The sequence below is a fragment of the Mirounga leonina genome, unplaced genomic scaffold (assembly GCF_011800145.1).
Source record: "Mirounga leonina isolate KUSES-001 unplaced genomic scaffold, KU_Mleo_1.0 Mir_82, whole genome shotgun sequence".
Classification (NCBI taxonomy): Eukaryota; Metazoa; Chordata; class Mammalia; order Carnivora; family Phocidae; genus Mirounga; species Mirounga leonina.
In genome coordinates this window covers 26,144,373-26,215,166 of record NW_023270825.1, presented here as the reverse complement: position 1 = coordinate 26,215,166, position 70,794 = coordinate 26,144,373, and the positions used below count along the sequence as shown (strand labels likewise).

Sequence of the window (70,794 nt, the reverse complement as noted above, 5' to 3'; positions counted from 1 at the left end):
AACCTGTGAAGGGGACAACATGAGTGAAATGAGGTGGATAAAGCAGTGTCTGGCATATGGTGAGTCCCTATCTCTTTGGTCTCTTATGGTCTCTTTGTGGGGGTTCCTTGCTTCTGTTCCATCCGAATAGTGGAGAGAGATGTGTGGCCAACCCAAAACCATAACGTAAGAGCCCCGAGGAGGACTGGAAACTGTACAGCCATGAACTAAAAGCAGCAGGTATCAGCCCCAGAATCGGATAACACAACCAAACCACAAATGTGCTGTCAGGTCTTTAAAGTTCTACGCCAGGGCAAGACCCACTGTAACTTTGTGTGATGGAGTCAAACCACACTTTTTTTTTTTGTATTTTCTCATCAGACTTCACAGGAAATACACTCCTTTGTTCAGATTTGAGATAAGGTACCCCTTCACCTTGACTCTGCTTCGTGGCACTTACTCGCCCACTGGGTCGCTCACTTTCTATCCTCGGCCCGTATCATCATTGGCTTATATTTAGTAGGGCACATGGGTTTGTATTTGCCCTTATGGTAGAAGTCGAACAGAAGTTAAATCTATTAAGATGTGGTTTATAGTCAGACTGAGATGATAATCTAAGAAAAGGAGGTGAGTCTCCAGGGGGACATAGCTGTGTGTGTGTGTGCGTGTGTGTGTGTGTGTGTTTTAAAGGGTTATTTATTTTGCCATTAGTAATCCCCTACATTGCTGTTGCTCATTAATTATTTTAGGTTTCATGACTTTCGACCTAACCTCTGTGCCCAACAGAGAGGATCTATACCGAGGTGTTGACAGTGATTTCTCAGCAGCTGTTACAAATTAATAGCTTTGGCTGCCTTCCCAAGTTGACCCATTAAAATTCTCAAAGAAATTGGCTTTAAGGAATTTCCCAAAGATCCCTGACCTAATCTAATGGGATTTCTTCCCCATTTTAAAAGCACCCATTCCTGAATTTCTTCAGAAAGGACTCCGTTAGGATTGACAGCAAGAGGATATGGGAGGAGGAATATAAATAGTAATCCAGTAAGTGATAGCTTAGAGCCAGTTTTCAACAAATTTATCTCATATCCAGAGAAAAAAGGATGCAAAGAAGTAACAAACTACCGCAACAATAACAACGCCTAACATGTATTGAGCATTTGCCGTACACATACATTATCTCATTGGCCTCTTAACAACATTATAAGGAAGGTACTATTGTCATCCCCATTTACAGATAAGGAAACTAAGGTACAGAAAGCTTAAGTAATTTGAAAGATAAATGCTCTGCAAATAAGTGGCAGAGCTAGGATTAGAATCCAGAGAGTCTGGCTCCAGGGCCAGTGTTACTTAATAATACCAATGCCTGTGTGTGTGTGTTTGTGTGTGTGTGTGTTATTGGAGGAGGTAGAGGGAAAGGAGATGCCATAAAAGGGCCAGGAATAGAAAGGTGCCTTGAGGGCTTTGGCTTTGGCCCTATATGATGCCATCCTAGTCACAGAATAGAACCCAAACCCAGATGGACAAGTCTCACTCTCAGACATAGCACAGAAGCCAAGCCCTGTCTGTACAGATACCCAGAAGAGAGTCATAGTTTTGTACTTAGTCTCTGCCTCCATCCTGTTCTGTTCTTGTAGGGTCAGTAAGGTTCCAGCCCAGCTTTAGACTTGTATATGGGATCTAGTTAGCCTAAGGGAATTTCTAGAGTTGTCTCTGGCCCATGTTGCTCTAGAGAGGCCAGTGAGAACCTGGGGGCCCAAATCAGATGACGCTTCTGGAGGCATAGACCCAAGGATCCCCAGTAAACTGGACTTTGGGGCCTTGAACCCTCCAGTCCGATATGGGACCTGTCTCAAGACTTCTCCCTGTTCCCATGTCTCCACTGATTCAGAGGAAGGGCGTCCACTTTGCTTTAGATAGTTAAGAGCACACAGGCTTGGAAGTCAGCCAGTCCTGGGTTTGATAGTCACTTATTGCCTAGGCAGACCTGGAGAAGTTAATTTTTCATCTGACAAATGGAGATGGTTGAACGTACTTCATAGGGTTGTTTTAAGGACTGAATAAATGAATCCATATCAGCCCCATAAAGCACGCTAAGAGCTCAATAAATGTGGGCAGTGGTAATTGTCTACACCTTGCTTCCATTTAAGAAATAATTGTAAGTGTCTTAAGTCCACAGTGTACATTATCACATCCGGTAGGGAGTGGCAGCCTTGATGAACAAAGCCTGTGGCCTTGCCAGGCCCTGAAGCCATGTGCTCGGGCTTCTCCAGTAGAGGAAATGGTTTCATCACCTGGCTGTCTAGGTCAGGACCACTTTCTTCAGGGAAGGGCTCTGTAGCCTTGCCTGCTGGACATGCTTGGTTACGCCTGGCACCCTCGCCTGGCTCTGCCATCACCACCGCCCGTCCCCCCCACAGTGTGCGAAGGAGCACAGAGAGGCCCACGCCTGCTTGCCTAGCAGAATGCTCTTTCCTGACAGGCCTGAGTGTGGTTGTGCAAGGCTTCCTTCTTGCTCCTGGGGTGGGTGGGGATCCCATTGAAGTTGGTGCACTTCTGAAGGCCCTTTTATGAGCTCGCTGGATGACCATGGCTGTCACCTTCACCCAGGAAATGACCGTCTTTCCTTGAGTGCAGAGTCCAGAGCGAGGGCAGTTTTTAGGCTTGGTAGAAAGGCATGTGGTAGCAGAAGTGTTAGCTGTTATTTCCTACGTGCTAAAGATGTTAGTTCTAGATAAAGGTTCAGGTAAATAAGGGGGCAAATCCAGAGTTCTAGACTAAGTCTATTTGACCATGAAGTCTGTTCTCTTTGAATGGGATCACCTTGTACGAGAAGAATCCCTACTTTGGATGCTTTAGGAAAGTCCAGATTTCAACTTTGGGAACATGAGTTCCCCAGAGTAGAACCCAATTGTCAGGCTTTGGATTTTTGTTTTAGATCCAGGAGGTACGGTGCCCCTTGGTAGTTGGTACTCAGGGTAATCCAGCCCAAATGGACATGATCAACCATCCCCTGGTCCTGGATCCCAGGCTGATGGGAGTCTGGCCAGCCTGCCCTTTGACCTGATTCTGAATGATGTTAGTAATACAGGAATAGATGAAATGCCAACCACACCTGGCTGGTCCATAAAAAGGAAATACTTCCCACACCTTGCTTTTGCACATTGAGGGCCCCCAGGTAAAGGCATCCCCGGTGCAAGCCGCAGGCATTAATGCCTGGGTGTGTCTGCAGGAACCACCCAGTACAAACCGGAGTGAACCTGTTGCCCTTTCCCTTCCCTGCTGCCAAGTCAAACAGAACACAGGGAACACAAATAGAATCATCACAATAAACTGGTTGTTGGAGTCAGACATGGGAGAACCCACTCCCTGGCACCACCACCCCCTTCACGGGCCCAGACAGGATGAGTTGCTAGGAGGCTGAAGAAGGTGGGGCCTGTGGGCATTCCTGCCCAGCAAGAGACCCTCTGGCTCCTCCTGATTCACTGCCACCCACATGGGTCTCTGCAGGAGCTGCTTGCCAAGGCCGGGAGGGAGGAGGGTCTCCCTGTCCTTCCAGCCCTGGATCACCAGAGAAATGCCCTTCCCACCCACTCAACTTGACTAATGCCGCTTGTCAAGGAGGGAACTCTTTAGACACATAAAATCCTAAAGGCATCTGAGGGTTGGAGGAATTCGTGCTGGACGTGCTCCTCGGCAGGGTCAGGCATGGGGGAGGAGCGAGGGGAAGGAGGAGGTGCCGGGGCCCAAGTGACAGCTTCAGACAGAGAGTTCTGGCAGAACTCTCCAGGTAGTGCCCTCCCTAGCCTGGGGCAAGTCAGAGTCTCCCAGAACTCGCCCAAACTTTTCTGCTGCCAGGGCTCTCTGGAGCATGTCTCTCTTTGTCTCTTGGCTCCTGGGCCAATGGGGAAATATAGGTTAATCCCAGGAGGCAGGGATGGATCCAGGTTCTTACTTTGTGGTGTCAGCACCTTTTCATGAAGTTCTAGCAGAGCTCACAAAAAGATCTTCAATCCCTCCTGTGCCTTTTCTTTTTAATACATTTGGAAAAAAAGGGCTAGAGTCTCCCTGTGGAAAGTGAACTTGTGAAGGGATCCAAGTAGAGGTTTGCTGCATACTCCACTTCATCCTGGGGTGTAGGAAGAGCAAAAGCTCTGGACATCGACACCTGGGTTGGAAACCTGGCTCTGTACTACATCTGTGGGCGTGTTACTTAAGTGCTTGAGCCTCAGTCTCTTCAGGTGTCAAAATGGGTACAAAAAGACCTAGTTCACAGGGATGTAGGGAGGATAAAATGAGCTAACATATACGAGGACACTCTATACAGTCCTGGTACATTGAAGGACTAGATAAATCTTGCCTTCAGTTTTTCCCTCACTCCCCGCCCCCGCCCCCCCCAACCGCCACTCTCTGTCAGTGGCTTGCTGGGACCCTGGTTGGCCAGGATTGCAAGAGAAACCTAGACAGAGAGAGAGAGAATCTCACCGTAAACAAAACTGTCTTATTCTAACTTAACTCCTGAGTTTGAAGTAGGGAAGATAACAAGGACTGCTCTTCCACTTTTCTTCTAGATGGTAAGATAGGTTATTTATATGCCTGGGGGTAAATCATATCAATGCTTTCCTTTCCCATCTAAACCAAAACACAAGCCACTTCATTCCCATGCCCAGACTGATTCCATCTAATCTACCCTCAAGTCAGGCCTTCCCATTTCCTTGAACTTGAGGTTTCTCTCTCTTCCATCTGCCTTATGCTCTAGGTGGAGTACAGGGGGGTGGGGAGAGGGCAGCTGACATACCCAGATGGGTTTAGCTTGATCATCAGTTGTCAGAAAAAAGTAGAAATTATCATACTTCCCTGAAAATGTCAGAATTAGTAGGTTGCTGCCTTGCCCATAGTCCTGTAATAAGCAAAATCTGCATAATGCTTGGATATGTAGTAAGAATCTCTACTACTATCCGGGGATTTTTTTTTTTTTCTTTTTTTAAGTGCAGATGATGACTTTGTTCAGTTCACTGTACCCTTCTTCCTGTGTTTGGCCTATGTTTACAAAAGGCTGTTGTCCTCTGTTTAAAAAGGACTAGACAGGAAAAACATTATGGTGGAGATGAGTGGATGGGGCAAGGGTTTGGGGAGTGCTGATCAACTGGGGAGTGGCAACAGAGTGGGAAGGGAATTAAGGGAGAACTGTTTAGAGAAGGGTGTCAGGGAAGTGAGTAATAGGTAGGTCAGAGGATGGAGCAAAGGAATATTGAAAGGGAACGGATATGCTCTGTGGGCAGGTGGTAAAATACCTGAATGGGAGCCCAGGGAGGGCTAGCAAGGAGTAATAGGAAGGGAACCCTGAGGTGCTGATTTGTAAGAAATGGAAAATGGGATTGAGTAGGCACTGGTGGAGGAATGGAGGGATCCCAGATCAACCCCAGATGCCATTCATTTTAATGAAATCCTTCTTTATGCTTCTGCCATTGGAAACAGACACCATGTGCTCACCCCAATGGCTTATTATTTTTTTTTAAAAAGCATTTCACTTTATTTTTGTTACTTTTCTGTGTATAGTACTGTTTTTATTTTTTATCTTTTAGGAATCTCTACACTCAACGTGGGGCTCACACTCACCACCCCGAGATCAAGAGCGGTGTGCTTTTCCAACTGAACCAGCCAGCCACCCCTCCCATGGCTTATTTTTAATTCATTCAAATAATAGTTCTGCTTTCCCTCAAAAATAAGACACGACATAAATTCAGCTAGGCTGGAAGACTGTGATATCTGGAGAAAATTCAAAGTCTTAGACCCTTCAGCTGTGCCTTATCATTCAAATGTTACATTCTGTTCAGGGCGGTTGTCTTCGCAGTCATCTCAACTCCTCACTCCTCTTACTGGATCTGGTTTTGTTTGCAATTTGTTGCTGCAACCTTCCTATAACTGTTTCCAGAATTGCGTGAGGAAAAAGGAGCCTGGCACCCTGAGATTTCTCACACTCCGCTAGTTTGTATTCTCAAGAACGAAGCAATACAGAAATCAAAGCTTCACTTCCTACCGGCCTGGGTTCTTCAGGTCTTCCCACTTTTCAGTATCCAGTCCTCAGGGATTTCTAAATTTTCTCTCCCTTTGGGAGGACGGCTCTTGAATGGGGGTTATTAGGCACCCCTCCCTCAAGTCTCCAACAAAGCTCTAAAGGAATGAACGTCTAACGTGCTGCTTTTAAAGTCTAAAAGACATCCAAACTTCTGATTCCCCTTGATTCTGGAGTTTACTCCAAGAGTGGGAAAGTTTTCTACGCTGGGTTTTGCTCCCGTGCCACGGGCCAGGCCGTTTGGTCAGTGGTTGTTCTGTGAGCTGGGGCTGTCTGGAGGGGACCGCCGTCTGGGAGGTCACCCTGATAATTAACCGCCAACTAAGCGTGGAGGGAGTGGTCCAGGTTTGGCCCTCAGTGGGGAGTCCAGGCAGCTCACAGATCTTGGCTCAGGACCTGGGGCTGAGGCGTGCTGGGACAGCCTAGGGGGTGTCCTGGCTTTCCAGGGGCTGGGGAACCCTTTCTGGCCCGGGGGCGGGAGACGTTGTTCCAGAATCGGTTCTGGCTCCACTGCAGTCTCAGCACTTTCTAATTCCAGCTCCAAACAACAACAGCCGCCGCAGCTGCAGCCATAGCAACAGGCCCCGCCCACCCGGCCTCGCGGCGGGCCTGCGGCACGTGACGGCGGCGTCTGCGTCGCTCCCTCCGCCCCTGGCGCGGCGGGAGGGCGGGGAAGGGGGGGATGACGTTTACTCAGTCGTCTCCATGGATATAATGCATCGACGTCAACGTCGCCCTGTGTTTAGTGTGTAACGTTCCTCCGTCTCCATGGGAACGTCAGGCGGCCAAACACCAGGCCCCAGCAACAGGCTTCTGATTGGCCCGAGGCTTGCAAAGGCGGAGCTTCGTCGCCCGCGCCCGCTGTACTGTGTTGCTGTTTTGGTTGTTTGTCTCCTATTTGTTTATTTCTCAAAAAGATCCTGGAGGTTGAGGTCTGGATGCGTCGCCAAGGATGGGATCCAGGAGAAAAGGTGCTCAACGTGCAGCTTGCATCTACCGATTATACAGCCTCAAGATGACAAAGGTCCTTTGTGACCCAAGTCCATTGTGGGAGTCACGGCCCTCAGGCCTGGCGGCCGTCACAGTCCAGTATTTGGTGTTACATCCCCGACCCTACCCCACTGCGCATCTCAAAAATGCTCTTACCCTCTCAGCCTCATCCCAGAGACTGTGTTGCCTTCACAGTTACACTTGTTTGCCCTCTCCAGAGCAGTCCGGACCTTTCCTACCTAAGCCAGGATTCAGTGCTACCCCCTGCAGGATTTGGCTACATTTTCCCGTCTGGTCCTAATTCTGCTGAATGACATCATTTATCCGTATTCCTACCCAGAGATGCCCAGATTGCTTGAGCAAATACCAGAGAATCCCAAAGGACAAGGGTTGGTACTAATGTTCATGGATTCGTTGAATCTTATGCTTTTCTCTTTGCCTATTTTAATTCAAAACGAGGGAGGCCACGACTTCTCCAAAAGAAATAGAAATAAATTGAGGACAGGGGTGGATTGGGTGGGGAGAATTCCGATCTGGGAATCCCAGATTTCTTGATATATAATAATATATACTGATGGAGTTAAACATTCTGAGGCACAAATAACGTCTCCAGAAACAGTTTTAACCTTACCCTGGGCTCCCACCAGTGAAACCAAGTTAACATCTGGCCAGAGATAGGGATCTAGCCTCAGGGGTTTCAGTCGAGTTGTGCTTAAAAGAATGCCTTAAAATCTTTAGTTATGGTGTCAAATATAATAAATCTTCACCAGCTCATGCACATACAAGTCTGAAATGTTTCATAAAAGGTTTAGATGACCCGATAATATGTTTTCAAAACCCAGAGAGAGAGAGAGAAAGAGACTAATGCAAACCTCAGGTTAAAAACAAGAAAGCAAAATTACTTTCATAGATTGGAATTGATAAGAAGGGCATCTGTTCTCCCTGCTTTAATCTTAGCCCACTACCTCCTTTCCCCTTTATCTGCTCTGGTGAATACCCTTGCTAACTGTCCTCCCTAAGCCACTCCTTAGGCAGCTTGTAGCCTACAATTTCCTTCGGAGATGTGAATGAAATTGGGAGCCTGCTTAATGCAAATAGGACCAAAGGGCACAGCTCTTTATCGTAATGAACTTCATTCTGATTAAGTCACAGAGACTGCAAGTGCTTACTATTTACCCAGTAAATACATTACATTGCCAGGTGAGTCTCCCTCCCATCCTGACACTGCCAGGAGATATTTGAAAGTCTGATATAAGATCATTTTTAGACCATCAAACATCCCTTTCGAATTCTATCATCTCTACATTTCCAGGAATACAGAATGTCTTGGTCTCTGACAGCCAATCTATCTGGGTTGTACAGAAAGAGTAATAATAAGGCAATATTTACGCTCTACATTGAAGATGACCTGAAAAGCTGGGAGAGGTGACTGAGGGCATTTCTCAGTGTGGATGAAGAAGAGGGGAGTACAATGGAAGACGACAGAGTCTCTAAGTGCCTAGATTTGACTAGCACGTGAACTGGATTTTATGATTCTGTCCAAGGGCATCAGTTGTAACCTCAAAGCTTCCATGTCCTTCTCCATCCCCCAGACTTAGTTCTTTCTTTTTGTTCTTTTGGCCATGACCCAAACATGGTTGTGGGCCACGGTATGTGGCCTAGGGAGTTTTTAATCCAGGAAATACCAAATGGATTATAGTTTTGATGGTACTGAAAACAGCAGTTTGTCTCCTATGTGCTCGCATGCACACATGCGCGCACAGACCCTTCCTGCCCTGGGGTTTGTCTGGGCCGCTCCATTTAGCCGACTAAATTCAACCTAAGGCCCGTGCTGTCCTGCTCCGCTGCTGATTTCCTCAAACCGCAAGACGATTAATCTCCCCAAGCTTATTTCCTCAGCTATGAAATGGGATCTGGAGAACTCACTGACCCTACATGTTTGCTTAGACCTAAGAGGACTACAATGATATAGTGATTACCAGTTGGTACTGTGGAAATACCAAATGGTGTATAAAAGCTTGATTATTATTAATGGGCACAATTTCCCCCCAAACCTCTCCATTTTAGCACCGAGTGAAGCCTCAGCCCACCACGTTTCCATAGCAGAAAGCCCTCGTCTCAGGCCAGGAGGAGCAGCGAGCGACCTACCTGGCCTTCCCAGGCCAAAGTGCACATTGTACCTCTTGCCCATCCCAGCCATGACCGAATGCAGCTCTTCAACTCCCACTCCTCAAGTCTGGCTTTCCTCGGCTGTAAAAACAAAGATACTACTACCTGCCCTGCTTACCTCTCAGCTAGGAGGGTCACATCAGGGAATGTTCATGAGAGGGCTTTGAAAACCACAAAGCAGAAGGCATTCAAGTTTTAAATTGTCTTACTAGATGAGGTGGCCTATAAATGGAGCAGTGTCAGGGTGGACTTGGGTGTGGTTCATAGGCAGGCTGGATGAATGCCCACCTGTGTGATCTGATGTGTCCCGTGTCAAGGCATGCTCCCTTGCTGTCCCTAAGATTTCATTATCAGTGGGATATGCCTTTGGAGTAAGCATTTACCACTCTCTTCAGGTCTTAGCTTTTAAAAGACAAGTTGTCTGATGAGTAGTAAATTAAAGTTGAACGTGAATCGGGTAATGAGACAAGTTCCTCCCTGACAGGGGAGACAGCAGCACCGGAAGGCACTGGTAGGTCTGAAAAACAGGATCCGGGGAGTCTAGAGAACATTATTTGTTCTACTCAAAGTCCGCCCTCATCGTTGTGCTAGTTGGTGACCGGGATCCTCAGAGCCCACCCAGCAGACCCGGAGCTCTACTCATACATGAAGAGGGGAGACTCTCCTCCCCATCCTCTCCCAAAACCTCTGAGGACACTACTGTACAGTAATCCAGAGCCCCCCACGCTGCTGGATTTTAGGGGCCGGCAAAGCATTTAAAGAGTTGGTACATGGACATAGGTTGCCAGCTTTGAATTTTACCAAACAGTGACCATTTATTATCACCATCATTTTATAAAGAAGAGGACATTTTATTTATTTATGTATGTATTTATTTAGATTTTGCTTATTTATTTCAGAGAGAGAGCATAGACGGAGAGGGAGAGGGAGAAGCAGACTCCTGCGGAGCAGAGAGCCCGATGCGGGGCTCGATCCCAGGACCCTGAGATCATGACCTGAACCAAAGGCAGACGCTTAACCGACTGAGCCACCCAGGCGCCCCAGAAGAGGACATTTTAACAGTACAAAAGTCAAAGGGACATACTCTAAGACTAAAGGACAGCCCTTTTAAATAGAATATGTATAGCTCTATAAAAACTCCCTGCTTTGTGTTTTCTTTTCCTGACCGTTCTATTCCCTCTTCGGTCCCCATGGGGTGGGGGTTGTGTTGACAGGGGTGAAGAGCAGACAGAGGAATCATGAAGTAAAAATCTAATTCAAGCATTGTTTCATTTTCCTAATCAAACTGACCCCTTCTTGCACTGTGCACCTTTGGATCACCAGTTTCTTTGGCAAAGGAGAGTAATGTAATCTGACCAGGATGGGTAAGAATATAATACAATGTGGGAATATAATACTTTGGGTACTTCCCTTGGAATTACTTCCACTCTGGGGTGAGTCAGTTTGTTTCCAGTTGGTCTGATCCTTGCTTGGACCGAGCCCCACCCACCCAAACGCTTCCAGGATTACCTGGGGAGGTGGGATGTCGACTGCCCTATGCCTGGTTCAGCCAGATGAGATGGGGCTGAATGGTGAAGACTGGCATGGTGCCCAGAGGAGGGAACAAGCCTGCCTTCCAACTGGTGTCCCAGGCAGGTGCAAGAGACACTGGCAGAGCCAGTCTAACCAGCAGCTTGGGCAAGGTTTGGCCCACACTTTTTTCCCGTTTGCTGTTTCCTCTGGCAGAAGTGGAAACACTCTGCTTGGCAGGTTAGCTCGGTTGGTTAGAATTGGAAACACTGTACACTCTCCTTGTTTTGTGGTTGTATAAAACCCAATGCAACCAGCATTATATCATTATATATATAGTATTATGTATTATATATATATTTCCCTCCAAAACCCAATGTAAATAGAAGTTGAGGCTATAATTTAATTCTAAGCAATTTAAGAATAATTAAGGCCCATGAGACTGAGTTTCTCTCTCATCAGTCACTCCTGCTAGATACCTAGGAAAATAAATTCACTTATTCAGGTAACCAGGGCACTACCTACCTACTATACTGGGGAGAAAACAGCCCAATTATCCATTGTGGATCAGTGAATTATAAGATCATTATTTTTAAGAATGTATTGAAACTAGCCAGTCAAAATGGCATAATAATATACCTGCATCGTTGAATTTGGGTGAATATTAAATAACATAACAATATCTGTAAAACAGCAAAATCCCCGAGCAAGTACTCAATAAATTTAGCTATTGTTATTTCCATTCATTCAAGAAGAATTTTTTGAACAGCTAGTACATGGCCAGATACTAGATTAGGGGCTAGCGAGTCCATCATGAGCGAAATAGGCAAGCTTTCTCCCTTCCTGGACTGGAGAGACAGACACCAAACAAACTCAATCAACAGTGGACAGCTACTTATATTAGGCCTTCTGTAGGTGTTTGGGGGTCCATCAGTGAACAAAACAAAGATCCCAACCCTGGTGGAACTTATCTTTTAGATATTAGCCCAACTGCTTTTTAATTGAGTATTTATTATTAGAAACGGTGTTAAGTGCTATAAATGCAGAGCCTGGGTGCTCAGGGAAGTTTTGCGTGAGGACCCGACAATTTCAAGTTTGAAATCTGGAGAGTAGGTTTAATTGAGGAGGAGAGTGTGGGAGATAGGAGCAGAGAACATATGTTTAACGCTAGTAACTCACATGTAATTCGTGCCTTCCAGGTTACAATGCTTTTTCACAAATGTGCTGGAGGCCAGGACTGCCAAAGATGGGAGATGGTCCCTGCATCAGAGCTTTGCCACCGGACTGAATTCAGTCTCAGCTCCAGAACACATAGCAGCAGCTGCCTAATTGGCTCCTTCCCAGGAAATCACTGACAGTCACTGCCTCAGTTTCCCTAGCTCTCCATTGCCTTGAACAATGAATACCAACTACAACAAGAATGACCTCTGAGAGCTGAACTCAGCTTCTTTTAACTTGTTACCATGAAAGTCACCCAGGAATGTGTCAGTATACATTTGCCGCTGGATTTAAATAATCAAGCCCAGGCTGAATAATCCATCCCTGAGGGTTGAGCTATCTTCTTTCCCCAAAACATACATAATCCTGTAGTCCACTTTCCCCTTTGCTACTGAACTTTCTCTCCTTCAGGTTTCAATGCTCCTCTTATTTCCTTCCCGTTAGCAAGTCTCACAGCCTGGTTCATATTCCAGCGACGAAATAGTTCACATAGTTCTGGGTAGACATAATATTTACGGGAACTGAAGATGGGTGGATTCTGATAATGGCTTGTGGAACAGTCTTCAGTGTAGTCAAAATAACAAAGAATTCAAGGAATTAACGCTTTGAGATGTTCATTCCCCATAAACTTCCCAAATGTTTTTGCTTAAACCCTGTGTGAATATCAGCAGAATCCAGTGAAGTGTTGCCCTGGGTGAGAATGCAGGGCTGGTTCAGTGCTCTGCTGTTTTTACAGCGCATATTCTAAGCCGAATTCTGTTTATTGTCAGTAGCTCTCTAACAGAGGGCAAAATGGAATGTGCCTGTTTTCAAATTCCTCTGAAAAAGGGTCCTGGAAGACCTCAGAGCCTGGTTTTGGGTATTTACGTCACTGTGCTCTAATGCTTTCAATGAAGACTCTAAGCTGTTGAGAAAGATCTTACCAACCACCAATTCTGGTGTGGAGCCATTTATAAGAAGGATCCATATGGGTCGTTATTGCATAAAAATGAAATAGAACTGTCCATACCCGGTCTGAAGCATAGTGACAACTAGGGAGGAAAGTAAACGGGGAATAGCTGGGACATTTCCAAATTTGGTAGCACTGATCCAAAATTTGGTGCCTCTCGTCTGGGGGAGGGAGAGATGGTTTGGTGGCAGCTCAGACACTAGAGCTTGAGGGTGCACATTGCAAGGACAGAGGGTTGTTGGGTTCAGAGGCTCGGGAGAATCAACAGTTATGTTTCCCAGTACTTAACTTCACACTGGGAAGCGTTTCCTCTGCCCAGAATGTTCTGCTCTTTGTCCTTCCCATGCCTGGTTCCTTCTTGTCACGCACTTCTCATGACGAAAGTCACCTCCTTCCACCTAATCCGAATGCTCACAACACATCCCTCCATTTTAATGACCTGCCCAGCACTCACTTTTATCTGATATTTTTGTTTGTTTTCTTGTTTATTACATTACTAGACTGTGAACTTCACTTTAATAGGAAGCTTGTCCGTGTACCGTGGGTTCCAGGGACTGGCACATAGTAGATGCTCAGGACAGATACTGAACGATGAATAAAGAATAGGATAATCGTCCCTGTACAATCTGATTATGAAAAAATGAACTTTGTAGAGGTCTTACCTAGTACCCACAGGTAGTTGTTTTTTCTGGCTCTTATGCAAGATAATAACAATTTGAGGCATGTGAAACCCCTTTCTTCCCTGGAGGGGATTCTGAAACCAATGGAAAAATAGAAAGCAGGATAGAGATCTCTGATAAGACTACAACTAAATTAATCTCAAACCAGATGTGTGATATAAACCCCACAGGGCCGCTCTTATCTAAACATACAATCCAAAATCACTTCATTTGAAACTCTTCGGAGTTCTCCATTATTATTATTATTTATTTATTTATTTTGTGTACTTCTCTGGTCATTTTACCACATGGGCCAGAAATGGGTAAGGAGTGTCAAAATATTCACTGTGGCCTGGAGCTGCCGTCTGGTGAGCCTGCTGATCTGGCAGGCAGGCCAATGAGTGGAGTGCTATTTGAAGAACACCAGGTTTTCTCCATCTCCCCCGCCTATTTCACAACCCCCTGCTTCACTCTTTTCCAAGTTCCAAGCTCAGACAGACACCAGCTGGATGAAGCCCTGGTTCAAAAAACTTGACTTGGATAGGCAAAGTTATAGTAGCAAAGGAACCCCCCAAGTCCCACCTACCGTGAAGTGTCCCATTCACAGGGAAAACGAAGATTCTTCACCCATACCTCTGGATAGCTTACCCACAGTTTATTCCAAACCCCCTGATTAATCTGGAGGAAGGAATAGAATGATTGTGCCAGACGATGCAAATGAAGAATCCTGTGGGTTCTGATCCCATCCACCGAGCTAAGCAATCTGAACTGGGCAGGAACACGTGGCACTCTGATGTAACCTTGAATATCAGCTCCAGCCCAGATAGGGCTGATGTAGGTAAGCCCTGCATCCAGGCCTCAGGTGATCCTGTGGTATGTGATACTCCAGGCCTGTCCAGTGCAAGTCTAATACTCAACAAATACTGACCTGGCCCTTGCTACATGCCCAATCATGGCTGGATTGCCCAAGAAGCCAAGTAAGCACATGCTGGGGCCAGGACTGGGGCAGAGATGAGGGTAAGGGGCATTCAAGAAAAAACTGGGAAAACTGTAGCCGTCATTCTATTTACTGGGGGCTTGTTCTCTGGCAAGGCACGGTTCCTGGGGGAACCAGAGATTGCTCCCTCCCTCATGAATTCACATACAGGCCTTATTTCAGTATAGTGTTAAGTTTTATTTTTTAAATAAAATTTTATTTTGCAGTTTGGGGCGCCTGGGTGGCTCAGTTGGTTAAGCGACTGCCTTCGGCTCAGGTCATGATCCTGGAGTCCCAGGATAGAGTCCTGCATCGGGCTCCCTGCTCAGCAGGGGGTCTGCTTCTCTCTCTGACCCTCCTCTCTCTCATGCTCTCTCTCTGTCTCTCTCAATAAAATAAAATAAAAAATCTTTAAAAAAAATTTTATTTTGCAGTTTAATATTGTTCTTATTTTGAACTGCTTGGGAGGGTACCATAATCATTTTAGTATAGGGGCCATAAAAATTTTATTTGGCCCCATTCCCAGTACTTTTAAACAACAACAACAACAAAAAGTTAGGTTTTTAACCTTTATACACAAATATTTCTTCTTTTTTTTTTAAATGCCCAAATATTTTCTAAAAAGTTGCTTGTAGAATTAACTTGAGTTTGTGAAAAAGAAAGGACTTGGGGGACAACCTGCCCTAGACAGAATATCTCGTTGTGCTGATCACTGTTTCTGGAAGGGGTGATTGTGGATTTAAAACTATAGCACCCATACCCTCTTGCAGGACAGGTAATAGAAGCATTTAGACAGCAAATGTGATGGGTCTGTACAGTTCTCAGAAAGGGTGTGTCCATGGGTTTTATATGCATCTAAATTATTATGCCTGATAAAGAAGGTGCTGATCAGGATTTTGGTTCCACTCGCTTGTGGAGGGTACAGGTAAGAAGTCCCCATCAAGGCCCTTTATCCAAAAAGAGAATCCATACTGTCTTTTCAGCCACATGGACAATAGAGGATGAGCTTTCTGTTTAATGTCCATTCTTTCCACAAACATTTATTAAGTGCCTTCTAGTGTCAAGATGCTAGACACTGAGGATAGTCTCCTACTGAAAAAGACAGATAAGGTTCCTGCTTTTGTGGAGATTATGGCCTAGTCGAGGAAGGCAATGAAAAAGTATATAAATGAACAAATAGGGTAACATGGTGATAAGTCCTAGGTAGAAAATAAGACCAGGTAATGTGACAGAAAGTGACTGAGGGATGCCCCATTGGATGGGGGACAGAATGGGCTTCCTGGAGAATTGATATTTGAGCAGACATTAAGGAAGGGTCAACATGTCAATATGGGGGGGGGGGGAGAGGGAACAACGGGTAGAATGTCCCAGCTACAGACCCAGCTTGGCATATTTGAGGAACAGAAAGAAGGCCAGTGTGGCTGGAATGGAGTAAATGAGGGAAAGTGGGTCAAGATGAGGTTGGAGGGCTAGGCAGGGGCTGGGTCATATACTTGGCAGACCTCAGTAAAGAATGTAGATTTTTTTTTTCTAAGTGTAATTCTTAACTTGGCCACTAAGCAGGTTTGGAAGGATTTATGATTTAGTGTTTAGTGTTATGATTTAATTAAGAGCCCCACTAAGGGGGAGAGTAGACTTCCACCTTTCGATCTGTCCCTTTTTTTTTTTTTAAGATTATTTATTTATTTATTTGAGAGAGAGAATGAGAGACAGAGAGCACGAGAGGGAAGAGGGTCAGAGGGAGAAGCAGACCCCCCGCTGAGCAGGGAGCCCGATGCGGGACTTGATCCCGGGACTCCAGGATCATGACCTGAGCTGAAGGCAGTCGCTTAACCAACTGAGCCACCCAGGCGCCCGATCTGTCCCTGTCTTAATTGATTACCTCTCAGTCTTGGGTGGGCCAGAGTCTGAAGGTGGAACTCTTCAGTAGAGTCATTTTTGGGATTTTACCAGTGATCTCTAACTCACTGACACCCCAGGTAAAATATCAGTGGGGAAAATCAGATCTCAGCTGGGAGTTGCAACTGGAAGTTTTCTTGTAGGACACAATCAAATACTAAACTAAGACAAAAAATGTTCATAGCTGAGAGTGAGACTCTAATCCGTAGATCAGAAGGCAGCATAACTCTGAATTCCTACATACTAGTCAGGATTTTTCTGGTTTAGATTGGGATTTTTTTCTTGGCATCACAATTTAATACTGTCTCTCTTAAAGATCTTTCTTGTTGAGCAAGGTGGTGGATAAAGTGGCGTAAACTATGCTTGAGATGTCTTAACACCTTGGAGTACATCATGTGCCAGCCCATTCTGGCCATCCCTGGCCCTACCCACGCAGACTCGGAGAATTTTCCCATTGGATGGGAGTCCTGCAGTTGCAGGTTTTCATCAGGGTGTGTTGTCATCCTATAGGTTTAGTGACGTAGATGGGGTTCTTTCGGAATTCCAGCAGCTGAGTCCCACCCGAGCTGCAGAAGGTCAGCTCAGGACATCCAAGGAGCTGAGAGCCTGGAGGGGACTTGCTTGTCTGCCCGTGCAGGAAGTTTCAGCATGACTGACAATGAGGGGCTGATGATGCTGGTGGTGGTGAAAAATGCTGCTAGCTTGGGTCGAAAAGGTGTCCTTCTTTGGCACCATAACTATTCCCCAATTTCCTCAGCTCCAGATGGAGTATATCCCAGGGGCTACACGGAGCTTTGTGTAAATGCTCACATTAGCAGAAGGATGGGGATCCCATTGAATCATCACCTCCTGTCAAAGAGCCAAGAGTTGTTCAGAAGGACAAGTTTTTCCCAAAGAGGCTAAATCCCTAGTACTAATTAGTGGCGGTAGTGGTGTGTGTGTGTGTGTGTGTGTGTGTGTGTGGTGGTAATCCCATGCCTCCACCATTTTAAAATAGGCGCAGTCTTTTTGCTCACTGTCTGAGCCATAGAGTGAGTAACCTTGACCCCTAAAGCCCTCCTTTGGGTGTCATGTGTGTGTGAGTCCTGCAGGAATTGTGGAATGCTTCTCCTCCAGGGGTCCAGACATTTAGAATGAATAAATTAGAGGGTGGTGGTAACATGGTCATTGTCATTGCAGACAATGTGGCATTTATGTATGGGCAGTGGCTGTCTATATCACGGGGCTCGATAACAAGGGCAAGTCTGATCTTTCATCACGAACCGCTGGGGTGTTCCTTAGACACAGAGCCTGCACCAGCTGAAAATAGCCCTAACATCTTGTTATTTCTCTTCCCCAATTTTTGCCTATTCATACCCAGGAATAAAAGACTCAGCCTGTTTGGCTTTTCCAAAGATTTAAAGAACCTCATCCATTGATGGCTAAGGACCCATAAAGGACAATATTTGCCTTGCTTGGATGAGGGTATTCATTCATTCATTCATTCATTCATTCATCCATTCAAGAGATATTTATTGAACACCTACCATGGGCCAGGCACTGTGCTAGGTGCTGAGTGAGTATCAGCACATGAAAAAGACAAAGGCCAAAAGTGTGTAGATGTTAAACGAGTCTAAGAAGCGACTTCCCCAAGTCCCTGAAGGAGTTGATTTTGCTATTTGCATCTTCCTGACTTCTGGTCCCGTGCTCTGACCACAACCCTTCACCGCTAGACCACACTTCCCCAAATAAATAACTACTTCTGCATGCTGGGGACGGGTTGTGTGCGGCAGCATTTACGTAGGTGGCACAGACAGCAGCCTTTCACTTAATGTTGCAATAACACCAGGCTAAACAATGTGCACTGACTTCCAGAGTTACTGAACAAATGCTTGATGTGGGTCAGATCTCTTAATTCAAATGCCAGAAAAGTGCAAAATAGGAAAAGTCTCCATCTGATAAGGAACAACTGTTGAGCAGAGATAGATTTGTTTTCAATTTGAGTTAAAATCAGATACGGGATTCTACCCTCCTTTTCACTTTTGGATACCCAAATAGGAGGAACTCAGCACACAGATAATCACAAACTGCATAAGTTCTGGTTATATGCTCAGACTCGTCCAGAACACAGAATCCCTGCCCTGCTGGGAGGCAAGCACTATGCTCACAGAGGCACACAGCATCTGTCTCAAAGTCACCCTGACCTTGGCAAATGGCAAACATAATTTCACTTGTTGGTTCTGATTTCCCTCTATTTTAAGGCTACACCATGTGAGCTCCATATTAAAAATGTGAGTTTGCAGCCCTGAAATGGATTGAGATGTGAGAGTACATCAGGATGATCACAGATTCGGAGGCTCTGGCATTTCAATCTTTATCATGTCATTTCCCAGAGGACAGTGGATCCGGGTTCCATCTCTATTGTAGTCACTTCCTCTGATCCTGCTCTCCAAACCCTCCCGTGTTCCATCTCACCCTAGTCTTACCTCTGTCCAAGCACTTGGTGCTGCTCTGCAATTCTCTACTCATTTGTCAGTCTTCTCGCCAAGACTGGAGTCTCTCGGAGGGTAGGGCCTGGTCCACTCTGTTCATTGCAGTAAGTGCCAGTCCCCAGCACCCATAGGAGTGCGTGGCCATAGCGGGCTCTCAATAGTTCTTTTTTTTTTTTTTTTTAAGATTTTATTTATTTATTTGAGAGAGAGAGAGAGAGAGAGATCACAAGCGGGGGGAGGGGCAGAGGGAGGAGCAGACTCCTCCCTGAGCAGGGAGCCCGATGTGGGACTCAATCCCAGGACCCCCGGACCGTGACCCGGACCAAAGGCAGACACTCAACTGACTGAGCCACCCAGTGGCTCCCTCTCAATAGTTCTTTGACAAATAAATAAAAGAATTATGAATTCATGGTTCTGTCCTTTTCAGAGGATGGATTTATTAAGTCTCCAGTGCTCTGGTCATAATGGTGCCAGGAAGGAAAGAGTTAAGCTATTTGAGAGGAGCCAGGTTCATCCAAAGACCCTTTTCCTTTTATTGGCAAAGACAGGATAAAGTGATATATGGGATAAATCCTGGATATAAAATCTTGATACACCCTTTAGGTGTCGGGCTGAGCTGATTCAAACTCTGAAGGGGAAGTCAATGAAATCATTCTAGGTTTTCTCTTAAGTGGCCTGAGATCCAGTTATGAATGGAAGGCAAGGCCAGACCCAGGGATTCAAAGCTTGACCTACTTTGTCCCAGCTAATAAGAAGAGAGATGGATTTGCCTTCAGCTCTCATAACTTTTCTTTTCTTTTTTTTAATAATCAAGGACAGTGAAACAGCCTGACAGATGAGAGAATTAGGAGAACTGAAGGCCGAAGAATTGCTTTAGGATTCAGGGCATCTCCGAAAAGTCTGTGTTTATGTATTATGTGTTTTTCCTTCTCTCTCTCCTTTTTTAAGTGAGGAAAAAAAAAAAAGCGCCTGAATTCCCACCAACATAAACCAGTGACATACAATGATGAAATTCTGTTTTCACCTCTGCCTGTGACAGGGAATGCAAAAATAGCAAGTGGCCCAGTTCCACGAATCCCCGCCTCCCTGCCCTCCCAGCTCCCGCCGGCTTCTCATCTCTAAGAATGGAGGTTAGCGCCTGGCCGCGCGCGAGCCGCACGCAGCCCCCGGACCCGGAGGATGATGTCAGGCGGCGGGAGTGGCCGCAGCCGGGCCGGGGAGGCCGAGGTCCCGGGGGAGCGAGGAGGGAGGGCGGCCTGGCCAGGCAGACTGCGCGCCCGGCCGCGCGGCGTCGCCTGGAGACAAGCCCCGGCTGCTCAGTGTTGCTGTAAACAGCCGCTTCCCTGTTACTATCTATAGCAGGATCGCCTGGCTCCGGGGTGCGGCGGCGGGAGGCAGGTCCGCGGTCCGGCTCCCCGCGCGCCCCGAGGGATCCGCCCGCTGCCCTAATCCCGCCTCGCCCCTTTCCAGGGGCCCACCGTTGAGCCCCTGGCCCGACAGAGTGGGGGAAGGGACACAGGGGCTCTGCTGGGATCTGCGACTTCGCGTCCCCGAGGAGGCTGGCGCGCTGGGACCCAGGCGGGGGCAATGTGACCCCAGGTGTCCTTTGCAGCAGAGCAGAAGGCTGGGGGCGTCTGGGGGCGCAACGCACTCTCGAGCACCTAGTTGCCCCAACCCCGTTTTCCAGGCCACAGAGCCGCGCCTGAAGTCCCAGCGGCCGAGGTCTCCCGCCTGGGAGCTGCTGGCCAGGATCCTTCCAGCGCCCCCGGTCCTCCCCCCTCCAAGTCCGCGCTGGAAAATCACCAGCTGTGGGCTGCCACTAAGCCCAGCTTCCTGGGAGAACCGAACCTCTTCTAACTCCCCAGCTCGGACTTGCGCTCCCCCAAAGGCTCTCTCCACCCTGTACCCCCAGCTGACCACCTTGTCCACATAGCACCCCCCCCAACCACATCCCACTCCCCAGGCCCCAGCTCAGAACTAGGCAAACGAACCCATCAGACATCCTTGCATGGAGGTTCTGCACAATGTTTACCGGCTAGCGTCTCAGATTTGACAGTAACACTAATATCCCTAAGTATGGCCGAGAAAAAAAAAATGCGCCTTTTTTCCTTAAAAACGAAAAAACAAAACGAAACAAAACAATTAAAATTAAAATACCCAACATCGTAGATAAAGTAGGTTATCATATTCTCTTATTTTGGATCTCCCGACTTTCCGCTTCCAAATGCGGTAACAGTCCTAATACTGGTCCAGACTGGGGGCTTGAAGGTCTGCTTCCACAGTTTGCACAGAATTACGACCAGAATTGGGAAAGGCGGGGGGTGGGGGGAGGCGCATTCCTTCTGGGGCCGAGGCTTAAGCCCTCGGGCTGTGTACCTGTTTCTCCCAAACCTGAGCCCCAGCACGTTTCCGGGGTTCCGTATACCAGTAAAAAGGCCCTCCCAGCCCATCCCCCCACCCCGCCCCGGGAACAAGGGTCCGCATTGAACCAGGTGCGAATGTTCGCTCGCGTTCTTCGCCTTTCCCGCCTCCCCTCCCCCGGCCGCGGCCCCCGCCTCCCCCCGCGCTGCACCCTCGGTGTTGGCTGCAGCCGGCAAGCAGTTCCCGTCAATCCGTCCCCCCTTACACAGGATGTCCATATTAGGACATCTGCGTCAGCAGGTTTCCACGGCCGTTCCCTGCGGTCGTGGGGGGAGCCATGCCCGGAGTCCCTCATCTTAGGGGGTCCCCGAGACCCCTAAGACCTAGATTATTAAACACTCAGGAGAAAATGAAACACACCAAGACGGGAGGCGGGAAGCTGCGAGGGCGGCGGAGGCGGCAAGGAGGCCGCAGAGGTGCCCAGGTCCTCTCGCCACCCCCCTAGCGCCGCGATGGTAGCGCCCATGACGTGTGTGGGGGCTCATTCATAGAATGCTGTTATAAAAGCGGTGGCTGCGGCGCCTCGTACTCCAACCGCATCTGCAGCGAGCAGCCCAGAAGCCGAGACAGAGCCGGCGGCGGCGGCGCAGCGAACGAGCAGTGACCGCGCTCCTACCCAGCTCTGCCCCGCAGCTCCTACCTGTCTCTGCCCCTCAGCCCCTCGCCCCGGCCCAGACTCACCGCGACCATGATGTTCTCTGGCTTCAACGCCGACTACGAGGCGTCCTCCTCCCGCTGCAGCAGCGCCTCCCCGGCCGGGGACAATCTCTCCTACTACCACTCACCGGCCGACTCCTTCTCCAGCATGGGCTCTCCCGTCAATGCGCAGGTGAGGCGGGCTTGGCGCCGCCGCGGGGCCCGGGACCACCGGGGAGGAGACACCGGGGCGGGACGCTCGGGAAGACGAGTCGCGGACCCCTTTGGCCGGGGTGGGAGGCCGCCCCGGCCGGAGCAGCCCTATCTCGGCAGCCCCGCACTTGTTCAGAGCGCACGCACGCCTGTCATAGTAAAAATTGGTTCTCTTCTGCCGCGGCAGGCTCATCCCGAGCTGCCCTCGGACCGCGCTCTCTGCCTGGTCTCTGACATTCGCTGGGGCAAAACGTGTCCCAAGCGAAGACTCGCGAACTAGAGCCTGGCTCCTCCGGGAGGCGACAGAAAGCGGCAATCCCCCCTCCCCTAGCAGCCTGGAGCAGGGAGGAGGGGCGGGGGAGGAGGGTGAAGCCGGCGGGTGTGTAAGGCAGTTTCATTGATAAAAAGCGAGTTCATTCAGGAGACTCCGGAGCAGCGCCTGCGTCAGCGCAGACGTCAGGGATATTTATAACAAACCCCCTTTCAAGCGAGTGATGCCGGAGGGATAACGGGGATGCAGCAGCAGGGCGGAGGAGAAAGGCACTGCGTTGCGGATTTCTTGAGAGGGAACGGGGAGCCCTTCCATCCAGGATGAGGGGCATCGAAAAAGACCCGAGCAGTCCCGGGCGTGCTTCTCCTCCCTCTCTCTCCCTGCTGCATGCGGCACTGGAAACTCGGCTCGCCCCACCTGTGTCCGGAACCTGCTCACTCACGTCAGCTTTCCCCTTCTGCTTCGTTCTAGGACTTCTGCACGGATCTGGCCGTCTCCAGTGCCAACTTTATCCCGACGGTGACTGCCATCTCCACCAGCCCGGACCTGCAGTGGCTGGTGCAGCCCACCCTGGTCTCCTCCGTGGCCCCATCACAGACCAGAGCCCCCCACCCCTATGGAGTCCCGACCCCCTCGGCTGGGGCTTACTCCAGGGCTGGAGTTGTGAAGACCATGACGGGAGGCAGAGCTCAGAGCATTGGCCGGAGGGGCAAGGTGGAACAGGTGAGGAGTTCTTCAGCACCTTCTCTCAGTAAGGGGCGTGGGTTGGCACTGGTGGAGGAGGGGCCACAGTAGACAGGGTGAAGCAACTACCTAGAATTCACTGCATATCCTCAATGGAGAACCCTGGCTCTAAGCCATTTCCATCCCAGGCCAGACTCCGATCGTCCCACCCCAAGAAATACTCTAATAATTTCTTCCCTAAGAGGTTCCTATCTCATGCTTTTAGACTGGGCTCTTCTTTGTTCTCTTGCTGAGGATCTTATTTTAAATGCAAGTCACACCCAGCCCGCAACTGCAGGTTAGAAATGGCTTCCCAGCGGAGGTGCCAGGAAGCTGGGAAGCAGCAGGGGCCAGTTTCGCTGGGGCGGATGAACAGAGCTGATGGCAGACCTTGTTACTGACTGTTGGTCTTTTTGCAAATTATTTTTCTAGTTGTCCCCAGAAGAAGAAGAGAAAAGGAGAATCCGAAGGGAAAGGAATAAGATGGCCGCAGCCAAATGCCGGAACCGGAGGAGGGAGCTGACTGACACACTCCAAGCGGTAGGTAGATCCCATGGGTCACTCCTTTTTCCAACTTAGGGGGAAAGTTGGAGACCGGGTGTCGGGGAACAGGGTCCTTGAGTAAGCCCGTGTCTTATGCTTTGCTCTATCCCTCTGTATCATACAGGAGACAGACCAGCTGGAAGATGAGAAGTCTGCTTTGCAGACCGAGATTGCCAACCTGCTGAAGGAGAAGGAAAAACTGGAGTTCATCCTGGCAGCTCACCGACCTGCCTGCAAGATCCCCGATGACCTGGGCTTCCCTGAAGAGATGTCTGTGGCTTCCCTAGATCTGAGCGGGGGCCTGCCCGAGGCTGCCACCCCCGAGTCCGAGGAGGCTTTCACCCTGCCCCTCCTCAATGACCCAGAGCCCAAGCCCTCCGTGGAACCCGTCAAGAGCATCAGCAGCATGGAGCTGAAGGCCGAGCCCTTTGATGACTTCCTGTTCCCAGCATCGTCCAGGCCCAGCGGCTCTGAGACCGCCCGCTCCGTGCCAGACATGGACCTGTCTGGTTCCTTCTATGCAGCAGACTGGGAGCCCCTGCATGGTGGCTCCCTGGGGATGGGGCCCATGGCCACCGAGCTGGAGCCTCTGTGCACCCCCGTGGTCACCTGTACTCCCAGCTGCACTACCTACACGTCTTCCTTCGTCTTCACCTACCCCGAGGCTGACTCCTTCCCCAGCTGCGCGGCCGCTCACCGCAAGGGCAGCAGCAGCAACGAACCCTCCTCTGACTCGCTCAGCTCGCCCACGCTGCTGGCCCTGTGAGCAGGCAGGGAGGGGAGGCGGAGGGCACCCCTGAGTGCCACTGCCCGAGCTGGTGCATTAGAGAGAGGAGAAACACGTCTTCCCTCGGGGGTTCCCGTAGACCTAGGGAGGACCTTCCCTGTGCGTGAAACACACCAGGCTGTGGGCCTCAAGGACTTGAAAGCATCCACGTGTGGACTCAAGTCCTTACCTCTTCCGGAGATGTAGCAAAACGCATGGAGTGTGTATTGTTCCCAGTGACACATCTGAGAGCTGGTAGTTAGTAGCATGTTGAGCCAGGCCTGGGTCTGTGTCTCTTATCTCTTTCTCTTTAGTCTTCTCATAGCATTAACTAATCTATTGGGTTCATTATTGGAATTAACCTGGTGCTGGATATTTTCAAATTGTATCTAGTGCAGCTGATTTTAACAATAACTACTGTGTTCCCGGCAATAGTGTGTTCTGATTAGCAATGACCAATATTCAACTAAGAAAAGATACGACTTTATTTTCTAGTAGATAGAAATAAATAGCTATATCCATGTACTGTAGTTTTTCTTCAACATCAATGTTCATTGTAATGTTAACTGATCATGCATTGTTGAGGTGGTCTGAATGTTCTGACATTAACAGTTTTCCATGAAAACGTTTTATTGTGTTTTTAATTTATTTATTAAGATGGATTCTCAGATATTTATATTTTTATTTTATTTTTTTCTACCTTGAGGTCTTTCGACATGTGGAAAGTGAATTTGAATGAAAAATTTAAGCATTGTTTGCTTATTGTTCAAAGACATTGTCAATAAAAGCATTTAAGTTGAATGCGACCAACCTTGTGCTCTTCATTCTGGAAGTTTTGTAAGATTCTGGGTATTGGAGACCAGTTTGTCCAGAAGGGTGGCTCCTGGAGGGGGACACGCCCCTTTGTTTGATCCCGTATCAAAAAGGAGAAGGAAACTCTAGAGCTGATGTTGGGATGTCTTACAAATACATGTGTTCACATGGTGGTGCTAAGATTCTCTAGCAGATTCTGGGGTGGGAATTGGCTGTGCAATAGCTTTTGTGGGAACATGTCTGCCTGCTTCTCTCTCTGTTTTGAAAGTCAAAGGGGGAAATATTTAAATCTAGTTGTGCTTATATTAAGTTGAAATGTCTTAATCTTAACGGGGTCCCTTTGGCAAATGGAGTTAAGCTTTGTATAAACCACTTTAACTTCTTATTCCCACAAAATTATGTGAGGGGTTACTCTCACCTTAAAGGTGAGCAAACTGAAGAATGGTTAGAATGAATGACTTTCTCCATGTTCCACTAGAGAGATTCAAGTCTTCACTTCCTCATTCCTCACCCTATCTCTAAGGCTGAGCTGTCTTTTAATAGTTAAGAAAAGAAAAGAAAACTTCTCAGGCCTTAATCCCTACATACATTTAGTTGGACTATTTTTATTCTCATAAGGAAAGGAGGGCTATTGTCCTAGCCCTTAGTAATAAGTGCCTTGTAATTTCTGACATTTCTTGAACATCATATGCCTGCCATTTAGCTTACACGGGGGGAGGAGAAAACTGGCTCTGAGAATTTGAAAGAGATCTCGAACAGTACAAATAATGGTTGATCATTCGGTAAATAAAAAGTTACTTAATAGCTCACTATGGAGAAGTCAACATGACTCTGAATAAGCTGTAACTTAGAACCTTTATAATCTTAAAGAAGAACATGACCTTTGTCTGGGGGACCTCTAGTAATGGGGCCTTTACACGCACATGCACAAACCACAAAGAGAGGAGCCCTTCTCCCTGCTGCTCTCAGATACCATGCTGGCCCCATGCTTGGAAGCCAGAGACCATCCTTCCACACCTGCCTGGGGCAAGAGAGCCTCAGTGCTAGCCTCCCAATGCTTTAGTGATAATGAAAATCACTGGGTGGTTATGGGGTGTCACACTCAATCAAGTTGAAAGTTTTAATTGAAAACGACAGTTCCATTGAGGTTGGTGTTCTCACCTCTGATCTCCCTGTGCCTCACATAATAATTGACATTTGAAACCAACTTACTTTAGGTTCTTAAGAGCACTGATATAGCCCATACCACTTGCATATTACTTTTGCCTGTCTTGCCATAATGGAAGTGGCTTTAGACTCCCTGTTTGCTGTTCAGAGGGTAAATTTTCTGTAGCCTTTATTATTATTATTATTATTATTATTTTAGAGAGTGAGTGGGGGGAGGGGCAGAGGGAAAGGGAGAGAGAATCTTCAGCAGTCTCCACGAGCCTTGGGGCGGGGGGGCTCGATTTCACAACCCTGAGATCATGACCTGAGCCAAAATCAAGAGTTGGATGGCTCAAATGACTGAGGCACCCAGGGACCCCTCTGTAGCCTTTAAATATGGCTTAGACTAATTACAAAATTACTGTAACTAACACCCAGATCTGAAATAACAAGGTGAGATACCCTGTAAGGAAACCAGCTGGCTCCCCTTACGTGTACAGAAATAACCCATGGAAGGAGATTTCCCAGGTGGAGAAGTGTGGCTGGACCTCAGCCCTGGACACTGAACTGCTCCCAGGACCTGACTAATGGCCCCTGTCAATCCCATGCTGACTAGAGAAAGAACACTGCTTTCGCTTTGACAGCCTTAGCCTATGTCCAGACGCCTCCTCTAGTGCACCATAACCCAGTGGGGACCAGGCTGCTCTATGAACAAGACCACATTGCAGGTCCAGGGAGAGGTACTTGCATATAAGGAATCCTTTTAAGAGGCTTCTCAGAGGCCAGAGTGTGCTCCACAGGAGTGACATCCCACCAAGCTCCCAGAGTAATCTGGGACTATTCTCGTGGGATCAAGAGAAGAAAGGAATTCCCTCTCTTTCAGCCAAAGGGCTCTTCCCAAAAGCTCCTTTCCTGAGTCAGGATTCAACAACTCCCACGGATGGTGGATTCCAGGAATGTCGACTTCCTCTCGGGAAAGACTGATCTCTACCCACAAGATATGACCTCACGCTGGTCTTAACAAAACAACTATCCCAAAAGATAGAAAAGATACACATATAATAGAAAGGGATGGGAATAAGGATGGGAGGGGTCATTTCCTTATGGGGAACATGTCTACTTTAGCTCATCAGTGGATCCCCAGACCTGTCTCAGTGTCTGGTGCATAGTACAGGGTTAAGAAATATTTGCCTCGTGGGTGAAAGAATACATTCTGCACTATTTCCATGAGCAGAAATAAATTCCACACATACTCTCTAAATTCTCCCATTCCAAGGGCGCCTGTCCAGCTCAGTTGGTAGAGCATGTGACTCTGGATGTCAGGGTCGTGAGTTTGAGCCCCACACTGGGTGTGGAGCCTACTTAATTAAAAAAAAATCTCCTATATCCAGGCCCTTTTATGATATTAAGCAATGGGGATTTCACCTCTTTTATGTCTGGCTTCAACACATGTCCCACTCTGTCCTTGGCTCCTGGAATTCATCGACTACCACCTCTGGATTACCTCTGCCCATTTAATTTCAAAGTGAATACCCTGCCATAGTGTTTCCACCTCCAAATTAATTTTAGATAGAAAAAGGGAAGAAGAAAAAAATATTTATCTCTATACAATAGTGGATTATAGATTCTGTATTGTCTTTGCACATCCCTGCATCATGTGCAATTATGAAAATGAAAGGGTAGCATTTAGCAATTTGTTCTAATAACAGTAATTTTGTATCAGCAACAACTTTCCATGTGTGAACGAAAGTAAATCAATTGCTATCTTTAATTAAAGGACAAAGGCGAGACTGAGGCAAAGTAAAAGTTCTCAGGTGATTACTCTGAGAGCACCTGAAGTTTCAATGTTTTTCAAACCAAAAAAAATCTGAAACAAAAAAAATTAATCTTTAAACTATGTATGAGACTTCATCTAAGCACAGAATAATCAAATAATCAGAAAATAAACGAGATGTGAGCATCATTTGAATGCTGAACATCAGGTCGCTTTAAGGTGTGCTATTTTGCTATTAACATTAAAGAGCTGACTCCTGACTCCTCCCCATCTCCTTCTCATCATTTTCCCCTGCAGGCACCCTGCTCACCAGCCTTCCTTCCATTCTTGACACAGAGCATGTTTATTCCTGCTGCAGGGCCTTTGCACTTGCTGTCCCTCTCCCTGAGCCTCTTTTCCAAGACTGGCTCCTTCCTGTCATTTAGGACTCAGCTCAAAGCACATCTCCTCCAGGAGGCCTTCCCATATCATTCTATCTGAAGTAATCTCTGTGCACATTTCCTCCCCATGACTCTGGGTCTCACTATCCTGCTTTGTTTCCCCATAGCACATGTCACTGTCTGCAACATCGAATTAATGTGTTTTTTTTCCTTTTTAACAAATTTCTGCCCTTCACCACTGCATTGTAAGTTCCATGTGAGCGGGGCCCTTTTCTGTCTTGACCACGTCTGTATGCCCATATCTATTAGGCACTCAGAGGCTTGTTAAATGGATGAAGACAGATAAATAAATGAAGGCAGTTGAAAATTACAAAAATATCTAAAGGGAGATAAATAGAGTTTAAAGGTAAAGGTAAGCTGTGTATTTCACAGACTTCTTCCTGGGTAGAAGAGCATGTCCTTTGTTTAAAAAAATTCCTGTCAAGGGTTCTACAATATTAAGGTGAGGAAGTAGCTAGCGTGGGAAGAAATTTTAAGAGGCACCAAAAATACAAGCATACTGCAGGTCAGGGACACTTCCAGACTAATTACAAATTGAGAAATTTGTTTCAACATCAAAAGAATGGATGTATAGGTGAATATAGGTATAATCATCTTCAAAGAAACAAATAAACCTATGTTTTTCACTCTTGTTCATATGAAATTTTAGACCTTCACACAGATCCACTTGAGTTCACTGATGCCTAGCAATTGGTAAGCTAAAGTATAAAGCCTACAATTTAGTCTGCATTAGAATAGAAGAATAAGGGTTAGCTGTTATTACTGTCATTGTTGATATCAATGTCATTATCATAATCATCCTTTGCAGGAATATGCCCAGACCTGAGGGAAAACAGTCGGGAATAGAGCGTACTGAATTCTGGTGAATGAGTTCAAAGTTCCCGAAGGGAGCTGGCTGGATAGATTTCCACTTTCTTTGCACCCAGGAGAAAGCAACAGAAGCATAAACTGGTTTAATTCAAAGCAATTCATTTCAGTGGCTTCCCACACTCACTCAAGGACTAAACTAGGTTGCTTTTCCTTTGCCCAAGGGCAGAAAGGGCTCTTGGCCATTGTCCCAGGGAGGCTGCCTGGCCTGATAGCCATCAGCTCTTCTTGATTAATAAGCCCTTTTTACTTTCAGCTCACACTGACAAGGCGCTTAGGTTTGGATCAATCAGTTGATTAGGATAAGAACCTGGAGGGGTTGGGTGGATAGTTCCATTAGGGCAGGCCCTCAGGAAGGAGGACTTGTTAAAGGGTGAGGAGCAAGCAGCCGCACCTTCATCATAAGGGTGGATGCCACAGGCCCAGTGGCTGCCATGTTTACTTTGGGGAACAATTTATGGTCAGATCTACAGAAACAGTGATTGATTTTCAGGCTTTTTGATCAATTATGAGACTCTCATCACAGCTATAATTATCAAAACTATGATAAATTAATCTAGATTTGAGAAATTGGATCCAATATAGCAGAGTGGTTCAGAGCATAGACTCAGCTTTGAATCCTGGCTCCCTGACCTTGGGTAAGTTACTTCACCTCTCTGCACCTTAGTTTTCCCATTAGTAAAAGGGACATAATTGTACCTACCTCTTGGGATAGCTGCAAGCATTAAAAAAGTTATGTATTTGGGGCTCGTTACAGTGTAGATATGTTAGCTATTATTTATTATCTCTATAATTAAGGGAGATGGGGGTCAGGGGAGAAAATATTTACCCTCTGGAGCAAGCATGGGCTTCATTTAATTCAATATAAAGTCTCTGGGTGTCTATTATTTATCAGGGGCTGGTTTCAGATGGGAGCAAGACACAGTCCTGTACTCAAAGAGTTCATGGTGTAGGAAGGGAGAAAGACATGTAAACGCATACATCATAATACACCGTAACAGTGAAAACAGAAGGTGCAATGGTTGCACAGAAGAGGGAGTGATGGATTCTATCGGGGGGAGTCTCTGAGCAGGTGACCTCTGAGCTGGGCTTTGAAGATGGAGTTTGCTAGATGAACGAGTGCCAGGTGGAAGGATTCCAGGAGGGAGAGGGATAGCACTATAAAAACACAGACTCATAAAACACACTTGCTTTTGCTGGACTATAAAATGTGGGTGGAGGGGGGAGGAGGAGAGGAAGGGGGATGTAAATTACAGAGCATCATTTGATTTCATTTACATCAATATTACAGCATCAAAGTGGAAGGGGCTGGAGACAGGTCAAGAAGAGGTAACTGTGGCCAGATCATGAAGGGCCTGGTATTTACCTGCTTCAGTTGTGTGTAGGCTGAACCGAGGCCGTGGTGATGGGAATGGAGAAGGAACAAGAGGTAATTAAGGGGTAGGGCTGCTGGGGCTTGGTGATTGAGTGGATGTGGGAGGTGAGGGAGGGAGAGGAATCCAAGTCACTCTCAGGTTCACTGGGCTTGACACCACAAGGAGGCTGTATGACTGTGGAAGAAGGGCCCGTTTGGGGGATGAGAAGGTCAGGCCCGTGCTGGGCATGTGGAGCTTGCCACGCCTGTGAACATCCAGGGGGGATGTGGGCAGTTGGAATTGAACACTAGAGGTTCTATATGTGAGTTTATAGAGTTTGCCTGGAGGCATGTGGTTGGGATAGAACCTGGAGCCCTAGGGTATAATATTGATAATGGTTAACATTTCACGCATACTTGCTGCGTGCCAAGCTGTGTCACGCATCTCCCAGGCAATGCCAAATCAGGGACCATATTTGCTTCGCTCATCGTTTTACCTCCGGTAACTGGCACATCCTGGGCACACAGTAATGATTTTGTTGAATGGAGGCTCTCATTTAGTCCTCACAACCACTCTATGGGGCAGATAGTATTAGGGTCCTCGTTTTACAGACGAGGAAAATGATCTAGGAAAGATTACACTGACCAAGGCAACACACTTGTAAGCAGCAGATCTGAGATTTGAAATCAGCTCTCTGTGACTGTAAAGTCCAAAGTTCTTAACAGTTTTTTTTTTAAAGATTTTATTTGACAGAGAGAGCACAAGCAGAGGGACAAGCAGGCTCCCTGCTGAGCAAGGAGCCCGATGTGGGACTCGATCCCAAGACCCTGGGATCATGACCTGGGCCAAAGGCAGACGCTTAACAGACTGAGCCACCCAGGCGTCCCTTAACAGTTTTGTTAGAATGTTAACATCTCCTAAAAACGTACTTATGTGACCTAGGGTGAGACTCGAACCCCTCTGAGACTACCACATCAGGAGTGGGGTTCAAAAATCTCAGAGCTCCCTTTCCAGCTTCAAAACTCTGACGTCAGACGACTCTTGTGGAGATGCACGGCAGGGGCCCACACCCGGTCACTGAGGGCCCAAGGCCTGAGAGGTTGCCGCTGGCTACCTCGCCACACCAGGAGCGTCCAGGTGGGAGCCGTCTGTCCCAGGTGCAGGCCAAGCAGGTGGATTAGGGTTCTACTCCTGGACAACAGATTATCACCAATTTAGCAGCTTGAAATGACACGATGTCTCCTCTCAGTTTCTGTGGACTCAGTGGTTTAGCTCTGTCCTCTGTTCAAGGTCTCGCAAAGCTGCAATCAAGTTGTCAGCTGAACTGAGTTTTTAGCCAGATGCTTGAATGGGGAAGAGTCTGCTTCTGAGCTCACTCTGGTTGTCACAGACTTTATTTCCTCATGATTGTATACCTCAGGCCTGACTTGCTGCTGGCTCTTGGCCAGAGGCCACTGTCAGGTCGAGGAGGCGGCTTCCTCAACATGGTTGCTCACTTCATCAAGCCTGCCAGGAGAACCTACTAGTATGTGCTGGTTAGATGGATATCTATATCATCTTTATCTATATATCTCCCTTATATAGCAACAGATATAGTAGATACATAAATAGTGCATATTACAAATCATCGGAGTAACATCCCATCACCTTTGCCATATTTTATTGCTTAGAGGCAAGTCTTAGGTTCCACCTCTACTCAAGGAGAGGGATTTACACAAAGGTGTGGACACCAGGAGGTAGGAATTACTGGGGGTCCCCCGAGGGTCTGTCATCCACAAAAGGTCACGTTACCTACTGAGAACTTACAAGTAATAATAAATCCAACTAAAGTTGGTCTGCTTTTTTATTAATGCCATGAACTGTCAAATACTTCCTCCTGAAAAAAAGTTTTTTGTTGTTTTAAGGTCTAAACAGTTGCTGGGATTGCTGTTGAGTTTTCACAATGCATAGGTAAGCTTCATTTTTAAAATTACTTATCTTTTAATGCATTGTATTCTTCATGGAAGTAAACTCCCAAGTTACACTAACAGTTGGTCCCCAACACATGGACTTAGCTATATGCCTTCATTTTTTTTTTTTTTAAATTTTTTTTTATTCTTATGTTAATCCCCTTACATTACATTAGTTTTAGATGAAGTGTTCCATGATTCATTGTTTGTGCACAACACCCAGTGCTCCATGCAGAATGTGCCCTCCTAAATACCCACCACCAGGCTAACCCATCCTCCCACCCCCCTCCCCTCTAGAACCCTCAGTTTGTTTTTCAGAGTCCATCGTCTCTCATGGTTCGTCCACCCCTCCGATTTCCCCCACTTCATTCTTCCCCTCCCGCTACCTTCTTCTTCTTCTTCTTTTTTTTTTTTTTTTTTTATATATGCCTTCATTTTAAGAGTAAAGCTGTAATGGTTCAGAGTCATTTGAGATTGTTTTGGGTGCATGCACCTCTCAAACTCTCTAGTAGTACACAGTACTGTGTTTAAACAGATTTGAAATAAACGAGCACAACAGTGACTGTAAAGACTGAGAAATTGAACTTGAGTTACTTCAGTTCTGTTATTATATATGACCGTGGGGAGTTTTTGTGTTTAAAATTTAATACTGTGAAGGAAGCGATGCAAACTGAGACGTGTGATGTTCTTACTTGGTAAATACACATCTCAGCTAATACAGGAAATACTTTACTAAATTTTAATATTAACTTTAAAGTGGAAAATTCCCTTACAATATTTATTGTAAAACTGAAAAACGAATCAAGAAAACAAAACATTACAACATTCTGATTTAGTAGTTGCCTAATACTTGGTGAGCTACTACTGTTTTCCTGCTTAGGATTAAAAATAGCTAGCCCTAATTTGGCTCACCATGGGCTAGACTCTTCCAAACACACTCATATCTGTATGAACTCGTTAAAACCACCCTAGCAGGTGAGTCCTGCTATCAATCTTATAGATAAAATAATCTGGGGCACAGAAGGCTTGTGATCTGCTCCAGATCGTCCAACTAGAGTGGCCGAGCTGGAATTTGAACCGGGCAATGTGGCTCCAGTCCCTGAATTCTTATCCGCTAGTGAGAAAAGACAAGGCAAAACCAATATCCCCGACAACCCTGCAGGCCGATGGAAGCCCTTCAAAAAGGACAGGAGGGCTGCTTTCTGTTCCAGACCGGCCCCTGCTGGATCCTGGGCGGAGGAAGAGCGGGCTTCCCGGGGGGGGGCGGGGGGGTGCTCTCTGGGCGTCCCCTTCTCTGCCCTCGTCTGCCAGGCCCAGGTTTCGCCTGGCCCTTCCCAGCTTCCGGCCCTTTGCTCCAGGCCAGGTCGCAGGGTCAGGAGCTCGCGAGTCCTCTATTTACTGTTTGGTTTCCATGGTGACACGTAGGCACCGTCAGCGCCTCCCGTCACAGGCCCCGCAGCGCGGCCCCCACCCGGCGCCGTGACGTCTGCCCGCCGCTTCCGCTCTGCCCATATTTGGCGTAGCCCGCGAGTCGCCGGTCGGTAGGAGGCTGCGAGCCGGGCTCCCACCTCCCCCCGCCCCCTGCTCCCGGCCACGCCCTCGCGGGGGTGCTGCCGGACGCTCTCTGTCATGCGCCCCCCGCCCCCGCCCCTTCCCGCAGATCCAAGGTGCGGCGAGGAACGGGGGCGTTAGGGAGCCCTAGAGAGGGCGTGGGTGATCGGATGAGCGCTGAGGTCTGCAAATATTCGTTGACTCTTTGAGGCTGCAGACAAGATTTGGGGCTGTCTCGTCCGTCCCGGGTGGGTGAGCTCGGATCACGATTTTCTCACTCGGTGCCGGAAATCATGGAAAGAGCCATCGCTAGCCTAACTCTTATTTTATAGGCTCGAACAAAATTCTCGCCCGTGGCGCAGTGGAAAGCTTTGAAGCTGGAGGCTCTGGGATCAGTGTTGCCCCTTGGGAGATAAGTGACCTTGGGAAGGGTCACTTCCCTTTACCCGGCCTGGTAAAATGAGCTGTAGGGGTGGGTGGAGTGATCGTACTGTTTACAGCGGTCTCAGTCAGGTTTGGGGGGGGGGGGGGGGGATCGTCCATCACCTTCGAACTATCCCGTATCCCCGTGGCATAATTGGAATGTCAGTGAAGCTCGCTGAGGACTCCTACAATTCTGATCCTTATAGTAACTGCATATGTGTGGCTCTTTGAGCCTTGCTCGTATGAGGCGCTTAATTAACTCAGTTAACTGACTATTGAATGAATCCTAGGCAAATTACCTTCGGACTTCACCTTCATAAATCCGGATCCCCGCAATTCCTTACAGGCGGAAGGAAGAATATTGCGATGATTAATAATCGCGCAGCAGGGTTGCTGTTGTAAAGCGATTTGCAGATGTAAAGGGCAATAAGCATTCCTGGGAGGAATCCAGCGAGATTCCAGAAGTCTCCGAGGGAGCCGTGGGTGTATGCCGCCAGGCCCTGAGGGCGGGGGTGAGGCGGGCAGTGTCGCAGAGGCCACTGCTGGGGACTCGACTGGCTGCCGGCACGGGGCTAACTCTTCAAGCTGCTCAGTCGCGCGCCCTTCCTCGCCCCAATTCCCCAGTTTCTCTGGCCAGAGGACTGTGTGTTTTCCAGAATATCAGAGCTGGAACGCACGTCAGACATTTCCCTCTAATCCAGCCTTTCTGTTTCACAAATGGGGAAACTAAGGCTCAGAGAAGTTGATTCATCCACCCAAACTTGCACAGCTAGTTAGAGACAGATAGAGATGAGGATTTCTGGCTTCAAACTAGAGTCCTTTCCACCTCATCTCTAACCCCCTGTGCTCTTGTGGCTTGGGGACTCTGCTGCCTGGTTCAGATGGCGGGCTGTGCAGTAAAGCTAAATACTGACTTCAGGCCTCCTAAAGGATGCCAGTGGGACACCTTCTGCTCTACACAGCCCACAGCCCGACCCCAGGGCCTGCAGTGATGTGCAGGAGGTGTGTTCTGCCAAAGCCACAAGTATTCTTCCTTACAGTGGCTGGAATGGCTTCTCTTGTCCAGAGAACCCGAGTTGGCTGTCCTGAAACCAGGCTTAGACTAGCAGTAGGTCATTTTTCATAGTTACCCAAGCCCTGCATTAAGCTTTTCTCAGCCAAGGCAACAGCGGAAGGCGTGTAGCCTGAACCCGTGGGAACCCTTTTTTGCTCATTGTAAGGTCTTTTCATGGTGCACAGAGGTTGGATTCTGTAGGGGAATGCCTCAAATGTCCCCGTCTCAACCAACTTCCTCTTGCATTCCATATTCTATTTCTTCCCTAACTTCTAGACTGAGTATGAAGGCAGCTCAAACTGAGAATATTGGTGCCCACCGCGGGCCTCAGCCATCCCCACCGGCTGATTGGAGGAGTCTGGGATCCTCCGCCTCTGATTGTACTCGGGGCTATAGCGATAGAAGCGGCCGCTCTGCCCCCTGGTGGACGTGTGAGGCACAGCGCCCTTCTCCAATTCCAGAAGCAGCCCCGTGGTGGTGACTAGAGGAAGGAAGCGCTCTTTGTTCACTCGGATAGAAATGGCAAAATTTGGCAGAAGAAAAATAATCCCAGCCCTTTCTTTTTCTAGTTTATTTCTGAGGATCTGGTCCGTTTGGATGCAGAAAAAACTTGTGTTGTTTCTCTTGCCTGGACTGTATTTTTCCTTCCCGCTTATCCAAACCCTGCCCCTTTTGCAACCCGTTTCAAGTTCCGCCTCCTTCATAACAATCTCTCTTACTCCCGCTCCTATGTATCTTCTAAAATACAGCTGTGCACAGACCCAGCACACAGAGTGCACACTTACATATGTCATTTTCCTTGAGGGCGGGAGCCGGGTTTGTGTGTCTTTGTGTTCGTAGACTCCATATGCCCAGCACAGGGCTGGGGACAGAAACTGCTCTCAATAAGCTCTTGCTGACTAATTGATAAATTAATTGATTAATCTCTGCAAAAGCAAACTCTAAGCCTTTGCTTCGACCAGCCTTCCAGAACTGTCAGTTCTTTGGGGGAATCTAGTGACCTAACCAAATATCGCCTTGCACAATAAGTAGTTACACAAAGAATTTCACAAGAGAACACCACCATCCCCCAGGGAGGGATGAGGAAGTTTGAAGTGGACTCTCAGAGAGATGTGGAGGAGGGTGGCCGTGTGGAAAGGTCAAAGGACAAAGAATTAGGAGGGAGAGGCCTCTGTTCCTGGGCTCAGAGAGGCCGCCCAGGCCCTAGTGCCTGGTGTGGATCCGGACTGCACCACCTGCTGTGTGGCCTTAGGCAAGTTCACTCCCTTCTCTGGGTGTCAGTTTCGCATCAGTAAAAATAAGTACCCATCTGCTAGTAATAGGATGAGGATAAATTGAGTTGCTATTTGCCAAGTGCCCAGCACGTAAGTGCTATATAACAGTTTGTAGATGAATTTTCCAGCAAAGGTGTCTTGTAAATGGGATGGAGATTATTATACCATCTCTCGGTTCCCTTTCACACCAACCTTCCAGACAGTGCAAGAACTTTGGGGTCAGGCAGGCCTGAGTTGACTCTTGTCTCTGTTAGCAGTTGTGTGACTTTGGGCAAATTGCTCTACTTCTTGGAGCCTTGGTGTTCTCATCTGTGAAATGAGGATAATTGTGTCTACCTCAAAAGACTGGTGTGTGCATTGCATGCGTGTGAAGTACCTAAAGCATAGAAGGAGCGTAATAAACAGAAGCGATGGTTATTATTGATGAGAGGAGCCATGCTAAAGAAGAGGGTCTCCAAAATCTATGATGTTTCAAGAAAGAGTGAGTGTGTTGAACAGCCACAAGGCCAGCTCAGCCACGGAGCTCGGGGTGGTGAGGGGCAAGGCCTGGGTCTGGGCCATGACTGGATATCACAGGTGCTGAAGAAACCAAGAATGGTTTGTACAGCAGCTCTAGGAACATTTTCTGCCCCAAGGCTGCGCTGAGGGTGTGGATCCAGTGGGACTGGGTGCCAGTTGTAGGTCCTTCTGCACTCCTTCCCCGGAGAGGTCCTTCTGCACTCCTTGACAGGGTGTGGGCAGGGTGGGCCTCGGAAACCTGTCCTTGTGGAGTGTGCATGTGTGGGAATGGCCCAGAGACATCCTGCCCTGCAACCTGGACTTCTGGCACTGGTGTGGCCCTCCCTCATGGCAGAACCCGCCTGCACAGCTCCTCGGTGCTGCCATTCCCAAACCTGTCCCAGGACACCGGGACTGATTGCTGGCAATTCTCCAAGGGCTGGGGGAAGGGGGGGGCGGTGATAGTCTTAAAGCCGAATTAACCTTGCCTCCCTTCAGCATTTGCATACCCCATTTAGTACTTTTCCACATCTGCTGTTTGTATTCCTTTGAGTTCTTTTGGGGAAGGCGGAAGGAGGGTTGCAAAATCCCAACAATGATACGGTGTTGCAATCCCAAACACGCTGGGCATCACTCTTATGGTCCTCGGTCCTCATGCTTGACTGCGCTTGTCCCTTGTGACCCACGAGGAGTTGTGTGCTCCCTGATGGCAGGCTCTATACTAAGGAGGTCACTATTCCGGGATCCCAGACACAGTCTGAGACCTGGACAAATCCACCTTAGGGGCTGTTTGGGGATCACATAGGAATCTGTAAGCCCCATTCCAAACTCCTGTTTCTCATGATGGCAACAGGGTGGAGCCCAGTGACTAGCATCCAGAGCAGATCTCAAAGGAAGAAACTATTTGTAAAAAAACCCAGGACCTATGAAGAGTCACAAAGGTACCAGTAATGGTTGTCTGTGGCCGAAGAGGGAATGTGTTTTTCTTCTTTTTGCTTGTTTGTACTTTCTGATTTTTTGTCTTTGGCAAGCACCTATTGCTTTTGTAAGGAGAAAAGATGTTTTTAAAATGTTCCCAGCAGAGCAGTTTGGTTTTTTTTTTTAATAGATAATAAATGAGAAGGTTCAAACACCCTCTCTTGTTTTTTTTTTTTTTTTTTGTTGTTGTTGCTTTTCCTCTCTTTCCAAAAGAAATAGATGCTCCTGGTGAAATCTTTGACAATTCAGACAATCAAAATAAAGAAAATAAAAAATCACCTGTAGTCTCATCACAGAGATAATGACTGTCATTATTTTTTATTTTACCTTTCCTGTACACTTTATAGTCTTTAGCTTTTATGCTGTGGTTTTTATGAAAATAGGACCACGCTGTAACCATGTTTTGTAATCTGCTTTTTCTACACCATAGATCATGAACATATTTTTCTATGTGATCAAATTCAATCGCTAGTTACATAGGATTCTGGTTATAAACATCCGACAATTTAACCAATTCTGCATTGTTGAAATATAACCTTGGGGCAGTTTCTAAATTTTTTGCTGTTATAGACAAGGCTGCAAATATCTTCACAGCTAATTTTTTGTGCACATCCAAGATTATTTCTTTTGGGGGTGGGCCAAGAGTGTGCTCCTTGAGGCTTTTGAAATGTAGCTGCGCCCTCAGGAGAGACAGTCCCAAGGTAGAGTGCTCAGGCCCTGTGACAAAGGGGAAGGTCATATTGGCTCACCCTGTTTCTAGCTGTGTAATTGTAGAAATTATTTACCTTTTCGACACTTCAATTTCCTCAACTATAAAACTGGAACGATAGTAGCTATGTAGTTAAGACGGTTGTCAGGACTGTTGATGTCTGGATTGTCTTTCCTTCAGCGGAAGAAGTTGTCCTGAAACTGAGGTCTGGTTGCCTGGGACAGTGTGGTGGGGGGGAACTCAGGCAGGTTTAAATGGTAAATGGCGAAGATGCTGGAGAGGGGACAGAAGAGGTGCACAGGTAGTGAAGGGGCTGGTGGGGAGGAGGGTGAGGAAGGGTTAGAAGAGGAGGGAGTGGGACTCAGGGGGCAGGGGTGAGATGTCAGCAGGGACGTGGGCAGCGGGGGTGTGTGCCAGTCACTTTGGGGGGGCGGAGCCTCTGTCCTCCACTCTGGCCCCCCCCCCCCCCCCCCCCCCCCGGCGGCTTGAGCCCCATGTTGCTTCACTCCCTGCCAGTCTTCTTTCGGTTCCTTGAGTGCGACGTTCCTCTGTGTTGTGTGACCTTCGTACATTCTCTTCCCCCTGCCAGGAACTCCTACTCTTTGCCTGGCTAACTTTTTTTTTTTTTTTTAAGATTTTATGTATTTATTTGACGCACAGAGAGAGATAGTGAGAGCAGGAACACAAGCAGGGGGAGTGGGAGAGGGAGAAGCAGGCTTCCCGTCGAGCAGGGAGCCCAGTGTGGTGCTCGATCCCAGGACCCTGAGATCATGACCTGAGCTGAAGGCAGACGCTTAATGACTGAGCCACTCAAGTGCTCCCCCTTTTTTTTTAAAAGATTTTACTCATTAATTTGTCAGAGACAGAGAGAGAGCGAGCACAAGCAGAGGGAGCGGCAGGCAGAGGGAGAGGGAGAAGCAGTCTCCCTGCCAAACAAGGAGCTCGATGTGGGACTCGATCCCAGGACTCTGGGATCATGACCAGAGCTGAAAGCAGATGCTTAACCGACTGAGGCACCCAGGCGTCCCGCCTGGCTAACTTTTAGGCAGCATCAGATCACAAGCTTAAAGCTCACTTCCTCAGAGAGGCCTTCCCTGACCATCTGGTATAAACCAGCTCCCCTCCCTCCTGTGACTGGCTCGTGGCCTCTGTACCCACATGGCAACATCAAGGTCTGTAGTTATGTGTGTGATGGTTCTCCTTTGGTGTCCCCACTAGGCTGAAAGCTCCACCAGGGTAGGAACAGGGTCTGTTTTTTGCTCACAATTGTATCCCTGATGCCCAGGACATAGTAGGCACTCAATAAGTATTTATTGAAATGGAAGAAGAAACCAGTTGCTTTGTGACCTGTAAAATGCTTTTACATCCCTCCTGTGGTTCAGTCTCATCTTGACTGCTGGCTGATTGGCTGAAGGAACAGGAGATTTGGGGGCTGAGAGGGATGCCTTAGCCAGTTCCTCTCCCCTCCTCCTTTCCCTTGAGCAAGTGGGCTTTCCTTTCTCAGACTAGAAACTTGAAATCAGTGCCTCTTAAACCTGATCTTCTTAACATGGGAATTGTGATCGCGGGGGTCTAGGATCCTCCCTAGGGTTGGGTCCAAGATTCTGCATCTCTAGCAAGCTCCCAGGTCAGGCGCCTGTGGTTGAACAGGGAGGCTTTCTATTCCCGGCGTCACTGGGATGCTCACCCTTAAGGTTGGGTCGCTTCGCCCTCTGTCGGCCACTGAAGGGCATGGCAATCCTTGACCAAGTAGATAAAGAGCGCCTACAGGGATTTTGTTAAGTCACACCCAATTCTTGGGGGACAAAATCTTCTGCTAAAAGCAGATGGCACACAGATTCTGAAAGTATTAGGAAATGTATTCTTAAGAATGCACTCTGGGGGCACCTGGGTGGCGTGACCGACTCTTGGTTTCGGCTCAGGTCCTGATCTCAGGGTCAGGGGATCAAGCCCCAGGTGGGGCTCCTAGCTCAGTCCGGAGTCCGCTGGAGATTCTCTCCCTCTCTCTCTGCCCCTCCCGCTCATGCTCTCTCTCTCTCAAATAAATAAATAAATCTTAAAAAAGAAAGAAAGAAAGAAAGAAAGAAAGAAAGAAAGAAAAAGAAAGCAAGCACTCTGTAAAGGATCCTGCCATGCTGAGGCAAAAGGAATGCCCTGAACTGAAGGATGTTAGGGCTGGGAGGGACCCTGACACTCAGCTAGTGAACGACTTCCTTCTTTCACCACTGTTTGCTTTTCCTTTTTTTTTTTTTTTAAATAGCAGAGGCCTTTCTTCATCAGGGATGTGTAATGACTTGCATGAAGCCTAGGCGTTTTGGCCTCTGTGGGCTCCTTCCTCTATAAAAATTAATTGAAAATTGTATTTTATGATTGTTTTGGTATAAAGATAAATATGTTAACATATATAATATATTGTCATTTTTATTTTTTATTTTTTAAAAAGATTTTATTTATTTATTTGACAGAGAGAGACACAGCAAGAGAGGGAACACAAGCAGGGGGAGTGGGAGAGGGAGAAGCAGGCTTCCCGCCGAGCAGGGAGCCTGATGCAGGGCTTGATCCCAGGACCCTGGGATCATGACCTGAGCTGAAGGCAGACGCTTAATTGGCATCCCTATATTGTCATTTTTCGATGTAAAAGTTTATTTTTTTCTTCTGATTTTCAAAAGAAATTAAACAATTTCCGTGGATCTGTGAAAATATTGTGGGCCTTAGGCACCAGGCTGTTTGTATCAGCCCTGTTCTCTGCGCAGTGCCTGGGTTCTATCTCTTTACCCACACGCCCAAGGCTGTAGGACACGCCTGGAGGGCCAGATTGCTTTTAATGCAGGTGCCCAGATTGGACCCATTAAAGGGCTTATACAAAATACTGAGTGTTTACTCTGTGCCAAGTGCTTGAAACATATTATTTAAGTTTCAGAACAACCTTGTTAGGTAGGTGTTACTGCCCATGTTGTGCCCCCAAGAAAATCAGAGTGAGAAGGTGACGTGACTTTCCTCACAACACAGCCTAGTGGGTGGCAGATCTGGGATTTGAACTCCAGGTCAGTCTGATCCCTCCAAAGACTGTGCCCTTGATGTGACAGGATGTACATCGAAGTACCTGCCTGGATATCTGTTCCCAAATGTACATTACGGTAGCAGGGATACTAAGGGACAAGATGTTCAGGGAAGGCTGTAGGGTCTTTGGGAAGAGGGAGAATGGAGGCTGGCTTTGGAGAAATCACTGCAGAGATGAAATGGCTGGAAAAGGCACCCGAGGCCACAGAGATGGAGAGGTGGGGGCCCTTGGTTCAGGGGACCATGGGGAGATTTCCCAAGCAGGAGGGAACTCAAGGTTAAGAAGTAGAGGGTGATGAGGCAGGGTGTGGCTATGAATAATGAGGAATTTGGGGCCAATCTCATGCTCAGGGGCGGTTTTTTGTTTCCTTGTGCCCTAAAATCTGGTCCCAAATTATCAATAACGTAACAAAGTTTTATCTGTCGTCCCTGACTCAGTTAAGATCTTTTTTTTTTGGGCGCCTGGGTGGCTCAGTTGGTTAAGCGACTGCCTTCGGCTCAGGTCATGATCCTGGAGTCCCTGGATCGACTCCCGCATCGGGCTCCCTGCTTGGCAGGGAGTCGGCTTCGTCCTCTGACCCTATCCCCTCTCATGAGTTCTCTCTCTCTCATTCTCTCTCTCTCAAATAAATAAATAAATAAATCTTTAAAAAAAAAAGATCTTTTTTTTTTTCCTCAGTTAAGATCTTATCCATCAAGTAGGAGTTCTGAAGTTTGCCCTACACTCTCAGAAATGTCAGGAAGTTCAAATGACTGTCAGTTCCATAAGAGTGGGGAGCCTGTGGGGGCCTGGGTGCTCAGCACACCTTTGATGAAGGAGTGGACATCCTGGTCTACAAATAAATCCCTTTAAAGCCCCAAGGAGCAAATAGCTGACTGGAGAAAGGGACCCTGGCCAGGAGAGGGCGGTGTTCAGCGAAACAAGATTTGGTATAAGGAACCACCGGGATCTTTCTGCAGGATTGCGCATTGAGAATTTCCATCTCTGGGCTTTGCTCTAAACTCTGGGATTTAGGTGACCAAATCATTCTAAATTCTTACATCAACTCTTGTATTATAACTAGGAAAAGTGGGTAAAATGCAGTTTAGTTCCTCCATTTCATGTTCTTTTAATGCTGTAGGCACTTAATACAGATAATTTATTTTTGGGGAGAGCAGTGCTTAAAACAGCAACCAGTTTATTATATCTCATGATTTTGTGAGTTAGGAACTAAGACAGGCATTGGCCAGGAAATTCTTCTGCTCAATATGGCAAAGGCTGATGTCCTCTGTGTTATTCAGCTGGGAGATAGGCTGGTCTGGAGGGTCTAAGATGGCTTTACTCAGAGGACACAGATGTAATTTTCCATTTTGTGTGGTTATTTTTGTGCCTGTTGCCCTCACTAGTCCAGAAGCTACCAAGGGCTGGAACTGTGTCTGTTTCTATCACTTTATCACTTGTGGCTAGCAGAGTGCCTGGCCAATTGAGGCTTAGTAAATATTTATTAAATACATATTTGTTGAATCAATGATGTAATTTTTTTTTTAAAGATTTTATTTATTTATTTGACAGAGAGATATAGAGAGCACAAGTAGGCAGAGTGGCAGGCAGAGGGAGAAGCAGGCTCCCCGCCGAGCAGGGAGCCCGACGCGGGGCTCGATCCCAGGACCCTGGGACCATGACCTGAGCCGAAGGCAGACGCTCAACCGACTGAGCCACCCAGCTGCCCCTGATGTAATTTTTATAAAGAGTGTCAGGATCCTCAGAAAACAGGCATTGGTAGGAGTTGATGATGATAGTAGCTCGGTCAGTGCCAAGACTAAGCTAAGTACTTGACAGCCGGGCTGGGTGGCATAACTTACTCCCATTTTATAGATGAGGAGCTGGGCTCCTGACACAGCTTCAAAGGGTGACATTCAAGAAGCCCCTTGTATATTGCAAATCAGAGAAGCTGGGGTAAACTCAGGAGCCCTAGAGGCCAAGCAAATTCCCAAAATGAGTTATTTGGGAGAGAAAAACCTGATGATATGACAAAAGGCAAGACAGTGTGTTTTCAAATTGGTCACAAACGATGCTCCAGGTTCCTGCTTCTACAGTTATCCAAATAACAGAAGCAAAACCACCCCGAATGTTGAGGTGAAAATTCACTTGGGTGTTTATTGCTACATTCACTTAAACTGTTCCTCAAAAATCCACATGTTTCTTTTTCTTCCTGGTTTTTTTAATTAATTAATTTATTTATTTACTGTTTTTAACGATTTTATTTTATTTTATTTTTTTAAAGATTTTATTTATTTATTCATGAGAGACAGAGAGAGAGACAGAGGCAGAGGGAGAAGCAGGCTCCCCGCGGAGCAGGGAGCCCAATGCGGGACTCGATCCCAGGACACTGGGATCAGGACCTGAGCCGAAGGCAGACCCTTAACCGACTGAGCCACCCAGGCGTCCCATTAACGATTTTATTTATTTGAGTGAGAGAGAGCAGGAGAGACAGCAAGCAGAGGGGAGCAGCAGAGGGAGAGGGAGAAGCACGCTTCCCGCTGAGCCGGGAGCCAGACGCGGGGGCTCGATCCCAGGATGCTGGGATCATGACCTGAGCTGAAGGCAGACGCTGGATGGACTGAGCCACCCAGGTGCCCCTGGTTTTATTTATTTTGATGTTAATGCACAGCTGCGCTGTTCTGTCAACATGGTGCATTGCTTCTTTAGTTTTATCAAACAGCAAGCTGGCTTAGTCAAGAGTGTAGCGTCACGGAGCCAAGGCGGGTTAGTTAGAGCGTCGTTGCTTGAAGTCTGATGTCGCCAGAGGGATCAAAGCACTCAGGGATGATCTGATGCCTTGGCTTCCTATGGGCTCTGCCTCGCCTGAAAGGCTCTTGTAGCTCTCCTTCCTGTGATGGGGAAATACCCCAGGGCGTCAGGAAATTCCTGCCCGGGCAGGGAGCTGACTTCCCGGGGAGTCTAAGCCCAGTCCCCGGCCGCCAATCAGCAGCGGAGCTGCCTCAAACGGACGAGCAGAACGAAGCCCAACAAATGCAGCTGGAACTTGAACAAACAGATTTGGGTGAGGCTGGGAGGGGAGTCAGGCCTGGCGTCATCCAGGCTCTGGGCCAGGCTGTTGTCATGGTGACAGCCAGCCCGTTTACCAGCGGGCAGCAGAGCCAGTTTTCTGAGGGGGAGGCCTACGGAGGGGGGCTGCGGTGCCCGAGGGGGCCTGCGCTTCTCCCAGGAAGAAATGGAAAGGCACAGAGAAGGCACGGCCACTCCGAGAGGTGCCTTCTCGCAGGAGCCGGTGGACGGCGGGGGCTGTGGGGGGGGCAGTGGGCCGGGAGAGGCTGGCCAGCCCGGGAGGGAGGGAAGTGGCCCCCGAAGGAGCGGAGAGGCCTCTGGGAAGGCTGGAAGGCATTCCGGGCAGAAGGGGTCTGCAGCTGTGTTAGCTTTCTTGGCAAAACATGAATTGAAGCAGATCAGAGTTCTTTAAAACAAAAAAAACCAAACCAAAACAACAACAACGACGATGACGACGACACACAGGCCAGTGGATGAGAGGGGGTCTTTGGGACTGTCAGGGGTGGAACATGAAAATGCCTACGTCTTTCTCCAGAAGCTCTTTTTCTTTTCTCATCTTTTCTTTTTTCTTTTATTTTCTTCTCTCCTCTTGTCTTCTCTTTCCTCTCTTTTTTCTCTTCTCCCCTCCCTTTCCCTCCCCTGCCCTCCTCTCCTCTCCCCTGCTCTCCTCTCCTCTCCCCTGCCCTCCTCTCCTCTCTTCTCTCTTTTCTTTTTGCTGATGTCCACAAGTCAAGTAATTACTTGGAGGGCAAGAGGAACGAACAGCATTCAGCGTAAAACAAAACGTTAGAAAACATCTGCTTTGCAGGGCAGGGCCTGCGAGGTGCTGGTGTCTGTGAGGATAGGTTACTTTAGGGTAAAGAATAGGCACCTTCCTGCCCTCAGAGGCATTGCAGATGTGGCTGGTGTGTTAGACTTGTGTCATTAGGTGGCAGAAAGAGAGGCTTGTCTACACTCAGTGTTCTGGCCTGTGAGCATCTGGATAATTAATAGTCTGACACTTGACCAAAAAAAAAAAAAAAAAAAAAGACATTCTTTCTGGCTAATGTGCCATATTAGCAAAACAAATGCCGTGGAGGAAAGAATCGTGGTACGTCCTCTAGCAATCTCGCTGCCAAAGCGTCTGCCACACCAAAGGACAACCGCTGTGTGAGTCCTCCTATGTGGGGTCCCCAGAGCAGTCACACTGTAGAGACAGAAGGTGGAAAGGTGGTTCCCAGGGGCTGGGGAAGGGAAGGAGGGAGTGATGTTTAATGGGTCCAGAGCTTCAGTTTGGGAAGATGAAAATAGTTCCGGAGATGGATGGTGGTGAGGGCTGCCCAACAACGTGAATGTGCTTAGCACCACTCAACTGTATACTGGACAATGATTAAAATGGTACATTCTGTGTTATGTAGATTTTACCACGGTTTTTATTTATTTATTTATTTTTAAGATTTTATTTATTTATTTGACAGAGAGAGACACAGTGAGAGAGGGAACACAAGCAGGAGGAGTGGGAGAGGGAGAGGCAGACTCCCCGCTGAGCAGGGAGCCCGATGCGGGGCTCGATCCCAGGACTCTGGGGTCATGACCTGAGCAGACGCTTAGCCGACTGAGCTACCCAGGTGCCCCAGATTTTACCGCAATTTCAAGTGTCTCAGTTAAAGGCTGCCTTCTTGTTGTACCAGGAGACCGTGGTGTCTGTTTGACAGCCGACGCCCAGGGCTTGCTGGTTCACCTCTGTGAGCCTTAGCTGTGCCATCATAGGGAGGACGGACGTCTTCCCTCAGCCAGGAATGAGGAATGGACGTGCAAGCACCGAGTGAACAGAAAGGCACCACAAGAACGTGAAATATGGGTAAGATATTATTTCAAAACTCCTTGTTAAGGCACCCAAATGCTGGGGGCAAGATGAAGGAGGGGCGAAACAAAGGAAAGGATGATATTTGGCAATCGCAGGAACTGGAAAAAGCCCAAATACTGTAGGAGAGGAGAAAAGAACTTGGGGCTCCTTCTCCGGGACCAGAGGGTAGGACCGACTTGGGCGATCACAGCGATTTAAAATACTTCTCCCTTTTGCTTTGCCTAAATTGAGAAACAAGTTAAGCCCACCCATCAGGAGGAAATGAAACGAAATGAAACAAATGTCAAAACATCACCTCTCAAATTTCACGAAGGGAAATGGTATAGTTACAACACAATGCTGGGTCAAAGTTTATGGGATCTGGAACCCAAATGTGCTGGTGGAACTCAGGTCACCATCAGTTTCATTAATGGTTAACCATTTAGTCAAAGAGACTTTTTTTTTCCCACTAGAAGAAATACTCTAAGAAATTCATCACCCCCACCGCCACTTACCCAACATACTATGTTAGCATCTATTAGCATGTGCCAAGCCCTCGTCTAGATACGTACCCTATCTTTTCATTTCTTATGACGACCATGCAAGGTAAATCTTTGTGGATAACCACATGAGGGTCACGTTTAGCAGTTTGTTCTTTCTGGTTCTTTGTTTCCTCGTCCATAAAATGAGAATAATGTTACAGCCAGAGCAGTTTAGCAGCTCACCCCTAGTCACACAGTTGGTAAGTAGTAACGTCAGGATTTGAACTCAGGTCTCACTCCAGAGCTCTGCACCAGAACACCACACTACACTGGCGAAGACACTATTGCTGAGAAGCTTCTGAAACACAATTGGTAATGACTATTTCGCTCTGGGAGCAATTTGAATGAGCAGTTGGTAAATTGCTTTATCATGACGTTGCATGATGTCCCATTGACATGCAGTGGGGAAGAGCGATGAATACCCTGAGTATCTTAGCAGGGATCTGGCTCTAAAGTTGGATGAAACCCCCAAGCACAGAGTATGAAAATGCTTGGCTGTGTTATGTATGTGTGTGTGTGTGTGTGTGTGTTGTGCATCTTGTATGTTTTATTCTCTCTGTGTTGTATGTTGTATGTGTTGTGGATGTGTTACGTGTGTTGTGTGTGTATTACATGTGTATGAGTGGGTTGTGGAAGTGAAGGAGACTTGCCTGATTGATTTCTTCAACACTGAAGACCAGACATTCCAACAGCCAACGCTTACATGGTGCTCGCTCTGAGCCACGCGCTCCTCTCAGTGCTTCCCATGTAATAACTCATTCATCTTTGCAACAGTCCTGTGCCGTGGCTACTAACAGTATCCTCAGTGTATGAATAAGGAAGTGGAGGCACAGAAGGATCAATCAACTTACCCAACAGTAAAAGGTGGAGCTGGGTTGGAACCCAGGGAGATTGGCTTCAAATTCTGTGGTCTTTTTTTTTTCCTTTTCTTCCTTCTTTCTTTTTTAAAAAGATTTTATTTATTTGAGAGAGAGACAGAGATAGCAAGAGCTAGCAGGAGTGGGGAGGAGAGGGAGAAGCAGGCTTCCCGCTGAGCAGGGAGCCCGATGTGGGACTCGATCCCAGGACCCTGGGATCACGACCTGAGCTGAAGGCAGACGCTGAACCGACTGAGCCACCCAGGCGCCCCTAACTGGTGCTCCCAGATCACCATGTGGAAGGTGATAGAATTATTCTCCTTATTCTGTGGCTGGCAAGCCTGTGAACCATGTGAACACATGTTGGCTGAGACAGGCAGCACCCTCTAATTAAATATTAGCCGAGGCAAGCCAGCCATTGCTGGCCTTGTAGTGCGTGTGTGATTTCTATCAATTTAATGATTATTAAGAATTGAAAAGGACTGTTGTCAAAATCTTACATTTCACGCTTGTGAAATCTGTACAGACAAAATGGTTTTATTGATTTGTTTCCTCTGAAACCGCGGGCTACCTAGAGATGACCAGTATCTATGGATCAGATGTTCTCTGGCATGTGAGGACAGACTGTGATTTATTTGAGATAGGATGGCATTCCATCTTTTGTCTTTCTTTAATTGTCTTCCTGGTGCCTGTCACTTTGAAGTTGGGAATAACAGAAAAAGGTCTTTGGTAATGCTATTCAAAGTGGAGGAGGGGACCAAGCCTGTTACCATAGCAACACAAAGGCACTGGTTATCCATTCATCCACCCAACAAACGTCTACTGAGGACATGTTTTGTGCCGGGCACTGTTTTAGGTGACAAAAACTCAGGGATGAATGAGATAAAGTAGTTGCTTTGTGGAGCATCTATTCTAGTGGAGAAAAAAGACATCAAACAACTGAATAAATATAAACATAATAGAAGTCTAGACAGAGATAAGGGCTATGAAGAAAATAAGGCAAGGAAAGCGGAGAGGGAATGGCATATTTTACATAGTGTGGCCACAGGGGCTTATCTGAGGCTCTGCAAAGTGGTTAATCTAATTGTGTAAAGAATTATCTTAAACATCCCAAGCCTAGACCCCACTCTCAGTGGACTGCTTTCTTCTTGTTCCCCTTCTCCCACAGGATCTAAGGGTAGCCCATGTCCCCAAACCCTCAGCTGCAGAATGGAGGTAGACAAGGGACATTTAGGCAGGGGATGAGGAGTAGGTGAAGCTAGACCCTGGCGAGGGGAGCAAAGGGTTCAAGAGCTTGGGGGCCCATGGATAAAGGGTCAGTGGTTGTTCATTGATTACCTACTCAGTATCCATTTCTCTTCTCCCCACTTCCTACCAGCACTCATATTTGCCTTCTGGGTTTGGGTGGGATGTCAAGGAGGTTCCTGACTGTCCTAACAATCAGCATCATCTTAATCCTTTTACCTCTGCGATCAGTTCAGATTGTGAAGTTCAAAGTGTGACACTTGAGTCTTCTGATGGATAGAGAAGTGAAGTTCTCTCCCCTCCTGGTGGAGACAGGTAACCCTGGGTCCATCTTGTGACCTCCATGGAAGCCATCCTGAGGACAAAGCCAACACATGGAAGAGCAGAGAAGTGGAGCCAGACTCCCAGTTGCTCTCGAAACACATAGCATTGGATTTTCCCCTTTGTGAACCAATTCATTCATTCAAAAACATTTTGAGTGCTTATTATGTGCTAGATATTCTTCTACATGTTTTGGGGGAAAAAAAATCTCTGTCCAGTTTTTGTTGGCTTCTCTCTCTCTTTTTTTTTAAAGATTTTATTTATTTGACAGAGAGAGAGGCAGCGAGAGAGGGAACACAAGCAAGGGGAGTGTGAGAGGGAGAAGCAGGCCTCCCGCAGAGCAGGGAGCCCGATGTGGGGCTCGATCCCAGGACCCTGGGATCATGACCCGAGCCGAAGGCAGACGCCCAACGACTGAGCCACCCAGACGCCCCTGTTGGCTTCTCTTTTACTAGCATGGGAGGAGTGGTGGGCTGATGATCACCAGAATCAGTCTGCCTAGGTTTAAATCCTGGCTCCACAACTCTGTGGCTGTGTGACATCAGGCAAGTTACTAAACCTCTCTGTGCATCAGTTTCCGCACACAAAAAGGGGATAATTCTACTGCCTACCTCATAGGATTGTTGTGAGGATTAAATGAGAGAATGTGAAGGGTGTGGGACAAGACTGGGCATGAGTATGTGCTTGATGCAGGGGCTCTGATATGCCACCCACGCTTTGGGAATGCCTTATTTCTCCCAGCCATAGGGAGTGCTTTACAAGTATTGCCCCAGGGGAAGATGACCATGTTGCCCCAAGGCCAGGGTCTCTTTCTGGGAACAGTCTACATCCCACGACTGATCTATGAGGAACTATAAGTGCTGGACCCCTTGCCTCAACTCAGGACCACTCTGAAAGGTCACACTGGTTCTGGAACTCTCCCTGGGGTTGATGGACGTCTTTGTTGGGCTTCCATCTCAGTTCAACTTCTCCCTCTGCCCAATTCTGCTTCTTTTTTCTCCCTTTCTGTGGATGTTAATCCCAACAGCACATCATGCATGCTGGTCTCTGAGTTTCTTCTCAGGAACACAACCTACTCAATAAATGTTCGCTGTTATCCTCACCCTCATCCTCATCCAAAAGCATCCTAAGTGATAGAGAAAAGAAGAGAAAGTGTGTAAAGAGGTTTTCTTACTAACTGGGAAAGGGTGACCATACGGGGCAGTGCAGAATGGCTAGAATGACCACACATGTTTTGTGGAGCTGAAGGGTTGTTATGTGGAGCAGGGGAATCCTTCTCAAATCCTCGTCTCCAGTTCTGGGTTGGACTTGGTGACTTGAACCTCAAGTAGAGCTCTGTGTATGAGCTTGACTGGTCAACAGTAAGAGTTTTCTTTCTTTCTTTTTTTTTTTTTAGATTTTTCTTTTTAGATTTTTCTTTCTTAATGGACTGTACCACCCTCTCCCCTCCAATATTAAGGGTGTAGTACAGGGTTACACTTTTACCTTGTTATTCAATTTCCTGCCACAGCTGTTTTGGGAATCTGGCAAGCACTTTTCACATACAAAAACTCAGTTTTTAGTGCTGTGATGGGTGGACCAGTTGGAAAGGGATGGAGGCTCCTGGTTTTATAGTCACATGGGGGCAGGAGTTTGCTTTCTTGAATCTGGAGAGCTATTGGGACACTGGTATTCACAGGCTGAATCTGGCAAATGAAAACCAGGATTTAGCACATACCCTGCTCATAGCTTTGCTGGAGGGGGAAGCTTGTTTCTGTCTTCTGGCTTTTTAAGCCAAGTGATGGTGACGCAGGAAAGCAAACTGGCTGTGCTTTCTCTAAAATGCTGATGGATTCAGCTGAATCCCACAGCATCATTCAAGGGCCCACCACGGGCAAGCATGGGGTGTGTGTGTGTGTGTGTGTGTGTGTGTGTGTGTGTGAGAGAGAGAGAGAGAGAGAGAGAGAGAGAGAGAGAGAAGTCAGGTCCCTACCATGTGCAGGGGAGATCAGCCATGTTACCAAACAACACGTTCCCCAGTACAGTGGATTTAGAACCAGACAGACCAGTTCTCAGAACTTGAGTTGAGTTCTAGTCCTGTTACTGAAGGTTGTGGTTTTATATTCGGGTTGACACAAAGCTCTGGAGACCAGTGGGTAGGAGGAGATGGTAACTCAGGAAAAGGCAACTGTCTTGTTTGCCAGGTTATTTATGAATATTCAATTTTGCTCTAGAAAATGAGATAAATTAAGTATAGAAGCAAGTAGCTTATGAGATTTTTTAGACACAGTAGAATAAAGAGAACATATATGGGTTGAATATAGATCAAATGAGAACGTTACTTGTAGACAAGGAGTAAGAAGACCAAGTAAACCTTAAATATTTATAAGGCGTGGATCATGTCTTCTCTAGATTGAAGCAACGTCACTCCTATGTTGGCCACTCAGTGGTGACACCCCAAGAAACACAGATAAAACCTGCAGCTGCTCAGGAGATTCATTGGGGTGCTGCAGTGTGAACAGGTGCCCTTGGCCCCGAGTCTTCCCCATAGAGGCGGTTTGTGTGTGAACTTCAGGCCCCCCCTCCAGCCGGTTGCCTTGGCTTGCCCTCAACGCTGACCTCTGCAGCCACACCAGCAGGAGAGAAAGCTGCTGTGGTGGAGAGAGAACAAGAGATAGAATGTTGTGTGACCCAGGATTCAGCTAGGGTGATCCTTCTACCTGCTGGCACTTATCCTACGGGTGTTCACCTGTCCTGTCTCTTTGCCTTGCTTCTTTCCAGTGTGTGTTCTAACTTGATTAAATAAATGCCGAGACTCAAGCATCTTCATTTGGCCCGTGAGCCTTTCTGTTCCATGACCTCTGGCATAGGCTGCCTGGAGGTGTCAGAAGCTACCATTGCCTCCAGGAAACTTCACAAATGACATGGGAGTCGTAGCTCAGGCTTCCTGGAAGCAAAGCCCAAGACATAAATTTTTTTTTTTTTAAAGATTTTATTTATTTATTTGACAGAGAGAGACACAGCAAGAGAGGGAACACCAGCAGGGGGAGGGGGAGAAGGAGAAGCAGGCTCCCCACAGAGCAGGGAGCCCGATGTGGGACTTGATCCCAGGACCCTGGGATCATGACCTGAGCCGAAGGCAGACGCTTAACAACTGAGCCACCCAGGCTCCCAAGACATAAATTTTTGTGCAAGTGATTTATGAGGGGGTTCTGTCTGGAGACAAAGTCTGTGAGGAAGTGAGAAAAACAGGATGGGAGAAGGGAAGAGGCCACACAAAGATGAGGTTCAGCTGATGTGTAACCTCAGCCTGGTGCCATGGAGAGCTGCAAAGCGTGGATACTCTGCAGGTCTGACCTTCCTTGAGGCAAGAGGGCCGGTCTTTTGTACCTGGTGTTAGGGAATGGATGCGCCAGCCTAGGAAAGGAGGTCTGGCTGGGGCATTGGCAGCATCTGCTACGGGTGGTTGGTCTGAACTCCCCTCCCAGGTGGGTTACAGTGGTAAGGGAGGGAAGAGAGAACTTAGTAGGTTGGGAAAGTAGTGGGAGAAAGGACTGGAAAGGCACGATGCCATATGACTTGGAAAGGTCTGAAGCCAGAGCAAGAAGTTAACACCTGATTCCATGGGCAGGAAGCCATAGGGAGCCATGGTGTGCTCTCGAGCATATGTGTGATTGGAGCAATGTCTAGGAAGAGAGCCGTATGGCGGTGGTATGTGTTGGGAGGAAGCTGCTGGCAAGGAGGGCAGCTGGGCCTGGTCTGGGCACTACTATGGATAGCTTCAAGCATCTCTGTCCTCGGCAGCCTTTGGGCAGCTCTATTCACTCAGAAGGCCTAGTTTCGCAGCCCTCTTCCTGGTCTCAATCTTACCTGATTCTCTTAAGAATCAGCCTTGTCCTGACGGAAAAGGGACTGGTACCACATGCCCAGGATCCCTAGGCCAGGCTGGGGTGGGCAGGGGTGGGGAGAGGTGCGTTGCTGAAGGGTCTCCCTCGGAGAAGAACACCTCCTAAAAAGCTCAGCACAGACTGAGGCTGGCTGCAGAGGGCTGGTTAATGCTGGAGTCGTACACACTGAGCAGGCTCCAAGTGAGGTTACCTGCTCTCTAAGTAATACAGAGCTTCTAAGCCTCTGGCTTTTGTGCAAGGCACTGTGGCCACCTGATCAGCAGCAGGCTGAAGATTCTTGGATTCAGACCAAGCCAGCCTCCAAGCAATGATCCCTCCTTAGGGCAGAGGTTTTGACTGTCTATCAAAACTTTAAGGGCAGTGGTTCCTAAACTCTAACATGCAAAAAACACTACGTGGAGGGCTTGCTAAAAAGCACAGGTTTCTGGGCCTCACCTGCAGAGATTCAGACTCAGCAGGTCTAGGGTGGGGGTGAGGAATTTGCATTTTAAATATGTACCCTTGTGACTGGGACCAGGCTGTGAAAGGGTCGTAAGTGGGGAGAGGGAAGATCCAGCACTGATGTACTCAGGAAACCCAGCAGCCCTGTGAAGTAGGTAATATTACTTTCTTTCTTTCTTTTTTTTTTTTTTAAAGATTTTATTTATTTATTCGACAGGGAGAGACACAGCGAGAGAGGGAACTTCCACAAGCAGGGGGAGTGGGAGAGGGAGAAGCAGGCTCCCCGCGGAGCAGAGAGCCCGACGCGGGGCTCGATCCCAGGACCCTGGGATCATGACCTGAGCCCAAGGCAGACACTTAATGACTGAGCCACCCAGGCGCCCTAGGTAATATTACTTTCATTATTCTCAGTTTACAGATGGATAAACTTGGGCTCAAAGGATTTAACGGCACTTCCCAAACTCTCAGAACTAGTAAATGACAAAGCTAGGATTCTAATCCACTCACATACAGCCTGTGCTGCTAGCTAAGATCTGGAGAAAGAATAATAGGGTGTCTAGCTGGTCGCATACACATGCAGGCTCGTCTCCTGACACCTCCCCCGCCCCCCCCATGAGCCCTCTGGAGCCAGGTCAATAGTACCAGTGAGGAACAGGCTAGGTTGTGCTGAAGTAACAAATGAGCCATCGGGTTCATTTCTTGCTCATGGTACGTGGCCATTCAGACCAGCAGGGGGGTCTATTCATTGTAGTCACTCAGGGATCCAGGCTGGGAGAAGCTCTATGTTGACAGGGTTCCACGATTGCAGGGGTAGAGAAAGAGGACACTGGCTCTTGAACCATGCATTTCTGTCTGGGAATGAATGGGTGTCACTTCTGCTCAAATTTCAGTGGCCAAGGAAGTCCCATTGTCCTGCCTGAGTTCATCAGAGTGTGGAAATGTAAACAAGAATATAGTCCGCCACGCCATCATCCGCTCATAAGAGCTTGAATGCACCTCCTTTTCTCATGTCTTTGCACATGCTGTTCCATCTGTCTGTTCATTGTCCTATGCCTGCTTCTCATCAACTCAGTGTCTGATTCTAGACTCCCTGCCACCAGCTCTGGGCAGCCTTTCCTCATCTGTCCCAGTCTCCAACCCCTACCCCCCCGCCAGGGCCCGGGACTGATCTCTGTTAGGATACATGCCGTGTTGCACTACGAGTGTCAGTTTGTCTGTCCTCCACCCACTGGAGTGTGGGCTCCCAGGATATGGGCACTTGCCGTGGTGACAGGCCTTGAAGCTCTAGCCCCTGAGAAGGCAGGAGGCGAGCAAGCGCTCAGGGGCGGCAGAGCAGAGTGATGAAGAGCTGGATTCTGGAGCTTGCAGGAGCTGCCCCGCTCCTTTTCCCACAGGAACAGGGTATGTATGGGCTTCGGAAAATGGGGAAGAGGAAGGTAAGAATTCTGTGACTTCAGGATGAGCCAGCGCACACAGGAGAAGGAAAACCCCTGCAGCAGGGGGCTTTTTCCAAAGCTTCATTGCCCCATCATGGAAAGACTCACCTCAAACCCGGGTTAGTCACTGCCCGGTGCTGGCTGTGTCACCACAGGGTGAATTTCAAGAGACCCAGAAAAGGACATTCTGCAGCTGGGGGAAAATCCTTGCTGTCCCCACTCTGGGGCCCCTGGGGCCCATTAGAGGTCATTGTTAGCCAAAGAGCAGGTGTTAGTGGTCTCTTCAGAGGAGCTTTGCTTGAGTCCTGTCACGCCACAGCCTCTGGGGTCTGGGGAAGGCTATTTGGGTTCAAGATCAGGGGATTGAGGCCTGCTCAGCAAGGGCATTAGCCTACAAGGTCTGAGTCACTTGCTGGGCACCCACACCTGGAGTGACCGCAGAATCGAATCCCTGAAGTGTCCCACCTGCAGCTATATGGCTCTGAGACCGATGGGGGCATGAGGAGAATTCAGGATGACAAGTACTTACAAGGGGATGGGGGGGGGGATACAGCGGTCCCAGAGTTAAGCTGTAAGTCCCTTGAGGGCTGAGGGCAGCTCTCATTATTGTCTTATCCGTAGAACCTGTCCTGACAATGGCCGACATGGTCCTACATAACGGAGCCCTCTCCTCCCTGCTCACCTCTGCTTACCTCTTCTGACCTCATCTCACCCTTCTCTCCTTTCCGCTCCAGGCACACTGACTCATGGCTCTTCCTGTGTCATGTGTCCTCCTGCCTCACGGCCTTTGCACCTACTGTTCCCAAACTGCTTGTACCCAGAAATCCACATGGCTTGTCAGTCAAGTCAGGTCTCTGTCCAAACCTCACCTTATCAGAGAGGCCTTTGGGTCCATGTGCCCTGGCTTCCTTAGCCCGCTTAACTTTTCTTCCTGGGGGGCGCCTGGGTGACTCAGTAGGTTAAGTGTCTGCCTTCGGCTTATGTCATGATCCCAGGGTCCTGGGATCGAGCCCCGCATCGGGCTCCCTGCTCCTTGGGGAGTCTGCTTCTCCCTCTCTCACTCCCCCTCCTTGTGTTCCCTCTCTCGCTGTGTCTCTCTCTGTCGATTAAATAAATAAAATCTAAAACAACAACAACAACAACAGCAAAACAAAACAAAAAAACCCCTTTTCTTCCTGGGACTTTCTGCCCTGAGGGAGTATGTACTTGGTTATTTTCTGCCTCCTTTCTCTCCACTGTAAACTTTTTGGAGCAGGATTTTTCCTTTTCTGTTCCTGACTTTATCCCCAGGGTCTCGCCTGGTATAAGTGAATGTATAGTCATCACCGAAGCAATGTCTGCTGATGGACTCAGCCTACCTACCAGAATAAAGGGTCTGTGGTCAGAGAGAACTTGATACCAATCCGGCGCTCAGCTCTCCTGTTTCATTTGGACCTAGGCCATGTTCTTCTTGGACCTGTCATCACCCCCTTTTCTTATTTCTCTGGGGTTACCTCCCCAGCCCGATGGGAAGCATCAGCTCTTCTCCAGGGGAGCCTGAAATCCATGACACTTCCAGGCAGCAGGCAGAAGACGCACTGCTGGAGAGGCCGGGCAGCCTGACTCTGACCCAGGCAACCCGTGAGGCCGAGGGCTCAGGTTGGTTGGCCACACTCAGCCTTCGGGGTGGGGGGTGTCTGGCTGACCTGCAAATGCCTTCATTTGATTTTACTTTGAAGATGAATCCAACATCCAGAAGCGGAGACATTTCACAAGAGAGTCAGAAGACCCGGCCACCGTGGGCCTGCACTCAGGCATGGCACAGCCCCTGGAGCTGAAAAGCTGGCCCTGTTTTAGCTCAGCTCTCCGACTGGCCACGGTCCTCACCCCTCCTGCAACATTTGCTCTGGGGCCGTCTGAAATAAAGCGCATGCATGCATGCACGCTGGGTAGCTTCTCTCCTCACACTAGCCGTGGGACTTGAGCAAGTCTTGCAAGACGGACTTCCCAACGACCCCCCGAGTCCATGGTGAGGACTGGATGGGAAATTCCTTGGGAAGCAGAAGCACTCTGCCCCTCTCCCAAGCGCTGCTCTACCACTTCCTCTTCTCTCTGCTTCCCTCCCCAGATGCCACCCCTTCAGTCCCTGGACACTGCTGTCCAGCCGGCCCAGGTGGGTCCTGACTTCGCAGCTGGATCTGCCTTCCCAGGTGGGGAGAGCTGCGGGCAGCCAGTTGCAGCTGCACCTGCATCCGTGTGGGGTCTCTACTCGGGAAGGAGGCATACGTCACGGTGAAGGTGTGATGAGATGCAGGAGGGCTCGGAGTCCTAGCGGGGCTTGGCCTCAGAACAACTACAAATGAGATTGGAGCCGTCAGATGGGCGGTTGCCACTGAAAAGTCTTCCCTTTCCAATCCTAAGGTCCTTGTTCTAGAACCAGGTGTCACAGCAACCGCCTGTGAAGTCAGCTGGGTTTGCTCAGCTTTGCAGGAAAAGCTACTTCTTCCTCCCGGGACTATTAAGCTAGTGCACCTTTTAAAAGGTTTTAAACTTTTATTGCTTCTTTGAAATAAAGCATTCCTCTCATTCCAAAATGAAATGCATTTCAAATGGATTTCCCAAGATTTTCTATATTTTGATTACAAAAATAATCCATCCATGGTTTTTATAGAAAAATTGGGGAAATACATAAAGGTGCAGAAGGAAATGAAAGCCTCCTATAATCACTGTTAATATTTTTGGTTTATGTCACTCTAGACTATTTTCTGTATACTCCGATCATTCATATATATATATGTGTGTGTGTGTTTGTGTGTAAATATGTATTATATATAGGTACATGTATTTTCCACATATGATGTCAGATTCTTATTATATATACTATTTTATAATACACAGCATAAGGCTTGGAAAACAGTAGTCAATAAATAAATATTGCCACTGCTAATAAATATCATTTATTTAATGCCTATCATATGCCAGGCATGATATTAGGTGTCTTACATACACTGTCCCACTTAGTCCTCAGAACGGTTCCATGATACAGAAACTATCTTCCTCATGTTTTAGAGATGAGAAGCTTGGGGCGCCTGGGTGGCTCAGTTGGTTAAGCGGCTGCCTTCGGCTCAGGTCATGATCCTGGAGTCCCGGGATCGAGCCCCGCGTCGGGCTCCCTGCTCAGCAAAGAGCCTGCTTCTCCCTCTAACCCTCCTCCCTCTCATGCTCTCTCTCAAATAAATAAATAAAATCTTAAAAAAATAATAAAAAATAGAGATGAGAAGCTTGAGGCCCAGAGAGATTATGTTACAAAGGTTGTCAATGAGATGGACAAATACATGTTTCTGTATTTTTGTATGAAGAAAGTGCCCATTTACAGGTTTGAAAGTTTTTCAAAAATTGATTTAAGAGATGCCTTACTGCCTACTCAGGTGAGAGTTTTCACTGAGAATGATGTAAAAACAGGTTCTGGTCTTGGAGGCAGGAAATCTGGCTCTGCAACTGACTAGTTGTATGATCTGGAGTGAGTAACATCCTCCCTGGCCCTCAGTTTCCTCATCCACAAAATGGGATTGGTGTGGAAAGAAGGGTTAGCAGTGTGCCCAGGATATAGGGGTGTTTGAAATGATTAACGAAAGCTGATGGCAACTGGATAACGTGGAGAAACTGCAAAAGCACAGAACACAAAGCTTGCTTTTTAAAAAGTTCACCCATGATGCTTCATGGTGATAGTAGCCAATGTGGAGCTGGTGGGGATATACCCGTGGTCAGTAGTGAGTCCTCGCGAGGCTGTGCTTACTTCCTAGGGAAATGCTGAGCTGTAAAAAGACTGCTTATCAATTTGTCTCTGAAAAACAGGTAATCTACAGTATCTAAATGTGCCCAACTCCTAAAATAGCACCTTTGTGTCTCTGAAATCTTTGTGGCTCAAATAAAAATCAGCGGCAGGGGACAAGGAAAATGCACAGGTTATCTGAATTAGCTTGAATGGTACGGCAATTAGGGGGTCTCCCAATTTCCCCCCTTCCCCATGGCCCATTAACTTTTCTGAGCCTCAGTTTTGCCAAGTGTCAATTGCGAGTTGTAAGACCTCCCTCCCCGGGGCAGTGTGGCGAAGAAAAACAGTATGTGTGAAGGTGTTGGCTCAAGGTCTAGGTCATAATAAGCAATACCCTATATGAGGCCATATATATGAGGGGTTCTGGACAGGCTCTGAGGTTAGACATGAGTTAGAACCCTGCTTCTGCCATTCACCAGCTCTGTCACCTTGGGCAAGTTATTGAGCTTCTCTGGGCCGATGTCACGAGGTTTGTAAAGACTAAGCACTAATCTATGTGCTGCTTGGTGCAGAGCAGCTATCCAACGTCAAGTATCACAGTGAGGTCCTCCTTGCTTTCTCCCGGTCACATGACTCTTTTGCCTTTTTGCTCCTTGTAAAGCCCGACCCACATAATGTAGCACTTGATTATACACCGCCTTGTACTGCCCTCTCGTTTTTTTTTCTCACATGCTTCACTCTGGTGTTTTTTCATGGGGCTCAGACCCTTAAGGGCACCATCTGGGACAGAGATTTCTTTAGTATTCCTTCCAGGGGCTCATGTATGTGCATGCCCAATAAATCTTTGCTGCCTTGAATTACATCTGATTGATGGCTCTTTCCCTGCTGATTTCTCAAGGTTTCACCCAGATTGAGCCAAAACCCTTGGGAAAAATGGCAGCAGTCTGTCCGGGCCTCCAGAGACCTGAGCTCTTGGCTCTGCTGAGAATGAGAAATGGAGGAGCTGGAGGGCCTGAGCACTACCACGGGCATCTGACAGCTAAGGAGAGGGGCCCCCCCCGCCCCCCTTCTTGGCCCTCCCAGCCACCTGACTCTACAGCAGCACCTGTGGCTTTGCAGGACAGCTGTGGCCTTAAATGGCACCAGAGCTTAAGATGCTTCCCTTATTTACATGGCTTCTGTGTTTAAGCCCGGAGCAAGTCCTTCTGCGGTCCCAGCAGGTAATCCGGAGGAAAAGTTAAACACGAAGGAAGTGAGGGAGGGGCTGAGGAAGGACCTGGCTGTAGGTTCTCAACGTTGTGTTTAGCTTCCCCAGCTGAGTATAAGTCACTAAAAAGGGGAACTTTCTACCCTCCCAGTCCCTCAGTTATTTCCAAGAGTTTACTATTAGGAGAGGGACTAAAGACTCATTAAAGTAGTTGACCTTTGGTGTAGGGCAACCCTGCTAATTTGTCTATCTATAGTCTTCTGCGAGCACAGTTGCGTAATTCATGGCTGTTTATGAGTACTGGGCTGCTTTTTAGAATCCCCCCCCTTTTTTTGTTTGATTTTAGGAGTTGCAAAGTCACTCATTCATTCATTTAACAAATATTTATTGAACTATGGACTCGGTCCCATGAATACAAAGTTTACTACTGGGTGAATATTCGCTCAATATCCTACATGCAGGCCCTGTATCAGGTGCTGGGGAGAGAGCTGTGGCCAAGACAGGCGTGGGCCCTAGCTTCGTTGAGCTGCGGGGGAATAAGAAGCAAATGAACGGCTAGTTACAACCTACGGTGCAAGGTGCCATTTCAGGGCGCCTGCGAGGCTCAGTCATTAAGCCTCTGCCTTCAGCTCAGGTCATGATCCCCCGGGGTCCTGGATCGAGCCCCGCATCAGGCTCCCTGCTCAGCGGGGAGCCTGCTTCTTCCTCTCCCTCTGCCCGCCCCCTGCTTGTGTTCCCTCTCTCTGTCAAAATAAATAAAATCTTCAAAAAACGAAAAAACAAAGTGCCATTTCATAGGGTGGGAAGCAAGTTCTTAGAGTCCTATACTGAGACTTGGAAGTCCAGGAAGAATGACAGTTAAGCTAAGCCTGATAGAAAATAGAAGTTGGCCAGGTGTGGAGGTGAGGGGTAGAGAGCCAGTATGGAAAATCCTTACGGGCAGAGGGGAGAGCATGTGGAAAGATCTGGAGGGGCTACGGTAGATGATACTGCAGGACGAGAAAACATCATGAACTCCAAGTCACTGAACACAAGGAAAGCTTATTTCTCACTCAAGCAAAGTTGGATTGGAGTTCAGAGCAACTGGCCACCCTGGGGGTGTGGGGGAAGTCAGTGATCCAGGATACTTGCATCTCGAGACTCCATCATCTCAATATATGGCCAGGAAGACAAGGAAAGAGAGCAGGGAGGTGCACTGGTGGTGAGCGGCTTTAGCCTGGGAGGGAGAGCATCACTTCTGCTCTCAACCCATTGGCCAGAACTGGTCACCTGGCTCCACGGCCTTGTGGCTGGGCTAGAAGTGTAGGGGAGCATGGGTAATATTTGCTGAGGGAGGCTGCCTGGGCCACACAGAGAGGGAATAACCCCTTGGGAGACTGCCCACTGTTCTGAGGGGGCGGGGTCTATTGTGTGTGTGTCCTGGGGGCTGGTGGGCAGGGGTGGGGAGGGAAATTGCAGGGTGATAAGCTGAGACCGGTCACTAAGGGCCTTGCAAGCCATGTTACATGCTGAGGAATTTGGACTTTAGGGAGGCACAGAAGAATTTTACTAGGGCATAATAGAATTATATTGGCATTTCAGAAAGATAATCTTAGAAAGATCAGGCTTTCTGTGGAGACTGGGTGGAGGGAGCACGAGTAGAGGACATTTAGCAAGTTTTGCATTGACCAGGTGAGAGATGATGCTCCTCAAGGAAGGAAGGGTCTGTGAGGACGGCGGAGGTGGGCACCTCCAGCAACTGTGTGGGATGTGGAATCAACAGGAGGGGTGAAGGAGAGGAGACATGCAGGGTGAGGCTCAGATGTGTGGGTTCAGCAACTGGATGGAGAGTGGATCTGTTCACCTGCTAAGAATAACAGGAGGAGTAAGTTTAGGGGAAAGACAACACGTTCAGTTTTGGACTCACTGAATTTTAGGGGTCTAGAACATCCAAGGGGAGAGGCTCAGGGGACATTGAAATCTGCATCTATGGCTCTGGTGCTTAGGAGAGTCTGGCTTGTGACATTAATTTGGGAGTCATGAATACATAGATGGCATTTGAAGTCATGACGATGGAACGTTGAATGAAAAATTATCTCTGCTCTTGAGTAGCTAAGAATCTAGTGTAAGGTGGGGGCCAGGCATATAAACAAATATTGGAATTCAAGGTGAATGGTATGACACGGAGGCATGTACAAGGTTCAGTGGGGGCACAAAGCCTGGGAGTGTCGGAGAAAGTCTGATGGGAGAGGGACCAGGGCTGAGTGAGGGGCAGGTGGGTCAGGGAAGGGCGGTTCACATGGAGGGAACGGCATGAGCAAAGGCACAGAGATGTAAAAGCAGCACTGCCCAGCCAAGAAAAGTCCTTGGAGCATTTCAGTGTGCTGGTTTGAGAGAGGAGGCAGCAGCTGCACTTAGAGCCTTTGAGGAAAACCTGTCACCAACATGTAGGCCGTGCACACTCCGTGCAGGAGAGCAGATTTACCTAGTTGAAGAGTCCATGATAAGGTGACTTTTTTTTTTTAAGATTTTATTTATTTATTTGACAGAGAGAGGGAGAGCACAAGCGGGGGAGCGGCAGGCAGAGGGAGAGGAAGAAACAGGCTTCCCACTGAGCAGGGAGCCCAATGCAAGACTCAGTCCCAGGACCCTGGGATCAGGACCTGAGCCAAAGGGAGGTGCTTAGGCGACTCAGCCACCTAGAAGCCCCTAAAGTGACATCTTTTAAACTTTTTGAGCTTTTTTTTTTTTACCCTAGAAGTTTTCAAGTATACATATAAAAAAACAGAAAATAATACAAAGAACCCACATGTATTCATCACCCAGCTTCAATAATTATTAACATTCTGCCAATCTTTATTTACTCATTTATCTCTCTTTTGATTGCCAGAGCACTGTTTTTTAACTTTCTATTATGGAGAAAGTCGACAGTGGGGTATAATAGCCCCCCAGACGCCCATCAGTGACTCCCAGGGAACTTCAGATGGAGGCAGGATTCCCTCCTGCCCCTCCTGTCCATGCCCCCGCCAGCCTGCTCCTCTCCCGTTGTAGCATTTCGTCTGCTAATACTTCAAAGAATATATCTCTAGTAGATAAGGACTTAAAAATATAACTGCCTTCTCATTATCACACCCAACAAAATGCACATTAATTCACAAGTTGGCATTTTGAAAACTTTGGGGGTGGTGTTTGCCAGAAAATCCTAGGACGGTACAGAAGTGCATTTCAGGTAGAGATTCTGGATGTTCAGGTTGGTATAGACCAGATTCCCTTAACAAGACCACATGGGACAAGCCAAGTGGAGAAGGAACTAGAGGGAATTTAGGCCAGGAGAAGCTGGGGGTGGGGGGGAAGGGAGCCCTTTCAGCCCTTCAGCCCTCCTGGGTGTCCCTGGCCGGCTGGAGGCAACCACCCAAGGGAGAGAAAGTAGCAGAAGAAGGGGTGGAGCAGGGACCAGAGAGAGCAGGAGGTGGGAGGAAAGAGGCTGATACGGAGAAAGGAAAAGAGGAAGAGGAGAGTAAAAATAATCTCGAATAGGCACAGCATGCCAGGTGTCGCTCAGGGGCACTGCCTCTGCCCCCTCCAGGCTTCCAGGAGCGGGGCTCCCCCCAAACCTGCCTGACCTCTTGCTCACCCCTTGAGTGAGTCACTGTCGGTGGAGCGAGGGTAGGGGCAGGTGTGCAGGTTCGTGCGTGCTGATAAGGAGGGAGGGTTATGCTGGGGACTGAGGGCTCCGCTGTGAGGCCGGGGCAGCCTCCAGCAGGGCGGCCGCGGAGCCGAGCAGGTGCCGAGCAGGTGGCGTCCGCGGGACGGCATCCGCCAAAGCAAGGGAGAAAGCAGGCCGCAGAAACGAAGGGGTTGGTCCTCGCGTGGGAGGGGTACTGCGGGGCACCAGTCTCCCCGGTCCTGGGTCTGCGCAGGGCTCCTGTCTGTGCCCAGGGTCTGGCAGAAACCGCGCGCCAGCGCCCCGCCGGTGGAGAGCGGCCTCCCTGGCTGTGGCCGCCCGCGCCCCTGCAAGGGGCGGGAGCAGCAGGGGCATGACCTGGGGAAGTAGCCGGTCCTGGGGCTGCGGGAAATCGGTGAATCGCGGGGAGAGTGTGGAGCCCCCGGGGCGGGGGGCAGGGGCCGGCCCAGGGCGCAGGGCGCGGCTGCGGCGGGGTGCGGTCCTGCCTGCCCTCCTCCCAGCTGGAAGCGCTGCGGGTGGTATCACCCGTGGAAAGGCGATCGTCGCGGCCCGAGGGTGCCTTCCTTGAGGGCTTTGGCGGAACGGGCGATGGGGGCTGGCCAGCCGGGACCCCGACTGCTCTGAGTCCCGGTGGAGCCAAGATCCTGTGCCCCCAGATCCTGATGAAGTCCTGGGCCCTGCTCCCGCTCCCGGGGGCGGGGCGGGGGGGCCCTTCCTAGTTCCCTCTCAGCCAAGCACTCATCCTCCAATCTGGGGTGGAAGCGCCCCAGGAGACCAGCGACTCTGTTCCCCTCCCAGACGCCCCAGTTGCTTAATGGCCAGTCCGGCCTGTTGCCGCTGCCCCGAGCGCACACTGGTAGGGCGCTTCCTTCTGCGACGTCGTGGGATGGGGTGCAAGAGGCCTGTGGTCCAGTGAGGACCCTGACCCAGGGAAATCTCTGCCCTTTCTTACCAGACAAGGCTCGGGCTGGAGGTGAGCCGCATTGATTAGAATCGGCGCAGTGGCTGGTGGCCACGTGAAGCCCGGGCAGGGTCTCAGGGGTGTGGCTTCCCATCAGCTAGCGGATGTTGGTGAGCACCCTGCAAAAGGACGGAGACGGAATAAACCAGATCTGGGGATTTGTCTTCAGCGGGGAATAGTAATAAGGAACACATAGAACTCTCTGTACGTGCTTGGTAGGCACCGTTCTTAGCATTGTTCTATTGCATCTCATGCATGTTCTAAACATGCGCAGTCTAATTTCACGACGTTATTGCTGATTTTATAGGTGAAGAATCTGAGCCACTAAGAGATGACATCACTTGGCCAGGGTCACACAGCTTCTGGGGCCAATGTTCTGTTTTGCCTTTGTGAAGAAGAGGGAACATGGCACTGTGCTTTTCTGAAGCAAAAACAAGCTGATGTCAGGGATTCTTTCAGAAAAGCACATTTCAGGGCCATTGCGGAGATCACCACCCATTCAGCAAATGTCCCAAACACTGAATGCACTTCTGTGTCTCAGCCCGTGGCATAACTGATGTTCATCATAGTGACCTTGAACTACCCAGGAAAGGTTAATTTATATTTTGCAAGCTCTTAACAGAGCAGGGGGAGTGAGTAACAAGCTTTAACAAGATCTCTATCAAAACCAAATTACCGAAGTTAAATGGTTAAATGAGTTAACCCCTCTCTCTGAAAAGCTGGGCTACTCTGGTAACCCCTTCTAGAGGACCCTTAGCTTTAAACATTGCCCCTTCTGGAGGGGCTCTGCTCATATGCTGCTGGCGTCCCCACTGCATCTGTGCATCAGGAACGAGCCACCTCTCACCATAATTTCCCGGCCAAGGACTTCCAGAAGATGGCGGGGATCACGTGGGGGAAGTTCTCTTTCTTCCCCTGGCCTCAGTCTGAAATTCCCCAAACGCTTGGGGCCCTGCAATGCTGGGCAGCAGGCAGCGTCCCCAGCAGTTGCCCTGGCATCCTGCCCCCTTTACACAAAGCAATCACTGTTGCAGAAAATGAGGGTCCTGTGACCATTTGGCACCATCCCCTGCCTGGCATTCGCGTGGGAGAAGGAACGTTCTCGCTCCCTGACAATAGATTCTGATCACAAACCAGGCGCCTTTCAGAGAAACAGCTTCCCAGAGAATGACTTTGCCTAGAGGTAAGAACGGAGCGAGGGAACAGAAGTGGTTTCTTGCAGGAAGCCTATTAATGTCACCGAGAAATCAGCCAGCCTTTGGCGGCCTCAGAACAGCTTTCCACGCCCCACCCTTGTTGTTGCCGGCTGGAGCCGGGCCTCTCTCCCCTTACCCTGGTTGGCTCCTTGAATTCGTTTCCCACAGTGACATAACTGGTCCCTGGCCACCGTGACACCTGCAGCACCCTGTAGTTAGTGGTCTAGAATTCCAGCCTTACCTCTAAATGCAGGTGCAATGATCCTATCTTACAGAGAGCATTTCCCTGGGTGACTTTACTGAGAACTTAACATTGGTGTGATACCATTTACTAAGATACAGATTTTATTTGGATTCCCCCAGGTTTCCCAGTCATGTCCTTTTTCTGTTTCCGGATAGGGTATCGCACCATGTCTCCTGTGATCTGTGAAGGTTTCTCTGTTGTTCCTTATTTTTTCACGACCTTGACATTTTCAGGTATTTTTATTGAATGTCCCTCAATTTAGGCTTGCCTGACGTTTTCTCATGGTTAGACCAGAGCTATGGATTTTCTGAAAGAATACCGCAGGGGTGAAGTGCCCTTGCTTTTCACGCTATATCAGGAAGTACATGATATCAACATGACTAATTAGTGGTGAGGTTAACCTTGATCACATGGGTAAGGTGGCTCTGCCAGTTTTCTCCACTGTAAAATGACCATTTTCCCCTTTCTACACTCTACTGATTGGAAGTGAATCACTAAGTCCAGTTCCTACTGCAAGGGAGGGAAATGAAGCTCTGCTCCCTGGAGGAGGGAGAATCTATGTATATAATTGGGAATTATTCTATAGAGAAGATTTGTCTCATCTCCGTAATTTATTTATTTATTCACTTCTTTATTTATATCAGTATGGACTCAGGGATATTTATTTCATTATTTGAGTTATAATGCAATACTTTTTCAAATCGTTGCTCAAATTGTTCCAGCTTTGGTCATTGGGATCTCTCTCAGGTTGGCTCCTGTGTCTTTTTCATGTGCCCCCCATTTTTTTCATTATCTTACTTTCTGACACTCTACAGTGCTGCAGGCTCATCTGTCTTTTCCCTGCCTTAGCATCAGTTCTTTCTCCAGGGAGCCCTGGTTCCATTATTGGAAGGTGAAATTTGGAATTTGGAAACCAAGTTCTGAGTGCTGGGCGTGCTCTTTGCTCCTGGGTCATTGCTCTCTGCCCTCTCAGTGGACACAGCTAGGAAGCGTCTGTATGTAGAGTGGCCAATGTGTATGAACATATCTATATTTCTACACCTGTCTCTAGGTATCCTTAAATAAAAAGGAGTTCACACTGGTATCTCCAACTTGAATCAGCACCACTGGGTTTGTCCTGGCCTTCTGCCTTTCCTCATTGTCCCTCCTTTCTCTGACACTACCAAACCTGGCTCCCGTTGTCTACAATTTATACACTTATTTGTTCAACCTTACTTTGCATGTAGTTTCAGAATTGCTAATCCATATCCCTATGAAAGAAATTTTTAATGAGAATACAGTGTTTTTGTATAGTTCCTTTTGTCTTTAGCTTTACAGATTCCTGTTGAAACACTGCTTTCCAAAGTTACTTAGGTCAGTTCTTTTTCCCCCACTTCTTGATGGGTGCATCTTAATATTTTCAAAGCATTTCCACATGAGGCTTCACCTTTGATCATCTCATTATTTCATGTGAGGGAAGAAGAAACCATGACATGTGGAGGAGGAATTGGACCCATGATTACACCTGGGGACTTCGGGCTTTGCTGGACCACACTACCTTTCCTGGAGCTGCTGTTTGTTCGGTGGGTCTGGGCTGCAGAGACAGCTGTGACAGACAATGTCTAGTCAAAGGAGGAGGTGAAGTATGGCTGAGTATCTCTTCCTTGCGTAGGCAGACTCGTCAAATGTCAGGGGGAAGGAGACTTGGAGATCTCGTGGCTCAATGTCCCTTATAGATGGGGAAACTGAGGCCTAGAGAGGCAATATGACTTGTTCAAGATGAACTAGATGGTTAGAGCCATAAAGGGGAGGGAGAGGTAATTGGATCCAGGACTCTGCATTCCCGTGTCTGTGCTCTTCTTGCCTCTCTGTGTGGGCTACAGGGCCAGAGGTCACAGGTCTGCAGAAAAAGCCCCTTTGAAATGGTTTAAACAGGTGGGAGAATTCACCGCCCTTTCCTGAACAGAGAGGTAGATCCAGGAACATTTCTTCATACCCTGTGCATTCTGAAACGAGGGGGTGGGGGCGAGTAGATTAAGAAATGATTGATGGGTCTGCAAAGTTGGTCCCTGCATGTCACACAGTAGTGATGTCATTCAAAAGTGGCAACTTGAGGGATCTTATGAATTCCAGAGCCACCATTTTTTTTTTTAAGTCAGTGTCATGTTCTCTCTTAACTGTCATCCTCCCCGTACCTAAAAAATTGAGATTAGTGTCTGTCTTGCCCAGATCAGGGGGTTATTTTAAGGGTCCCTACCTAATTGGAACAAAGGAATCAAACCTTTTTTTTTTCCTTTTCTTTTCTTTTTAAAGATTTTATTTATTTATTTGACAGAGAGAGACACAAGCAGGGGGAGGGGAGAGGGAGAAGCAGGCTTCCCACGGAGCAGGGAGCCCGATGTGGGGCTCGATCCCAGGACCCCGAGATCATGACCTGAGCCGAAGGCAGATGCTTAACGACTGAGCCACCCAGGCGCCCCTTTTTTTCCTTTTCTTTACTAACTGCTGATTTCCTAATCTTCAGCATTGTACATGGAACACCATAGGAGTTTAATAAATACTTATGGGATGAATGAATTAAGGATCACACGAGATGTTTCAGGTAAAAGGACTGTTTCATCTCTGAAGCCCTATACAGATGTAAGGGATTGTTAATGGCATTAGCTAATGCTCTGAGCTTGGGCAAGTTGCTTAACCTCTCTAGACTTCAGTGTCCCAATTTGCACTATAAGATCCTCCTGGCTCATCTTGTATTTGGAATTAAACTAGATGATCTCTAAGGTCCCTTTCAGATCTATAATTCTGTAATTTTAGTGTTCACTGTTATTATAAAGAGTATTGTGAGAATTTCCAGAGAGATTTAGGATATAAAGGTATCACAGACCATCATGTGATAAAAGTATCACAAAGCAAGGATGACAAGTTGATTTCTTTTCCTGTGTGAATTATAGTTGATTGGTAGTGGCTGCCTGGAATGCAATGTTTAGAAGGACTCTAGGTATAGGGTTATAATGATTGATTAGTGATGTCTGTCATGGGCACAGAATACAAAGCAGTAGCAAGCATGCGTCTCCAAGCTAGATGCTTAAAATAGCAGTCGTCCTAGAATTTCTGAGAGTAATGTTATTTTTCTTTGAGTTTGCCTGATAATGTAGACACCTCTTGGGTGAGGCCAGGGCTTCCTGGAGGTAAACCCAGAACTCTACAAACTTGTAGTAAATCACCCTTCTCCCTTTCATTGCTTCTCTTTTTTATTTATCAGGCAAATAAAGGAAGTTAACATGATTGATTAATTGATGGTTGAGAAGCGAAATCTAGACTCAGGATCTTTCTACCTCTCTGAGACTCAAACATACATATGGTCTCTGTTCTTGAGGCAATTGAGAATGTGGAATAACGTAAAAATTCTACATATAAACATGAACTCCTTCATCCAATAAATATGTGTTGAACACCTACAGTGTTCAGGCAAATGCATGACAATGAAAACATAGATCATCTTTCCAGAAATAAAGCCTTTCCCCCTTCTCGTTTCCACTGACTGGTCATTATGTGTGGGTCCATGAGCTTTCTGAATGTAACCCATATTTCCCTCCTCCTATCCTCGTGGTGAGGGAATGATAAGTTTTGGGTCTAAATCCCAGGATTCCTGAAGGAAATATACCAGTGAGGCTTCTTAGATCTCTCATTACACACGGGGGATGCTACCCAGTCCAGGAGAGATCTTCCCAGCTCTCAGGTACCATCCTGTTGCTCAGTGTGCTTTTGAAACCGGAGGATGTTCCCATTCTTCCTGGTGCCTAGAAGTGTGGAGAGGCCTCTGCATCTCA

General features: G+C 48.0%; 1 protein-coding gene, 2 long non-coding RNA genes and 1 other non-coding gene across 4 annotated transcripts; all 4 read left to right on the top strand.

Annotated features, from left to right (window-relative positions):
* Positions 1-21,834: 21,834 nt before the first annotated feature.
* On the top strand, positions 21,835-25,271 carry FOS (Fos proto-oncogene, AP-1 transcription factor subunit). The gene is made up of 4 exons (XM_034992538.1): positions 21,835-22,142; positions 22,905-23,156; positions 23,589-23,696; positions 23,824-25,271. Exons 1-4 carry the CDS (start codon positions 22,002-22,004, stop codon positions 24,463-24,465), a joined length of 1,143 nt encoding a protein of 380 aa, XP_034848429.1. The 5' UTR covers positions 21,835-22,001; the 3' UTR covers positions 24,466-25,271.
* A 9,138-nt stretch (positions 25,272-34,409) lies between these two features.
* LOC118002135 lies at positions 34,410-36,511 on the top strand. The gene is made up of 2 exons (XR_004676956.1): positions 34,410-34,608; positions 36,114-36,511. It is a non-coding gene; the product is annotated as an uncharacterized LOC118002135 (long non-coding RNA).
* A 9,768-nt stretch (positions 36,512-46,279) lies between these two features.
* Positions 46,280-46,407, top strand: LOC118002759. The gene has a single exon (XR_004677147.1). It is a non-coding gene; the product is annotated as a small nucleolar RNA SNORA17 (small nucleolar RNA).
* A 558-nt stretch (positions 46,408-46,965) lies between these two features.
* On the top strand, positions 46,966-58,831 carry LOC118002136. Its single transcript, XR_004676957.1, has 3 exons — positions 46,966-47,245; positions 57,250-57,967; positions 58,067-58,831. It is a non-coding gene; the product is annotated as an uncharacterized LOC118002136 (long non-coding RNA).
* The last annotated feature ends 11,963 nt before the right edge of the window (positions 58,832-70,794 follow it).

Excerpts from the sequence above, each read along its gene's own strand:
- FOS (XM_034992538.1), top strand. The coding sequence starts at position 22,002 with ATGATGTTCTCTGGCTTCAACGCCGACTACGAGGCGTCCTCCTCCCGC. Across the intron at positions 22,143-22,904 it reads GCTCTCCCGTCAATGCGCAG|GACTTCTGCACGGATCTGGC; the intron begins GTGAGGCGGGCT and ends GCTTCGTTCTAG. Across the intron at positions 23,697-23,823 it reads TGACTGACACACTCCAAGCG|GAGACAGACCAGCTGGAAGA; the intron begins GTAGGTAGATCC and ends TGTATCATACAG.